Here is a 72089-nt window from a genome sequence, read left to right on the forward strand (position 1 = left end):
CAAGTTGATCCCTCCTAGGGTTTTGGGGAACCCTAGTGGACTGGCCGACTTGGGCCTTGAGGGGCATGTGCCCCTGGCCCATTAGGCTAGGGTGCATCCCCTCGGCCCATGCTAGGCCTCCTAGGGTATTGGGCCCACTGGTGGGACCCCCGAAACCTTCTAGAACCTTCCCGGTCTTTCACCGGAAAAACCAGAACTTTTATGAAACCTAGAAATCAACTTACCTTATATGAATCTTATTCTCCGGACCATTCTGGACCTCCTCGTGATGTCCTGGATCCCATCCGAGACTCCGAACGAAATTCGGTCTCCATCTCATATTCCGAATCTACTTATGCGACATCGAACCTTAAGCGCGTCACCCTACGGTTCGTGAACTATGCGGACATGATCGAGACTCCTCTCCGACCAATAACCAATAGCGGGATCTGGAGATCCATAATGGCTCCCACACATTCAGCGATAACTTTGTGATCGATTGAACCATTTACATATGATACCGATTCCCTTTGTCACGCCATACTTTACTTGTCTGAGGTTCGATCATCGGTATCTCCATACCTAGTTCAACCTCGTTTCCAACAAGTACTCTTTACTCGTCCCGTGGTATGTCATCTCTTGTGACCTAGTCACATGCTTGCAAGCTAATTATACGACATTCCACCGAGAGGGCCCAGACTATATCTATATGTCATCGGGATGGACAAATTCCACTCTTGATCCATATGCCTCAACTCATACTTTCCGAATACTTAATCCCATCTTTATAACCACCCATTTATGCAATGGCGTTTGATTTAATCAAAGTACCCTTCCGGTATAAGTGATTTACATGATCTCATGGTCGAAGGACTAGGTAACTATGTACCGAAAGCTTATAGCAAGTTGAACTTAATGACTTGATCTCATGCTACGCTTATTTGGGTGTATGTCCATTATATCATTCACCCAATGACATAACTTTGTTATTAACAACATCCAATGTTCATGATCACGAAACCATGATCATCTATTAATCAACAAGCTAGTTATACAAGAGGCTTACTAGGGACTCCTTGTTGTTTACATAACACACATGTATCAATGTTTCGGTTAATACAATTATAGCATGGGATGTAAATATTTATCATGAACACTAAGATATAACAATAACTAATTTATTATTGCCTGTTGGGCATATCTCCAACAAGTTCAACTTAACAGTCTTCGCTATAGTACCGGTATATAAAAAAATGTTTTGGAACCAAACGCAAATTCTATGTGCTTCTAGAATCTGGTGGGGGATTGTTGGAATTTTGGCCCATATTGGATCAACACTATAAATATTCCATAAATTTCTAATAAATCCTAGAGGCCCACTTGGCCCATTCATGCATGGCAGGGGGTGGGACAAAAGTTTAGTTCCACATTGCTAGTTGAAAAAGAGTTGGAGAAACTTATAAAGAGAGCTCTTCATACCATTTGTATGAGAGAAACAATAGGAGGAAATAGGAGCTGACCACACGCGCCCTCCTCCTCTTTATTTTTGCCACTCATGAACAGTATATGAACAGACGTAAGAATCTGAAATGTTTTTCAGTGGGTTTTGAATACAAAGGTTGTTCAGCTTCGGTTGTTGCCTGTTCGGTTCACCTCCCTGACCCTTCGTTTCATCACCTCGCATGGCTTGTTCGTCTCCTCTCTCTGTGCCTATAAAAGAGGTCGCTCCTCTCCAGAGACACACTACGAGACACATCACCATATGCGCCTACCACTCGGTTCCAGAGCTTTGCGCCACCGCTCAAGACTTCTCCATCCCGTCTACCGGCGTGCACCGCTGGACGGGACAGCAGGCCTCCGCAACCTCGTCTCTTGTGATCCTGTACGGGAGAGAGGCGATCAGTTTTTTTTGGAGCGCTCTAGCGCGACTGCTGACTTCGACATCGACACGGAGGCTGAAGACTACTTACCCAACGATGACTTCTTCCCCGACATCAGCAACCTCTTCAGCGACATGGCTCTCAATGGCGACAACACTGCCGCTGGTTCCTCTTCTGGACCGTCTGTGTTCTTGCCTTATTTTATGAGATTATGATGTTCTTCCTTCTCCTAGCAACATGTTCAGACTCATTGTCCGGAAACACATTGCTCTTATCAATCTGTTTAGACTTGTTGCTCCTTTACTCTATGGTGATTTGCATGACTAGTTTAGTCTCAAACTTTTTAGTCATGTTTTATCTACTATTTTCTTTGATTAAATCATGGGGAAATTTGCTAATATATTCAACAAATAAGATCAATGAAACGCTCCTTTATCTCCCCATCTATGTTAAAAAATCGAACAACAACAACCATCTGTTCTTTCTTAGACTCATCCCGAGATTCATCAACCATGATAGTAAACTTGCCATCAGCAATCTCTTCTGAAATGTGATTTTGCACTTTCTGGGCAAATATACCAGCAATTTCCTTCTGAATAGTTGGTGATTGATGGGGATACGCCCTAGGGGGCCCATCACCCAGCTCACTCGCCAGATGAAGAGAGCCCAAGACAGCTCCAGTCGGCGGGCGACTGGGCCATGCGCCCTAGCGACTGAAGCCCGGAGAGAATGGATCTACAGAAGGCCCATGAAGCGTAGCGGCTCAAGTAGCCTTATACCTGTAAACCCTAGCTGGCTGCCTGTATAAAGCCACCAGGGGCATCTCATCATACATGTAATCTCTCCTTAGATACAATCTCCCCCTCCGCCTCCGGCGGCTACCCCAAAGCAAGTCACCTAACGCTGGCGACACTATGATCATAGTAGATTTCTAGCAGGACGTAGCGATCCTCCACCGAGGGGACGTGAACCTGAGTACATCATGTGCCGACTCGTTTCCGGAATCTCCAACGCCGCCTTGCTCTACATCTCTCATGTGCTACCCCGTAGCATCTGCCGTGGTCAAAACCTCGACAGTGGCGCCCACCGTGGAGCATGCGGCGCTTGGAGTGGTGATCCGGGCGACACTCATCATCATCAGCGACGACAAGATCGATCTGGCCAGATCATCTGACTCATCCGACTCGCCCAGCTTTCTCATCCAAGATGTGATCGCGTATCTTCGTGCCTCCGCTACGGCCGGACGTGCGCGCAGCAACCCGGCCACATCTCCGATCGTTCAACATCAACAAATAGCAGCCAGATTGCATCTGTCTGCCGCTGCACAAGCGATGGCATCGCGCGGATTCGCGTGTGCTCTCCATGGCGATCGGCGGCGCGGCGGCGCATGCGCGCACGGCTGGATCGGCCGCATCTTTCGATGCATACGCTTCACGATTATTGCTGCGCCGAGGCATGCAGCGATTCTCCACTCGTTCACCCGTGAAGTTAAGATCGCATCTTCACTTTCCTTTTATTAAACTAGGAAACATGCCTGTGCGTTGCGACGGGATAGAAAACGGCCCACTACCTCCTCTACTTCTCCTTCAGTGAGGTCACCCATACATGTGCGCTATAGAGCCAAGAGCCATGTGACACCACTCACCATCGCCATGCCACTCCACATTGCGACAAGGTGACAACCTTCATCTCCCAGTAGTTCGAGAGTACAAGAAGCCGAGAAGAATAAATAATTGGAGGAATGGCGTATGCATGCCAGTGACGCTTAGTCCTTCGGCGATGAATTACCGAGAGCTATTTTTTACGTAATCACACCTCGCCGATTACCAACAAATTGCATTTACATGCAACTTTACGCCCGAGAAAAATAAGATCATGTCATTGAGCCAACAAACCATTGGTGTAGTGTGGCAATGTCACTTCTTCGACCTCTTATTTAGCATCAAATTGAAGGACACCCGAGGATCTCGATTCCTGGGAAGAAAATCTTGCCATTTTCTTCAAGTTGGACACCAGCGAGCTCAAGCCGGATGCGGTCTCGAGAGACCGCCGACGGGAGGCAGTCGTCGTCGCCATGTCGCTGTCGCCGAGAGCCGCCTAGGGCTTGTGACCTAATTAAACAATATCGAAGCTACGCGAGCAACTTATTAGGGACTGCCAAACACCTATATGTAGAAACATGATGCAGGTGAAAGCCAACCCATTGAATTCGGCAATTAAAGCTTTTTCACTTACAGGTGGCATTTTAGTAGTAATATGTATTTTGTACAGAGGGTAAATCGGTTCAAAAAGTGTTGGACCGCAAGTAACCTTATTTTTTTATATTATTATTAGGTATAAATAGATAAAAATTGACTGTGCGTCATTATCAAAATATTGTCATGCCAGCTTGAACATCAATCACAATGTCTGATTTTTTGTTTATGTTTTCAGGATAAAAAAACGAATTTCACGTTATTTGCAAGAATAAATATTATAGAAGCTATACAGTGGTTTGGATGCCTACACAGTTTCTATTTTTTTAAGGACATAAAACAAATTAAAGCTCGCATTGCCACCTCATAGTAATATAGTATGTGGCTTTACAATACATTGTACTAGACGGATATGCACGCTTCGCCGCGCCGCCTGCATGACTTGTCACACGGCGTGGCTTGCACAGTGCATTGGTGCATTTTTTTTATCTAGGACAGAGTAGTATTATGCAGGTTGTGAACACCCGGATCATCTAAATGAAGACATAATTCATGAGGTAACAGTCTCAAAAGGTATAGTAAAAATCATGACATGCTCCAGTTAAGCTGATTGGAACTTGATCTTGGCCAAAAGAAAACTTTATGGCGGGCTTGGCAATACACCCAAGGGCAAAACTTTTCTAGACCTATACATGGGAGAAGAACGGATTTTACTTATCCAGCCAATATTCCAAATAGAAACAAACACATCAAAGCTACCAGGAAGTAAACAGTCTATTTGGTATGATCTCTTGGCATCCTCTTTGGCCCATGGGATGGACAAAGCTAGATGCCGGCACAATAAAAATATGATACAACATTCATATTTCATACATAAGTATGAAAAGTATCAATAGTGACAACAAAGCTAGCTTCGCTGCCTAGGAGGACTACATGTGGTTCTTTATCAGATCATGTAAAACAAAAATTATAAAGCCATGTACATTAAAACATAAACAAACAGAAACAGTGGTCATAACATCTGACGGAGCATTGAATCAGTATGATGGGTTCAGCTGGTGTCAATACTTCCACGATAGTAGTGAAGTCAGTATCGTGCCATCCCATGTTATGCAAATCAAGCAAATTGCAGTTAGATAAAATATCGGAGTCTTACACCCATAGTAATAGGAGCTATCACATCTTGGAATACTTTGAGGAATATGGTAGTTTGCATCAGGATTGTACTCTTAGGTATACGATTCAGCTAAATAAATCAGTTTGGACATGCATGTTGTTGAACAACAACTCTGAATATTATCTGGAAGCATATATGTTGAAACAAATAAACAAAGAATTGAAATTATGTTGCCAGAAATTTAGCAGAACAACAACATAAAGGCAATAGACATAAGGCAAAGGAATGTGTTTCACTTTCATACCCTGAGTAGTGAGTAGTCCTAGGAGGATGACGAAGCAGAGATAAGAAGCATAGACAGGAAAAAACAACGTCCAGATCCAGGCTTCGGGTCTACCATGACAATGGAAACAGGAGGAAGAAACAGATGGAACCGCCACTTCGTCAACCCCTGGTCATGTCCAGGGGAGAGGCGCCACCGCCAACAGAGTACATTTCCACCTCCAAACACCATATAAGCAGAAACTATCAGGTACATGAGGGTAAAATTGACTTGAGTATATTCTGGAAGTACTAATTCTTGAAAATACTACTATCACACAGAAACCGTAGAAGTGTAAGGCGCAAGCATGTATTATGAATCACATGACTAATGACAAACAGTCCATAAACTGCTTTTGTATTTCTTTTGCAAATATTTTTGAATGGATCAGATTGACCAACCATCCAAAGTCAGAAAATGTAGCACCACCATGCAATGCAATCTCTCTAGAATTTTCTCTTCGCAAACAAATAGCCACAACTGAAACTTAATACAGGGGAACGCCTCTTAGTTTCAATGACCAAGTGGCAAATTTGCACAGAACCAACTTAGGAGACGTGAAAACATCTCTAACCAAGGATATGTGGAAATATTTACAATACCAAGGGGAAAAAGTTATAATAGCCATTCAGATAAGAACAAAACACATTTGCACATGAAGGAAATGACATATGAATGTGTAGACTCCGACTGGTTACTCATACATCTACTCAACTCAAAGGTAATTGCTTCAAACGCTATGAGAAGAAACTGAAACTCATTTAACACCCTGGCCGAAGTTCACCCAATGCTCCAATGGGGCTCAGTATAGACATATATTGTCATGATTTTGTTGCTTTGCTCAGTATAGACATATATTGTCAAGCGGAAAGTCAAGAGTTTGGGTACCTCCTACAACACTCAATTTTACAGACAAATGGGACAGAGAAGATTAAGTGAAAATAAAAAATCAGGAATAAACCTGCAGACTTTGGTATAGGAAAAAAAATCTCAACTGGATAGCAAAGCATTTAGAACTAATTCCAAATTACGTTTCATTCTACCTAACCAGAACAATACTGTATGACACCTATACAAGTGTCTTGTCAAGGAAAATAATTATATCCCAATACTTGCACATGGGTGTACAACTTGCCATGACGCTGGGTTCAAGGAAACCCCCCGGACAACACATCATGTTCTTTTAGTTGATCCATATAGAAGGCTATTGATTCTCCAATAATTTCTTTAGCCTTCATGTCGTAAGCAGGCTCTATCAAGTACTCACAAGCTACACTCACCACCATATTGGACTACTGCTCAATTTGGTAGGACATAACTGCCTATTGAAAAAACAATGCATATGGCAGTGAGATATGGAAAGCACGTAGACCCAACGGAGATTGTCGTTCTACTGATTTTTTTTGTAGTGTGCATTCAAAAATAGAACTATGGTTGACAGATCATAATTAAGCAATGTAAGGAACACCATCTTCCTCGGACAACTAAAAATTCCCCAATACATAGAACCAAATGTAAAGCACATACTAATTATATATCAAGATACTCCAGAATCGTAATATTTACCCAGTAGCATATGTAAAGATTGCTCTCACACCCTGATAGCAAAAGTCCGAGGTTTTGGTCAAAGGAAGCAGACTATCCATCGTATTTTTATATTTCTCAGCATTGAACGAAGATATATGCACATTACAGTTGTCTTATAAATAATCTTGGAAAGGATAAAACGAAAGTTAAATTGCATGGATGTAGTACGTGCAAGGAGTTCATCTGGCACTAATGCCGGTGGTCCCTTGTGACGATTACCAGAATTCATGAGCATCTAATTTAAAGGAGCAAAGAAAGCATATCTTTTTATGTGACAACAATACTAATTGCTTGATAAACAGTACCATGTATGCAAGCAGCAAGGTCGACAGAAAACTCAGGTCAGGTGTGATATATCGACAGTATATAACAGCCTCTTTACATTACGGATAAGTAAATGGGAAGACCTTTACACAATTTTGTTTAACCAAAGAGGAAAAGCTAGAGACACGTTGACATATTTATGTGCCGATTAAACTAAATATCTTTTTATTCGAGACAGATAAAACCGAAGCAGCATAGTTTAGCTGTTGTAAATAGCTTTTGATGCTTGCAGCATAATACACCTTTTAGGCTTATCAACTTTAAAATGATTAAAGAATCTTGAACATAAAAACCCACTACGGGCGAAAAAGATTCTAAAAATAAATGTCGAATAAGCTCTGAACCGATAATAATACGATATTTTAATTAACTTCAGACATAAAAATATGCTGTTAGAATAGCAATTTAACATCAACTGACTGAACACAAGAGTATCCCGATGATATTTAGATGAGGAAGAACACTTAATTTAAAATACTAAAGCAATTTGATCATAGCATTAATATCTGATCAAGGAATGGTGGGCTTTCTATCAGCAGACCCTTTGCACCTGATAGGTTACGTAGGGCATTTGGTCCAAGCTTAAGAAGCAAGAAGTGGAGGGGGCATATTCTGATTATTAGAATGATGACATTTTCTGCAAGGTTTTGCAGTTTTGATTTTAATCTCTTTACTTTGCCACATCAAGCTTCATTGGAGTTAGTCCGACTATTTCTAGACTCAATAACAACAATTAATTCGACATTGTTCTTAAACCGAGCTGATCTGACCTAACACGATGAATCTAGATCATCAGGTAATTAATCTTCTGATTTGTTATTACTAAAACAGAGCTCAATACAATACTTTGTCAAGTGCACTCTATGCCATGTTTTGACTAATTTATCCATAAACATACAGAAGACAGCACAGCATGCAGTACATGGAAGTGAAAAATTACCTGAATTTAAGATCCCATGGCAGCTGCTCGCTGCTGCCGTGAAGCTCGCTACTGCTCCTCTCTTCCCTTCCATGAGTTGCTATGGCAGCTGCTTCTACGGTCGCCCTTATGATGCGCCCGCTCCCATTCTCCTACGCCGGCACCTACTGGCGAGAGGCCGCCGCCCAGTGGCGTTGGACCTGGCGCCATCCGCACAACCTCTTGAGGTGCCGTGACCGTGGGGCAGCGAGAGGGATGCAGCCTGCGGCGCCACCTTCCCCAATCCTCCTGTGGCACTGCCGGCCGGCGAGAGGGCCGCCGCCCTGTGCCGCCCCTCTTCCCCCATCCACCTGCGCTACCGTAGGGCGGCGAGAGTGCGCAGCCCCGCGGCGCCCCCTTCCCATGTTCTCCCGTATCGTATTTCCTCAATCCTCGATGAAGGCAGCATGATAGCTTGGGGTGGTCGTTAACTTGCGGACGACGGGAATTGAGGAAACTCGGATTGGCTCCCGGATTTGCTAGGAAACTGCGGCGAAATAGGTTTGATGGAGCGAGTAGACATGGGCGGAGAGGTCATGGACCCAAGGACGGAGCATGCCGTCGCGGCGGCGCAGGAGCCTAGGGTTTCCCCGATCGAGCTTTGTGATGGGTTGGAGAAGAGAGTGTGAGGACGCCCGCAAGAACCAGTAGTTGGACCGAGTTATGACCGGTTCGCTGGTTAAATATTTACTATTCACCGCATAGATGAGCCGGTGCTTAGCTCGCAGGGATTTCAACAGGCATACTTGTTGTAGTAATGAAGTTCTAAACTACTGACAGCAAATTGGTAATGGAATTCTACAGCCAATTAGTCGACGAGTGAACGGTTTGATTTGTCTGCAACTACAACACTTTCCGAGAGTGAGAACTGAGAACACGTCATGCTTTATTGGCAAAGGTAAATTGAGTGAATACATACCGTGATAATAGATTTGGCTACTGCACTTGGATGACGGCATTGGGAGATGGATGTAACTGGATTTCAGGTCCCGCATTGTACTAATGCTCAATGGAGCAGAAGCAGCTAGGGGTAAATTGGGTTCGCTTCGTAGAAAATCCAAATTCAGAAACTGATTCTACAGTTGAGTTTCGATTCATCGCAGTCCTGGGAGCTGGTACAGTGTAAGAGCGCCAACTAACCTCCACGCATGATTAAAATTTTCAAGCACTTACTATCATTCATATCTAACACGGTTGCATCCAAATCCACTGAAACCGAGCACTACAGATGATTCCTCGGCCGGGGACTTCACTGAACGGAAGGCGTAGGCAAAGTGCTTGGCCGCTCCCAAAATCAAAGAGAATCAGGGTCTTTCCCCTTCCCAATTGGACGGCCAGAGGCCAGATTATAGGAGAAGATTAGGAACTGTTCTAGCAGCTTGAGACGTTTCGTTGGGCCTCCCAGTGCTTGTCCAAGCAGCCCGTCTTGGTGACATCGCCGCCCGAGTCAGATCGATAGCTCTCCTCAGCAATCCAAATATGAGAAGCTCGAGACAAATTCTGGGATTCTCTGATGGGAATCGAGGATCCACGGATCTTGGGAAACTGAACAAATGGCACCGTGATCCAGAATTTTTGTTTGCATCTTCCACTGAAGCCGATCTAAAAAAGAGGCAGCAGATCGGCAGTGGGAACAACGAGCACCAGCTGGGTCACGCGCTCATCGACTCGATCCACTCCGCAATCATCTCGCCCGCGGCGGCTACGCTGCAGTCGATCGCCGACACTGGGGCGTCCTTGGTGACGGTCATTGAGGGCTGCTACTTCTCCAACAGGCTTGACATCGGGGTGCGTCCATCAGCGCTTGGCTCGGGGAACTGGTCGATGCGCTCCACCCCATGGCCGCATACCTCCTCGTGAGTCAACGCTTACGCGCTACAGCTAACCGAATCAACGACGAGCTGAAGCGGCGGCGGTGCGGGAGGAGGAGGCGGAACCTTTTTCTAGGGTTTCTGTAAGAATCGGGCTTAGACGGAAGAGATCATATATGGGCTGGATTTTCGTGAGGAGGGGTAAGAAATTTGGATCTCGATTGGGATTCGAGTTTGGTATGAACCGTTCGCTTTGACTGCGGGACGGGAGGAAGCAGGACACTGGAGTTGAATCAACCGGTACGATGGCATCACTGCGTTATATGCAGTTTGGTGGGAGGGCAAAACGGTCCAATAAAAAGTTGGACGAAAATTTTAGCAGAAACCTTAGCTCCTTTATTATTAGGTATAGATTACGAAGAGAGCAACTATCTATGTGTATGATCAGCTTTTGGCTGATCGTTTTTTGTTTAGCGTTTCTGAATTGGTCTAATATACTACTCTATTGTATTATCATTGATGTATACATGTACGGGGCAGTCCTGGCCGTCAGACTGCGACCAACGCTCCTACTCGCCAACACTGGCTCGCCTAAACGCGCCCGGAATTGCCAGGGCGGATCCATCGTCGCGCACTCGCCTGCTGCCTACTCGTCGGGCTCAGGGCCTCGCTCGCCATGGACTCGTTGCCACCGGCTCATCATGCCCGGCGGCTCGCCTTCACGGAATCGCAATGCTCGGCGACTTGCCCGCCACATCGGCCACGTCAAGTTTAACAGCTAAGTTTATTTATATTCGCACATGTTATATAAGTCTAAAATATATCCGCCTGTTGGTTCGATCTACAAAGCCGACCACGCAGTCGCATACAACCCTCACAGGGACTACATAACAATAATTAGGATCGGTTTCGGTTTTGTCTGTTGTTTATTCGCGTCCGTCGAAGTAGTGAGGCTGGGTACCAAATGCCGACCTTGTCTCCGGGTTCAACGACTGGCATCGCGTCCCTGTTACCCGGCAAGCGTTTGATGCTGGAGGTCTGCCTACTCATGAAAAGATACGCATAAACCTTTCATACTGCTAACCGGTCCATTTAACAATGCGTGTTATTAATCCACAAGTCGCATGTCTTTACAAGTGTTTATTATATTTCATAAATACACCTTATTGCAGTTGCAGTTGTACTTGTTTCTCCTTCTCAGCCAAACGGTCGGGTGTCTTCCTCGCCACTCGACACGCTCGGGGACTCGGTGCGCTACAGACAGCGCTCCTCGCCGGTCGTCCGACCTCGCCACTCTCCACGCTCGGGGACTCGGCGCGCTACAGACAGCACTCCTCGCCGGTCGCCCGACCTCGCCACTCGCCACGCTCGGGGACTCGGCGCGCTACAGACAGTTCTACTCGCCGGTCGCCCGACCTCGCCACTCGCCACGCTCGGGGACTCGGCGCGCTACAGACAGTTCTACTCGCCGGTCGCCCGACCTCGCCACTCGCCACGCTCGGGGACTCGGCGCGCTACAGACAGTTCTACTCGCCGGTCGCTCGACCTCGCCACTCGCCACGCTCGGGGACTCGGCGCGCTACAGACAGTTCTACTTGCCGGTCGCCCGACCTCGCCATTCGCCACGCTCGGGGACTCGGCGCGCTAAAGACAGCGCTCCTCGCCGGTTGCCCGGCCTCGCCATTCGCCATGCTCGGGGACTCGACGCGCTACAGATAGCGCTACTCGACGGGCGCCCGACCTCGTCACCCGCCGCGCTTGGGGACTCGACGCGCTTCCGACAGTGCCACTCGCCGACCGGCTCTCGCCGACTGGCACTCGTCGACCGGCTCTCGCCGACTGGCCCTCGCCGACTGGCTCTCGCCAACAAGCTCTCTCACCGACTGGCTCACGCCGACTGGTTCACACCGACTGGTTCACGCCGACTGGTTCAGGCCGATTGGCCTACGCCGACTGGCTCGTTTCGACTGGCTCGTGTTTCACGATTGTTTCCTCTATTTCAGGAGCCCGTCGCCGATTCACCTCGACCCATCGCCAAGCCTCTTCGCTCCTTGCCTCAAGCCCGCGCCGAATCCACGACGCGCTCAGGGACTACTGATGGGGATACGCCCTAGGGGGCCCATCACCCAGCTCACTCTCCAGATGAAGAGAGCCCAAGACAGCTCCAGTCGGCGGGCGACTGGGCCATGCGCCCTAGCGACTAAAGCCCGGAGAGAATGGATCTACAGAAGGCCCATGAAGCGTAGCGGCCCAAGTAGCCTTATACCTGTAAACCCTAGCTGGCTGCCTATATAAAGCCACCAGGGGCATCTCATCATACATGTAATCTCTCCTTAGATACAATCTCCCCCTCCGCCTCCGGTGGCTACCCCAAAGCAAGTCGCCTAACGCTGGCGACACTATGATCATAGTAGATTTCTAGCAGGACGTAGCGATCCTCCACCGAGGGGACGTGAACCTGGGTACATCGTGTGCCGACTCGTTTCCGGAATCTCCAACGCCGCCTTGCTCTACATCTCTCATGTGCTACCCCGTAGCATCTGCCGTGGTTAAAACCTCGACAGTGATGTGTACTTACAATTTCTTGGAGCATTTTTAATAACTTCTCCCACCTCCTTATTATAAGAACCCACAAGCTTCAAAATTTCCTTGAAATTTCCTTAGATTAATCATTCCCTCTAAAGGGAAATGCTTGGTGCATTAACAACCTGATGCAATGTGAAAATTTGTTAGATAACATGCAACAAAGAAATTCTAATAACTTGAAAATGAACAATTCTTACTTAATAGCATCGATGGAAGCCGTAAGCCTTAGTCTTGCATCAGCAACCCGTTTCTTGCATTGCTTTTTAATCACCTTGTCGATATGAGTCATATTATTTTTCAGGCTCTCATAACATCGAACAGCGAAATTGTGGGCTGAACTCGGACTAGTTCCTACATGTGTGAGGAAAGCACAATCTTTTCCATCATTGATCTTCTTCCACTTATCAAATCCTTTGACTGAAAATGTGTCTGAACCACACTTACCAATTGGCTTTTTTGAAAAGAGAAAACAAGGCAAGCAATAGGCACGATTTTTATAAGGTGAAGATTCCAACCAGGAAAAATTTGCGAACCAAGCACTCTGACATCAGAGACGGCTAGAACCGGTTCCAGAAAAATCATACTCATCCAATTTTGGTTGATAGGGGCTCTCGGTTATATGAAAATTCCTAGCATCATCTTGCTTATCTGAAGGGAGTTCCCAGATTGGAAGACAGTCTACCTGTGTCTCGTTCATATTTTGTGGTTATAATTGTCGCTTGTTCTGGCTCGGTGGAATTAGGATTATTTTCTTCGCCTGCTTGCAGACCGTTTACTTGTTCATGTGGTTGTGACTGTGAGCTTGAACCAATTGGCCTGAAAATTTTCCGAATTCCAGCTCTTTTCCTCTTCATGCCTACAGAAGCACAATACACAGAGGGGACAACAGATATTTCCTAGTTAGTCATCAAATCTGCGAGACAATCTAACAAATCTAGACACGGTGGGGTAGAATTTTACAAAACCTTTCTTCCTTCCAGGATTTCCACCTTCGTCGTCGCTCATCCTATGCAGCTGTGCGGCCGGCCGGCCGGCAGCGTCATCGTCGCTCATCGATGGAGGAGTCGAGCCATCGAGGAGAGGGCGCAAGGCGAGGTGTCACCGCGTGTGCAGACGAAGAGGAAAAGGAAACGATTGTAAATACGATCGTGTGTGCGTGCTAGCTAGTGATGGCTCATCTGGTTCACGTACGTAACTAGGGCACTAACCACGTTTTCCTCTAATGAGCCTATTTGTTGGGCTTCAGATTCTGGCTAATCCTATATAACTAAGAAGTTCATCCCCACTTACCTATTTCTCTTGACATGCAGCCCATCCACGTCAGCAATTCTGCCAGGTACGCTGAAACCGACGCTCTGGTCTCCGGTCGCCTGTACGCTGACCGACTCCTCTCGGATCCTTTGTTTTCCGGCCTCCGCTACGTACGTTCTTCCGGCCTGCCTGATGCAGCCCATATCTCCAGCCCTACACTCACCTCAGGCCCAGCCCATGCTATTCCTCTTCTCCCACGAAGCATCTCATCTTCCTCCACGAACGCATCTCATCGATCTATCAAGAACCTACCTGTATGTCTTCCACCTCTGACTCAATCTCCAGAACAGTCTACCGCAGTCCTCTCCTCTTCATCTCCCCCGCGATTCCTGCAAGAAACAATTGCTTAGGTAACTGATGGAGGAATCCGAGGAGCCCGTCTCAGGCTATATATTTCACATCGCTGCATCTTCTCTTCCAATCTGGCACAACGCTCATACTTCCCCTCCCCTTGGTGAGCCACTCCTCTTTGTCTTATCCTTTTTTCCTATCATGTCCTTCTACTTAATTAGTCACAAATTTAACTTTACTCAAATTCTGGAAACTTGGCCACAAATACAGGTTCTACAGATGTTGGCGCCGACGAAATAATCTTTATACTACCTGGGTGTCTACTCTTCTTTCACGTCTCATCCTGCTGCTGTGTGGTAACGTAAATTCCTAGGTTCAGGGCAAATACTGGTATGTTCTATTGCCCTCTTCTCATTTGTTGCTATTTTTTTTTGCTTCACGCACTGATATTCCTGCTTCTCCCGATCAAGTTCAGTTATATGTTAATGAAGAAAGTTCAGTTCAGCTTTCCTACTATCAGCAAAGGCTTTTTTCATTCCACTATTCAGTGTTTTCTTACATGTTACTTATATTTGTACCATGCTACTTTTTACAGTGATGCAGAAGATATCACAGTTTTCGATCGACTAATTAGCAGCTTCACGACCTACAACAAGAAACGAGTGTTACTTTGATTGATAATACCCATCACCCTAGATCTGCATCTATTGTAACTGAGAAACATCACGAACTATATGTATGTTATCGACTATGTCTACATGTACCTGCACGGACATTATTATTAATAAATGCAGCTTTCAGTTCTTTTTGCACCATTTCCAAGTTTGTGCTGCTCAAAATCCTTATTCTTCTCATTGTTGTCTTAAAATATTCCCTGAAATCACAAGCATGCACCATGTTAATGCCTTCATTAACTACTTCAAATAATACAATAAATTAACAATTTTACTACCGTCCGTGACTCTACAAATTTATGACGTTACTTTGTCAGTTTCTACACATTCACTGCCCAATTCAATATTATTGAAAATTTCTTATGGTTTGACACTCTTCAAGGCTTCGATACACTTATATAACACCACCTCAACAATTGTACTCCCTACAAGTTCACCATCTCTTTCTGCATAGACTTTTCTCTTACATGGACAATCCGCAAGAAAGCAGCAGGTACGGCCACTTCATCAAATTTATTTGTCTTTTCATATTCACATACTTGCCTTATATTTAACATCACAGAACTATTTTTTGCAAGATTCAATCTGACGCAAAAAAAACTCTACCCCCTCTTTTCTTCATTCATCTAGAGAAGCTCACAAAAAGTACATGTAAGCTATTGCAGACATGAAGAATACTGAAAAAACACTGACGTGTATTACTTTCAAAGGCACCACAAAGCTTCACGAGGATCATCCATTCAAGCCTGCCAAATACATCGTTGAGTGCATGAAGAAAGGAGCCCCCCATGTTCAAATTTTCATCGAAGAAGAAGGCACCCGCACAAACACCTCTCAATAAACTCTGCCATTTACTAATTGTCCAATAGAATAAATAAGAACTCTTTCCTTTATGGGTTCTCACATTGACACATTTGGTTTCTTACTTCATTTCTATCCGCTTTTCTAAAGTTATTTATAAAATAAATACCAACAACAACAATACTATTTATAAAACAAATACATTCAAATAAATTTCAATCAGTTCTCGCGGCAACGCGCGGGGTATCATCTAGTTTAACTAGTGTTGCCAGGATGGGGCGAACTAACGTATGTCAGCTACGATCTGGCTACCGATTTCCAACATACGAGCGAGTCGTTAGGGGGGGACACCCCCCTTCCCTCCGTCCCTGATTGAGCCAGAACAAGCGACAATTATAACCACAAAATATGAATAAGACCCAGGTAGACGTCTTCCAATATGGGAACTCCCTTCATATAAGCAAGATGATGCTAGGCGTTTTTATGTAACTGAGGGCCCCTGTCAACCAAAATTGGATGAGTATGATTTTACTGGAACCGGTTCTAGCCGTCGTCGATTTCAGAGTGCTTGGTTCACAAATTTTTCCTGGTTGGAATATTCACCTTATAAAAATCGGGCTATTGCTTCCCTTGTTTTCTCTTTTCAAAAAGCCAATTGGTAAGTGTTGTTCAGACACATTTTCAGTCAAAGATTTTGATAAGTGGAAGAAGGTCAATGATGGAAAAGATTGTGCTTTCCTCACACATGTGGGAACTAGTTCAAGTTCAGCCCACAATTTCGTTGTTCGATGTTATGAGAGGCTGAAAAATAATATGACTCATATTGACAAGGTGATTAAAAAGCAATGCAAGAAACGGTTTGCTGATGCAAGACTAAGGCTTGCGGCTTCCATTGATGTTATTAAGTAAGTAAGAATTGTTCATTTTCAAGTTATTAGAATTTCTTTGTTGCATGTTATCTAACAAATTTTCACATTGCATCAGGTTGTTAATGCGCCAAGCATGTCCCTTTAGAGGGAATGATGAATCTGAAGATTCCACAAACCAAGGAAATTTCAAGGAAATTTTGAAGCTTGTGGGTTCTTATAATAAGGAGGTGGGAGAAGTTATTAATAATGCTCCAAGAAATGCTAAGTACACATCACCAACTATTCAGAAGGAACTTGTTGGTATATTTGTCCGGAAAGTGCAAAATCACATTTCAGAAGAGATTGCTGATAGAAAGTTTACTATCATGGTTGATGAATCTTGAGATGAGTCTAAGAAAGAGCAGATGGCTGTTGTTCTTCTATTTGTTAACATAGATGGGGAGATAAAGGAGCGTTTCATTGATCTTATTCATGTTAGTGACACTTGTGCTTTGACTCTCAAAAACACAATTATTGCTGTGTTAGTTGGTAATGGGCTGAGTGTGAAAGATATCAGAGGGCAAGGCTACCATGGAGCAAGTAACATAAGAGGAGAGTGGAATGGGCTCAAAGCTCTAATTCTCCAGGAATGTCCTTATGCGTACTATATTCACTGTCTTGCTCATCAACTTCAATTGGCTCTTGTTGCTGCTTCAAGGGAGGTACCTAAGGTACACAACTTCTTCCAAAATGCAAATTTATTGTAAATACGGTTAGTGCATTTCTCAAACGCAATAACAAGCTACTAGAAAATCATGCTATTGAAATTGCAAAGGAGATTGAACTAGAAGAGCTTGACACAGTAAGAGGATTAAATCAAATTGGATCTTTACAAAGGGCCGGAGACACAAGATGGAGTTCCCACTATAAGTCAGTAAAGAGATTTTTAAGGATGTTTGGTCCATCAGTTTTGCTACTAAGAGGTGTAGCAAATGACCGTTCAGTTTCATGGGGTCCAAGAGGAGATGCTGAGGGTGCCCTTAATTTTCTGGTTACATTTGATTTTGTCTTCATTCTACACCTCATGGAGAAACTTATGAAGAACATTGATGTCTTGTGTGTCAAACTCCAAAACAAAACTTTGGATATTGCAAATGCACTGGATATTGTTTCTAACACAAAGCTATTGCTTGCTGAATTGAGAGAAGGTGGATGGGATAGTCTTATAGAAGAGGTGGGCGCCTTTTGTTTGAAGCATGAGATTAATATACCGGATATGAATCAAAAGTAAGTATCTTTTCCAATAGTCACTTACCCATTTATAAACGTACTCATTAGTGTCTAAATAGTGAAAATGATTTACATTTCTTTGATATTTGTTGCAACTTTAGGTATGTTGATGTGAAGAAATCTTGAAATAAGCATGACAACACCACAATATTTCATCACTATGAAGTAGATGTGTTTAATGCTGCAATAGATCAACAACTGACAGAGTTGAATCATCGATTTAGTTCTCAAGTAACTGAGCTTCTAGATCTCTGTACATCCTTGGATCCTAGATATGATAATTTTGACAAGTCCAAGATATGCACATTAGTTAAAAAATTCTATCCTGCTGATTTTTCTAGTCAAGAGAGGGATAGGTTTGAGTGTGAGCTTCCACATTTCCAGCTTGATACATGCAACCATCGAGAGGTCAAAAATTGCAAATCACTTGCTGAATTGACAAAAGGAATAATTAAGACTGGCAAATCATCTGATTATCCAATGGTTGAGAAGTTATTACGGTTAGTGATCACTCTTCCGGTGTCAACTGCAACAGCAGAGTGAGCCTTCTGCTATGAAACTAGTCAAGACACGTCTTCGCACTAAGTTGGGAGATGATTTTCTTCGCCATTGTCTCATAGTCTACATAGAGAGGGAAATAGCAGAAAAGTTTAGTGTTGAAGAAATTATTGAGACTTTTGATCTTTGTGCTCGTAAAGCCGAGTTTAAATTGACAGATATGTAACTTCATTTATATTTCAGGAAAAACGCATATTTTTATTATGTAGACCTATTAAATTTTATTGTGTTGCGAGACCAATTTTTTGTGCTTATACATTCTGCCCCCCATCTTTCATTGCTGGCTCCGTCCCTGTGTCTAGCTCTCTCTGCTACCATGAGTTGGACAATGCCCTACACTTGTCGTACTGTCAGACCCAGCTGTTGCCACATGCAAGCGCATGAAAACAATGGCCAGAGGTGGAGCTATCCAACGTCGGAGACTCATATAGATAGACCTCTGTCTCTCTTGGTGATGGACATGATCTCTGCTACATCGACTCTCCCTCTGCTCCCCGTTCAACTTCAGGGAGGCTTACTGCATGCTCTCCCCGCGGTATGACAATGATGTGTCATCCTACACCTCCTGGGGACTCCTCTTGCCTGTCAAGGTTCGGGTTTTCTCGTATCTCGCCGACATCGACAGGCTCAGCACTCGGTCCAACCTCTTCAAGAACTGCGCCCCCTTCGATGTGTGCGCGGCATGCCCCTCAACCGAGACGGGGAGGCATCTCTTCTTCGACTGTTCGCTTGCTTCCGAGGTGTGGGCACGGTTAGGCGTATCGGTCCCAGCCGGCAGTTTCTCCTTCTGGGATTTACCACCACTCCGAGGGATGGCTACCCACATCTAGCATGCAAGCGTCGCGACGATTCTCTGGTCTATATGGAAGGCACAGAACGATCTCATCTTCAACGCCAAGACATCCATGTCATGCAATGTGCTCCGCAGAGGTGGCGATTGACAAGGTATCAACTTGTCAATGCCTATGGATTGTAGGCTAGGGTTTAGTTGGAAGTAGAGGGTAAGTAGATCTCGAAGGTTTCAGCCGGAAAGTACTCGACGAATATGAAAACTAGGGTTTGCAGACAATGATTCGATTGATTCTTCGTCCCTCGACTCCCCTTTATATAGGAGGTGGAGCCGAGGGATTCGTGCTATACAAGTTTACAGAGTCCGGGACGGTTTCTAACTCATCCCGCCAGATTACAAACAACACTTCCTATTACAACTCATCTTTCCTTAGTAAATCTTTCCCAATGGATAACTTGGTTTCTCCGGTGTGATGCCGTGGAACCTTGTGTCTGTTGGTTTCAAGTTTGCTAAGGATATGTTCATCTTCCTCAATGTATCTGCATACATAAGGTTTAAGCTGCTGCCGCCGTCTATGAACACTCGAGAGACATCAAATCCCGCGATAACTGCTGGCAGAATAAGTGCTGACTGCCCTGGTCGAGGAACTTGCTGCGGATGATCTCGCTATTGTGAAGCCGATATCTTGTCCCGACCAATTAAGGTACTCAACTTGTTGGTGGAGGCATTTTCTCTGCCATAAACACCTGTCGTGAGATTACTTTCCGAGCTCTATTGGACGGCCTTCCCTTCGAATCATCAACACCTGCTCCATTGGAATTAGGATCAACATAAGGTGGTGGTGCGAGTGCTGCCGCTATTCCGAGCTGATGCCGATTGTCGTCCGTAATCGCGGGAGGAGGCGGCAAGTGAATCTCGCTTACGGGTTCTCGAGGATTTCTCTCGTGCTGCCCGCGCATTAGCGTTCTCTGCATACCGCAACATTGCTTGAAAATTTCGACAATCCTTCTGCAAGTGCCCTGACTGTCTTTTTCCGTTGCTGTCGAGGAAAAAATGCATCTGGCACGGTCCGTTCATCATCTCTTCAGGGGACACGAAAGGTCTTGGGAACCTAGGCCCGCTATTTTGCCTGTTGCGTAAATCATCCCTGTTATCACCTCGCTGCTCACTGCTTCTCTGGTAATCATCTCTGTTGCTTCCTCCTGTGTTTGTCCGAAAACCTGCCGAAATTTGTCCTGGAGCGTCGTAGTTCTGGTACGTCCGAGGAAATCTTCGCCTCGGTTGATAGTTTCGACCGCGGTCCTCCTCTGGCGACCTGTGTCGTTTGTTGTGGACGGCGTCTTCTCCGTCTGCCCATTTATTTGCTATCTCCATTAACGCGGATACTGTCTTTGGATTGGTCCTTCCCAAATCTTCGACGAAATCTCCACGCCTGACTCCTGCGACAAACGCATCTATTGCTCTCTCGTCAGATATATTTTCTGCTGAGTTTTTAATGATATTCCACCTCTGGATGTACTTCCTCATTGGCTCATCTGGCTTCTGTCGACACGCTCTCAACTCCTCTAACGACGCGGGTTTTTTGCACGTGGATCTAAAGTTCTTGACGAACACATCCTCGAAACTTTCCCAGCTGTCGATGGATCCTGGAGCGAGTTTCTTTATCCAAGATCGTGCGGCTCCACTCAAATGCACCTGGATACTTTGCATGGCTGTTGCCCTAGTTCCTCATGTGAGCTTCACCGTCTCCAGATAGTCGACTAGCCAATCCTCTGGATTTTGAAGGCCGTCGAACTTCTTGAAATTATCGGGTAACTTGAATCCTGAGGGGACTCGAGTTTTCCGGACTCTCCTCGTAAAGCATGGCAAGCCACACATATCTTTATCGGTCAATTCCGGAGATTGCCGATGATCCCTTCTGCTTTGCCGCGCTCTGTCGACTCTTGCCTGTGCTGCTGTGTCTCTTGCTCCACTTGGCCCTTCAGGTGCTGCCGCTGTTGCTGCTGCAGGTCGTGGACTATTTTGCCTTGCCACTCCTTCGGGAGGCGTTGATACAAACGCTGTCCCCATAGCTCCAACTCCTGCTACCGCCATATTGTACAATGTTTCCCTTGGATCACCTGGAGGTGGTTTAGACGCAAGGATAAAAGCATGTGTCGCCATATACCCAGCCTCTGGTGTCTTAGGGATGATGTTTCCTCTTGTATCTATCGACATGAAGGACATGTCGAGGTTCTGGACCAAGTGCTCTCTTTCTGCTTCGGGTATGTGTTGCAGCCTTGATCTTGCTCTGTTCCGCGCCTCCCGGTGGCTATCACCCGTAGTTCTAGATTGTCGACTTAGATCTGCCCTTCTCCTGCTGGATGCAGAAGCTGCCTCCTTTCTCCTGTTCAACTCAGCTGTCTGTTTTTCCAATTCCCTGGCAGCTCGTGCGAGCCTATATTGATATGCTTGCAATTCTTCTGGTGTGGCTGTGGTAGCCATTGGTTCCGTGCCGTTCATAGCTCTCGCGGCTCTGTCCCACGCTGCTTGTGAAAGTTGAACTCTATCTCGCGGCTCTGGCCCGACGTATTTGTTGCCCGGGCCTTGTCGCAGATTGGAGGGATCGACGTATGGATTTCCCAAACTGTCGAAAGCCTCAGATGTCTCCTCTTGATCTTCAATGGCGTAAATCTGATGATACTTTGTACTCAGACCTACGTTGGGTTTGGTGACATCATCGTTGAGATTGATGAAGACCTTGCCCACTGTGAGAGATTTGTCGATGAAGTCGTAACTGTCGACATCGCTTGAGCCATCGCTTATATATGAGTCCGCAGATGACTCGAACGACATGTCGTTGAAGATCTTGGCGAGTTTCTCTCTTGCTCTGGTGCTGACGTAGCGTGTCGCCGAGGTTTCTTCTTCTCCTAACTCGGTTGACGATGCATAGTTTGAAAAATCGGAGTCGACCACCGACGATCCCGACGAAATCGGAATCTCGACACGATACGATCCTTCCTTTTCGACGCGAAAGTGAAACCTTCCGAACGTCATCTCCATGGGCTCCGCCAGATACGCATATGCATCCAAACGGGAGGGTGGGTGAGGAACAAAATCGACAAGACCAGCAGCGATCTGTTTACCTCGATCCATTGTGTTGCTTGCGGTTGACGATGTCGAAGATCTTGAGCGTGCCATCGAGATCAGCTCCTTACGCTTCTAGTTCCCACAGACGGCGCCAATTGACAAGGTATCAACTTGTCAATGCCTATGGATTGTAGGCTAGGGTTTAGTTGGAAGTAGAGGGTAAGTAGATCTCGAAGGTTTCAGTCGGAAAGTACTCGACGAATATGAAAACTAGGGTTTGCAGACAATGATTCGATTGATTCTTCGTCCCTCGACTCCCCCTTTATATAGGAGGTGGAGCCGAGGGATTCGTGCTATACAAGTTTACGAGTCCGGGACGGTTTCTAACTCATCCCGCCAGATTACAAACAACACTTCCTATTACAACTCATCTTTCCTTAGTAAATCTTGGGCTCCCGAATCTTCTTATTCTTCGGGTATTGGGCCTCCAGTAAACCCCGGGTACCATCTTCGGCAGGCCCATTTGGGATGCCTATGTCAGCGATGACCTTGCTACTTGGAGGTGGAGACACAAGATCTATGACCGCGGGCGGCTGGATACCCTTCGTAGTTTCCTCTTGTCCGGTACTATGTAAAATTTTGTGTTTCCTTCTCTAATCCCCCTGTACCCCCTGTTTTCACACTTTGTACGGATGGTATGACTGCCAACTCACCTCGAGTAATAACACCCCCCTCCCCCCCTAAATTCTCAAAACAAATTATACGTAGACCTCCTCTGTAGACAAACGATTTGAGTCAAGCCACTCTACTACAAGTAGCGGTGGCGTACCCGTACGTCGATCGGTCGACAAGGCGGCGAAACAAAGAGAAACGAAAATTCATGGAGAATTGGAGGTCGATGGGAGGAAGACGAAGACAGCCTGTGATCGCCGCCGGCGGATTCGTCGCCTTGTGGATCGTGAATCGGCTCCTCTCCACGGGAAACTACACGGTTCTTCTGTCCATATCTAAGCAAGCCCAAGAAGTAAGGAAGAACGTCTCCAATTAGCCAAACAAGTGTTGTGATGTGCGTCATTGATTGGGATACGTTTTGTGTGACGAGGAGACTAGTCTACAGTCTACTCTTATGCAGGTAAGGAGTGTCTCAGAGACAACCTGGAGTCCTGCAAGACCGCTGAGTTCGACCTCGGAGAAGAAGAAGCATATATAGCACCGCTAAGTGAAGATGCAGTACCCGCAGAAAAAAAACCTGAAATCTCACGGGCGGGCGTGTGCCGGATGGACGTTCCGGGCACACGCACAGTCCAGTTGTCAATGAAATGGTAGACTAGCTGGTATCATGTGTCATTTTAAAAAAAAGTATAACTTTTAAACCGTGCGACCAAATTACAATTCGTTTTCACTACTAAAATCTCCATGACGAGAGCTTCGAAACTAGACCACATTTTCATATGTTTCGGCGAATTTTTTTAACAAGCAACTTTGATGCGCGGCTGAGCAACTTTATTGTGCCCCAAACCAACTTTGATGTGCGACAAAGCAACTTTGGTGTACAACGAACATGCATATTTTTTGGTACACGAAGGCACAACTTTGGTGCCCGACAATAATTTTGGTGTCCATGGGAGCAATTAAATGTGTGACGAAGCAACTTAAGTGCCCTGCAGAGCAACTTTGGTGCCCGACGACGCAGTTTTGAACCCTGCAGAGTAACTTTGGCGCCCGACCGAGCAATTTTTAGTGTCCTGCGAGCAACTTTGGTACTCGGCCGAGCAATTTTAGTGTCATGTAGAGTAACATTAGGAGTTGTTGCTGCAGCTGTTGTGAAGCCTACCATCGTTGCGAATTGTTGCACACCAAAGTTGCTTTGCCGCATACCAAAATTGTTTTCCCGTGCAACAAAGTTGCTCTATCGTGCATCAAAGTTGCTTGTTAAAAAATTGTGTCAAAACATATGAAAATATGGTCTAGTTTCGAAGCTCTCGTCGTTCGGATTCTAAAAGTGAAAACGGATTGTAATTTCGTTGCGGCGTTTAAAAGTTACAGCTTTTTTTAAACAACAAAGTGATATCAGCTAGCCTACCTTTTTTTACAGCTGTATACATCTTTCCGTGTGAGCACTTTTCATTTTGGTACGACCGCTCAGAATAACTAATGGGCATGCGGCCGCTCGCTAGCTGCATCCGAAAAAAAAAGGTGCAGGATGCAGTAAAATAGGAAAATAACAAAAATGAAAAAGAAATTTGTCAAGAGTGGGATTTGAACCCACGCCCTTTCGGACCAGTACCTGAAACTGGCGCCTTAGACCAACTCGGCCATCTTGACATTATGCTTATCGAAGTAAGCGTACATTATTTGTAGTTTAACTGGGATCGGCAACCTTTCACCAACTTCGCTTCACGGCTAAATATCTGATTGCTTTTAACTCGCCTGTCTAGGTCGCCCCCTAGCCATGCACTATAGTTTCTAGACAGTGGAAACACAAATATATGATGATTTAGTACATAACCCTTATCGGTAGATTATTAAGTGTGCCATTATCATGTAAACATACTTATTGGAGAGTAAGATATGAAAAACAAAGTAAACTCGCTTATTGCAGAATATATCTAACACATTTGGAAGCGATCCTTGTGCAATTCGTGGGCACTTGTGCTGGTTAAATTGCTCACTGAATCACGCATGCATGAGCCAGCTGCTAAATTGCTAATTCAGCATAAAGCTAACGTCGTGTTGCCTATAACTTGCAGCCGTTCTTTTTATTCATAATGCACCACTACAAGTTGGACGCCATCGCTCTATAGTAGATCAAAACAAGATCAAAAATACAAATCCATTGTCAGAAATGATAACGAGTAGGGAAAAAACGCATCTTAGCTGAGCTGTGATATCAGATTGTATGATTATATGAATAATGCTTCATTTGTTTGATGTTCGTGCTCGTTAAACACGTCTATCCAAGAATCAACAATAGATGGACAACTATAGTACCCGTGTTAGAGATGCTTAGGGGTCAAGTTTTCCGATCTTATAAAGAGGATGTTATACGCAAATCAGTTTCATCATCCATTCCGTTGTTTGATGAAACGGAGAATACAATAATCCCTCTAGAAGATTTTGTGTTAAAAGGGGTATTTTTTGAGGCAAATCAGTGGGTTTCCCCACTATGTATATTTATAATTTTTTTAAAGAGTTTATGTACATGAGAAGCAATTGCTAGAGATAAGCAATGGCTGGCTATCTAGAAGGCCATAGACCTAAAACGAGAAGAAAGAAAAAAAAAATCCAGTATTATCAAAATCTCTCAACCCATGTATGGAGAACATCATAAGACTTTCTAGGAGCCTTGTGCAAAAGAAGAGAAATCTCTTCCTTGAACTTTCTTCTATATCTGTAGAGATTTGGTGCAATGCTTTTGAAGATAAAATTATTTCTAGTTGTCCAGATATCCCAAGTAGTCAGCATAATCAATTCCATGAAAATGGTACTTTGAGGGACAATTTTAAACTTGTGATAATACTTTGAATATCCATTTGCTGAGGAGGTGTCCAATCTAGGCAAAGATACTGCCAACACATCTTAGCAAAAGGACATTTAAAAAATAAGTAGTATCTGGATTCCAACTCATCTTGGCCACAGAGAATGCAAGAATAATTGTCCATGAAAAAATTCTTCCTTTTTTAGCATTGCTCTTGTATTGAGACGATTATGAATCAAAAGCCAACAGAAAACTTTGTGCTGGTGTAGTGCCACCCAAGTCCATGAGGGATTTATACACTTTAGATGCCTTAGTGCTTACAGAATTCCCGAAAACTATCCAAACATCAGAACCAGCAGCCGGTTCAAGATTCAAAAGCAGGGCTTGAAAAAGGTGAAATTGTGGCAGTGCTTCTTCGGAAAGAGGTAGATGAAATAGATCAGACACCTCTTGTGCAATAATAGCTTGATTAATAGAAATGTCCTCATCCTTGCAAAAGGAGTAAAGATGAGGCCAAGTTTCATTAAGAGGAGCAGCCGCCCATTTATCCTACCAAAGAAGAATATAATTTCCTTGGATGAAATCACACACAGCCACATTTTTGAAGGCTGAGAGCATCTTTAAACAATCTCTCCACCAAAAAGAGACTTCCCTTGTTCTAGCAGGAGGTAGCTAGGAAGGTCGAATAGTATAATTCCCATGACATTTTAACCCAAGGCAGGTCAGATGTGTTGTAGAATTTATGCATATGTTTCATAAGTAGGTAATCATTCTGAACAGAAAGGTTAAGAACCCCCAATCCCCCTTGATCTTTTGGCTGCAGACTAACTCCCATGCAGCCAGAGGAGGAGAATTTTTCTGTAAATCTTTATCCCTCCATAGACAATGCCTTCTATATTTATCAACTTCATCTATCACCCATTGGTAAATCTTGAGAGAGCAAAGATAGAACATGGGTAGAGATGAAAGAACTGAATTAACCATCCTGAGTTTAGTGCCATAATTCAAGTACATTGCACATGCTGGTAGTCTTCTCTGAACAATTTGTATTAGGTGCAGGAAAAATTCTTTTCTAGGCTTAGTTGTGCTTAAAGGCGGCCCCAAATAGGTGAAGGGCAAACTCCCTTGTTGACAATCAAGTGCTATAGTGAAAAGAGTGACCCCATCCTCAGCAACATTTATTGGTATTAGGCTGGATTTGGAAAAAATGACTCTCAAGCCAGAAGCATCTCCAAAAACCTGAAGCAACTGCTATAGATGCCTAAGTTGTTGCACATCTGCCTGAAGAATGACAAGAGTGTCATCAGCATATTGCAGGATAGGAAAGGAAGGGGAGCATTGTAAAGCCAGATGTCTGGTGAGAAGACCATCAACCATTGCTTCATTAACAAGAGACTGAAGCACATCAGCAGCCAGGACAAAAAGCAGAAGTGAAAGGGGGTCACCCTGCCTTACCCCTCTCTTACACTGAAAAGAATCCAGGAATGTCATTTAGGAGAACATAAGAGGTTGCTGAATCAAGTATCTGTTTAATCCAGGAGCACCAAATTGGTCCAAAACCCTTAGCCTCTGCCAAAATGAAAGAGTGATTCACTTTATCAAATGCCCTTTCAAAGTCAATTTTGAGGGCTACAACCTCCTTTTTAGATTTATGATAGTAATGCAGGTACTCAACCCAGGTTAAGCAATCCTGCATATTTCTAGACTTGATAAATTCATACTGATTTTCATGAGTGATGCTATGGATGATAGTTTGGAGCCTATTAGCTAGTAGCTTGGTGATTAGCTTTAGAGTACAGTTCAACAGAGAAATTGGTCTGAAGTCATGCACAGTCTCAGCATTATCTTTCTTTGGCACAAGAGTAATGTAACAACTATTTATACTCTGGAGACAGAGATTTCCTTGATGGAATTGATCAAAAAGATCATATAAATCTTTCTTGATGATAGGCCAACATTTTCTAAGGAATTCAGCAGTGAACCCATCAGGCCCTGGAGATTTGTTATTGGGAAAAACCCTTAATGACTGCATCAATTTCATCATGAGTGAAAGGGGCTTCTAAAAAGCAAGATCAATGTCATTATGCAACAAATGTGCAAAGGGAGAGATAGAGGCAGTGTTCTCAGTCTGTCCCAGACTCTCCATATAGGCTTGTAGAAGCAAAGTGGCCTTAGAATTATGATCACTTACATGAGCACCAAAGGTGTCAGTGATAGTAGCTATATGATTCTTACTTTTCTGACTTGAGGCCGTAGAATGAAATAACGTAGAATTTTCATCCCCCAAAGTCACCCATTTAATTTCCCCCCTCTGTTTCTAGTAGGCCAATTGCTGTTGCAGAAGAGTGGCAAAGTGCCTTTTCATGGCAGCTCGGAATGAAATTTCCATAGCATAGAGGTCTCTGAAATTTTCAATGGCATCCATGAGGGAGATTAGTGAATCCAAATCAGCTATATCTTCCTTAATGGATGATAGCTTTCTGGCCCATGTCTTAAGATCTTTGCGAAAATCTTAAACTTAGGAGTGATTCTCTTAGCTGCATCTGCATAATGAATAGACTGAGTCCAAGCTCCTTGAACTAATGATAAAAATCCTTCCATATTTAACCAATGATTTTCAAATCTGAAGTCCCGAGACTTGGGGATGGCAGTTTCTACAGAAATTACACATGGGACATGGTCTGAGGTGGTCATAGCAAGAGGAGCAGCCATAGTATTTGGGAAATTTTCAGTCCAAGCCAGGGAAGAAAAAAAAAAACCAATCCAGTCTCTGAAGCAGGGGAGTATTTTTCATGTTGCTCCAAGTATATTTTCTTCCCTTAAGGGGGATATCAACTAAACCAAGATGACTAATTGTCTCATTGAATAAAATCATTTCATTAATATTGCCACATGATCTGTTACTATCTTGTGGTGATCTAATAAGATTAAAATCACCAACCATCATATAATTTTCAGCTGAGGGAATATGTATGTCATGCATCCACTGCAAGAACTGTAATTGTTTATTATCAGTACAAGGAGCATAAATATTGGTCAAAGTCCAATAAGTATTAGATTTGGTGGCATGAAACTTTACTAAGAGGGCATATTTATTCTGGAAAACTTCAGCTCCAGAAAATACTGAACTATCCCAAATAGTTATGATACCTTCTGATCGGCCAACAGAAGGAACGAATGCAAATGAGTCAAAGTTTCTAGGACAGAACTGTCTGAGGAATGTGATGTCAACATGTTCCCTTTTTTATTCCTGCAAACAGATAACATGGCACTCTCTCGAATTTTATCAAAAATGAGTGTCCATTTAGCTGGGTCATTAAGACCCCTAATATTCCAGTTCAAGACTTTCCAGATGATCTTATGCATCGAAAACACACATAAATTGTGAGACAAATTGTCAAACTCAAGCTGACAGAGAAAGCATAGACCATGAGCAACACATCCAACTTAAAGTATCCATTACATGCATATATATATATGGAAGTCCAAAATATAGCACCCTAAGAGAAAGGCTAGCACTTGGCAGTGAAACTGGGTGATATTACAAGGCTCGCTAACATAGTAACTGCCCCATACAAAGGGCCAAAAGGCATCATCTAACTGAACTAGAAAGATGCATGCATCACTTCTTCTTGAACCAAAAGTGGTATTTCAAAAGGATCATTTCACCAACGGACATGTCGGGGCATCACACCTCCGTCAGCAGAGGAATAAGTACGTTAGTTTTTTTTTTTTTTTTTTGCGAAGAAGATACTGTATTACTGAAGCAAACTTACCAAAATATCAAATGATGCATCACGTGGTGCACGTGATAAGCTATCTCAAACCAACCAAAACGAAAATATCAAATGATGGAAAGGACGGTCTCAAGAGTTGACAGGGAGACTGCAGACGCTCCAACCGAGTAATCGTGGGTGCTAACCTTATTAAGAGACTAATAAAGTGAGACACTTGGTTTTATTTCTACATAGTATTGTATGAGTCCGCTTGTGTGTTCGTTTATTTTCCTACTTTTGCGGTGGTTCAGCACTCACCTGAAGATGATCTGTAAACTATTGTACCTGACGATAAGGACCTTTGTAGGGTCGACCCAAAACTAGCTCGGGCCTATAAGTAGCTGCCTCTTGCCTAGCTACTACCTTATTTCAATCAGTGCTGAGTACTTTTGATTAAATAGCTAAATACTGTACAGAAGCTTTAGAGTTAAGCTCCCCCTAGCCATCTTTTAACAAGGCCATGAAGGGTGTTGTTGCTGGCATTATCATGGTGCTTTGTGCCGTCGCCGGGTTCCAGCCATCTTTTAAGAGCGCAAGAGCTGTGCCAGCGATTTATGTGCTGGGGGATTCGACACTCGACGTGGGCAACAACAACTACTTGCTGGGGAAAAGTGTCCCAAATGCCCTCAGGCCCTTCTATGGCGTCGACTTCCCCGGAGGACCTATGCCCACCGGAAGGTACAGCAATGGCTACAACATCGCCGACTACATCGGTACGTATGCACGTGCTTTTGATCAGCCGATCATATCAATTCGTGGAGAAATGATGATGTACTAATTTCTGTAACTCATCATGCAGCAAAAAATCTGGGGTTCAAGAGGAGCCCTCCGGCGTACCTGTCCCTGGAAGCGCATCATCGTCAGCTGGTCCGGAGTGCTCTACATGGAGGAGTAAGCTACGCTTCCGCCGGAGCTGGGATTCTCGATTCAACGGTAAGTGCTAGCTACTACTTACAAAGAATTGGTACTGTAGTATATTAGTACCAAACTATTAAGTTAAGCCAGATCGAGAGAGATATTATTCATCTGGAAATTTGGGTGCAGAACGCCGGGAACAACATCCCGTTGTCGAAGCAGGTCAAGTACTTTCATCTGTCAAAACTGGTGATGGAGGCCAAGGAAGGATCCCAAGTGGTGAGCGACCACCTCGCCAGATCCTTCTTCATCCTCGGCATCGGCAGCAACGACCTGTACCAGTTCGTGCTGGAGCAGCAAGCCAAGAACAAGTCGGCGACACAGAGCGACGCCGCCGCGCTCTACGACAGCCTCATGTCCAACTACTCCGCCACCATCACGGTTATTACTTGAATATAGTACTCCAAAGGTTCAAACAGCTAACCGCTTCTAACCAATCATATTATGTATAGGATCTGTACACGATGGGTGCGAGGAAGATCGGGATCATCAACGCGGGCGCAACCGGGTGCATCCCTCGGGTACGCGCGCACACAGCGACCGGCGCGTGCGACAATGGCCTAAACGAGCTCGTGGTGGGGTTCAATGGCGCCCTCAGCTCCTTCCTCGCCGGCGGCCTAGCGCCCAAACTCCCGGGCCTCGCCTACTCGCTCGCCGACAACTTCGCCCACAGGCTAGACATCATCGCTCACCCGCAGGCCGCAGGTTTCGTTGACACGGCTAGCGCGTGCTGCGGGAGCGGGAAGCTGGGTGCGGAGGGCGATTGCTTGCCAACCTCGAGAATATGTGAGAACCGTGATGGCTACATCTACTGGGATTGGATCCATGCCACCCAGCGGGCGGCCGAGCTTGCGGCCCAGGCATTCTTCCGTGGCCCGGCCCAGTTTACCACGCCTATTAGTTTCAAGCAACTTGCAGAAAAGAGCTATCCCCTCCCATCCATATAGTAATCAGCGACACATAATTTGCATAGAAGTGAGTAATTAATTAAATATGTTGTTGCATAAAATTTAATAACTTTTTTTCGATAAAGATAACTTTTTTATTTACATGATTTTGTACGCTGTAATTACCTTTTAGCACCGAAAGTACCATCTACAAGTGTGGAACAATGTGGGTCGATGCTTTATTCCATCCCGAATGCAGGCACGCACCCAAAACTTTCGAACAAAGATAAACTTTGCTTGGAAATTTGGCACAATAGCCCTATTTAAATAATAATATTAAAAAAACTCTTATGCATAACTCTTGTCCCCAAGGAGTAATACTTAGTAGCATGACACCCTGACGGCACAGAGCCATCAGCCATGAAATTTAACATGCCAACATGAACCATGGAGCCATGCTATAGAGCATATGCCACCCTAGGCCACGACGTCATGAAAAGGGTTACTCACCAAATTGTTTTCGAGGCAAGTTTATTTTATGTTGAACTTTCATAAAATATTTTTGCCAAAATTCACACATGATCGCCCCAAGCTTGATCTCCTCGAAAAGCCCAAGCGTCCAACGTGATCGTGTGTCGTCTCATTACGCCCTTCCTCCAACAAATTATTGTTGCGAAAGATATAAACAGGCGTAGCCTGAACAGGGGTGTGCCAGCAGGAGCGGCACTTCCCCTTCATAGCATGACGCTCTAGCCAAGGAGTCATGATCAATAGCCTGGCTCCCTGGCCCTACAAGTCATGCTCATGAAGCTTTAAACCATGTAGCCATGCAATTGAGCATGCTAACAAGTGAACCAAGCCTAGCCCGGATGGCTAGTGAGGTGTTGATACCTATTTTGCACACCAGCTCGGCTTCAAGTACCAGCGTTGTTCGACACACCTACATTCTTGTAATTAAGGGCGTGTTTGGTTGTCTGGGCCGATTTCCTGCGTCACTGGCGCAGCGGAAAGGACCCGTGCGTGTTCAAGACGGGCCATGGGCAATAAAAGTGACTTTGTTTGGTGGCGGAGATTTCTCGGCCCCGTGGAGATTTGAGCTCTGGCCGTTTGGTAGGCCTTGTAGCAGCCCAGAACGGCGTCTCTGCTGTTTGGTTGCAACCCATAATCCGGTTCTGGTAACCTCTTCCCTTCATTGGTGAGGTTACCAGCGGTCAACAGCACAAGTAAGAACATAATCATAGACGATAGAGAACTTAGCAGTGATCATAGACGACACAAGTTCACGACACAATATTTTACAGACACGATCATAGTTCTAGGCACGACAGACAGGATCATAGTTCAACACACTTGACACGACCTGGTACCAGGTTAGCTTCAGACATGGTGCTCTGTTGACACCAATTTTGTCTCGATTATATATAGACATAATTAAATAAAAAAAATAAGAGTTTTCGTACAAATAAAATAAAACATATTTGTCTTTTGGACATTGCGCCAACTACGATGGTCTAATATTGACTAAAATAAGCAAAGTCGCGGTGACAATAAATAATCGACCGCGAGATCAAAATTATATCGGCATCACCTCGACAACCCTATGAAATACTGTCGCGTCATATAAAATTATTTTGTTGAAATATTTCATCAAACAAAATTTGCACCATTGGAATATGAGCTAACATGTGACAATCTAGCTAACATACAGGTCATTGGGCCATAACCAAAGAAACTACGTACGTGCAGCTCTACAATGTTGCATGGATTTTGCGGCACCATGCCTTAATTAACATATAATAATATACCCAGCCCATGGCCCATATGCATGCAATTAGCCTACTTAATTCAAAGACTAATTGTAAACTCTCAAAGCCCACACAAACGACTAGCTAATGGGTAGTAGGGTAGTATGCTCTGGCTGGACTCCATCGCTCGATCCAAGTCCACGCTAGAAAACTTAGGCTCCAATCTGCAAACCATCCACGACGCCCACGTCTGTGCCCACGATCTGCAGTACGTGCGCGCGCCGTCTCTGGGACGTCTTTGCCTATATAAAGAGCAGCAAACCAGAGAAGCCAGGCGAATCACCATTCGCGAATCATCCGTCAAGAATCACCAAATCAGTCCATCGCTGCTGCCTAAAAAAACACCCACCCACGCTGCTGCTAGGCTATACTCGCACATACGCGTTGCCGGCCACTCGCTGTACGCGTTGCCGGCCGATCGTCGCCCACGCTGCTGAAAGAACACCCGGCGCTCCTACATCTCCACGCAAAGGTAATAAAAAGAAGGTTCATACTCTCCTGCTCCCATGGTGATTGTTGCTCCATACAACACATATATTTTCTAGTTTCAAATCCCTTCATAATCCAAAGTTCATATCTTGTTTGGTCTCATGATGATCTTTGATCTCATGTGATACACTTCAAGAATAGAACCAAAGTTCATATCTTGTTTGGTCTCATGATGATTTTGGATCTCATGTGATACACTTCAAGAATAGAACCAAGTTCATATCTTGTTTGGTCTCGTGATGATCTTTGGATCTCATGTGATACAATTCAAGAATAGAACTAAAATAGATATTGATTGGATTGCACATATTGCTCTAACTTGCCCAAATTAATATATCCCTTGTTTTGGTCTCATGGTAAAATCCCATGAAGATACAAATCGGGATAATCAACCAAAGCCTACTTTGGTCTCATAGTGATCATTGGTCCTATGATGATACAAATTAGGTGCACATATTAATTAAAATCATCCTTGGTTCGGTCGCATGGCGATTCCGATATCCATGTTGATACAAATCAAGGATAGATGTACAAATAAAATTCACATTGCAATGTTGTAGTAATCAAGACCATTCTCCTCCATCTAAGGTGATGGTATAGCCAATGTTCTGCTAGCCGTGTAGGTCTGAAACAAAGATCAAATAAAATATTGATGCATGCCATTTGCCTAGCTACTCAACCTTGATCAACATAGGGGTTTAATTAGCCAGGTAGTATTAAATTCTAGAAGAATCAAACTTTTCATGCGTTCAGCCAAATATATTAAATATGCACTGGCTAGGTAGCATCATACATGGTTAGGGTACTAGTAGATGCGCATGTCAGAATTAGACCAAGCAAATCAAGTTATGCTAGTCCTTTGTATTGGCTTAATCCGAAAATTAATTAAACTTTGTCTAGCTAGTACTAGGCGTGTTGGGTGTTGGCCCAAAGTAGATTATACACTCCCATCATATGGATGTATGTCTCAGCCAACATAAGACAAAGATAATTTTCCCATATTATTTCTGTACTAGATATGATATAGTGCAGTTGAAATATTTTCCTAACTCCATTACGTATGAGGAGTTCCAAATCATATATGATATCTGGTACACCATACTGTTAGTGCTAAAATGAATATGACAATCAAGTAATCATGCATGACATTTACTTTATGTATAGTTTAGCCGCATATAGCTTGACTGAATTAATAATTGTCATCATGCCCATGGAAAATATAAATAGATAAATATTCTCTTGTTTGGTCACACTACATACTGCTATGATAGTGATGATACAAATAAGAAGAAAATAACCATGCTTCACTCGGTTATGCTACACGTGGGCATATTGCCACACGGTGCTAGTAATAATACAAGTGAAGTAAAACTTAGCAAAATATGTTCATATAGAAACACTAGTCTCTCATAAAAAGCTAGTGCATTAACATATGTGTTGAAATCATATATAGCACCATCAAGCTGCATGCATATATTCATTGAAAAGTCAGCATGCTCACAAATTAACATATACTCTTGTTTGGTCACACTACATACTGCTATGATAGTGATGATACAAATAAGAAGAAAATAACCATACTTCACTCGGTTATGCTACACGTGGGCATATTGTCACACGGCGCTAGTAATAATACAAGTGAAGTGAAACTTAATGAAATATGTTCATATAGAAACACTAGTCCCTCATACAAAACTAGTGCATTAACATAGGTGTTGAAACCATATTGCACCACCAAGTTGCATGCATATATTCAATGGAAAGTCCGTATACTCCCAAATCAACATATACTCTTACTTGGTCACACTACATGCTATGCTATGCTAGTGATGATACAACTAAGAAGAAATAACCATACTTCTCTTGGTTATGCTACACGTGGGCATATTGCTACACGGCGCTAGTTATAACACAAGTGAGGCCAAAGATAAACAAATTCTCATGTGGCACACCTATCCAAGAAATGTAGGGTGAAATTGTGCCTAGCCAAATCAACTTGCATTTTTCACTAACCATCATGCTAGTAATATAATGAAGTTGAGTAGAAATTAAACTTGTTGCATGTTAAGAATATAGCATGCGCCATATAATAAATCATGTTACAATTTAAAATGTACAACAAAGTCTAGCTAGGCGGATCGCTGAAATAGATTTATCTAGTCTGGAATACAAAATGAACTAAGCTCTTCATATGAGCTATCATGCTCCAAATATCATTCAAAAGTCTACATATATATCTGCTGCTATAAAGTTCCTGAAAATGGATTAGCAGCTTCCGTAAGCATATTTCCATGCGCATGCTTTGACATGTAACACTGGGCCAAAATATAATAGAATGCACCTGATCAGTACTCCTACTAAAAAGATAAGGAATTAAACTAGGCATACGCCTAATTTTTAAAACGAGTTAGTACTACATCCACTAGTACTAAAGGAAATATAAAAGGTCAAGAATATGCAGTTGTCGCTTCATGCATGTAGAAAAGTTCTGTGCATGTTCCATAGCTAAATTTGCATGCGCTTCTTGTACTGATAATACTACTGCAAGAATAAATGATGATGCATGCGCACATATCCTATCCAGCAAATGGAGGATCAAAGCAAATACTATGCCTAGCTATATCAAAACTTCATTATATGCTACGTATATTTAAGTAGTAAAATAAATGAAGCATGCTAGGAAAACATATATCAAAAATAGATGCCAAGTATCTAGGAAGACAAACTTCAAGTTCGGCGAGCAGATTTCATCGACGACCGCGAGGAGGACTTCTTAGTTTATTTCACATTTTGTAACAGTCATATGATGTAATCCTATGTAATAGCTATTGTTGGAATTCTTAATCGTGGGTTTTCTCTCCGGAGATGTAATTAACAGTTCTTTTATGTAAATGTGAAAGTTCTGGAAATAAAGTACCTGCAATGTTTGATCCCTTTTATTTATCTTATGCACTACGCATCTAAAATTACTATCTGTCTCTATGACGTGGACGCGTACATTAGCTATTTTTGTCGCCGCCATTTTCCCGTCATCAGATTCTGGCACGCCCAGTGGGACATATTTCTCCCCTCATCTTCGAAATTCCAACATATAATACATCATATGGGTTCCTATATTACGTTTTCCCTATATATCCAAATTTCAGAGAACTAATATATAGTTCCTCCCTGTTTACAAGGTATGGAGAGGCAGGTTCAGCAGTTTGTGACCATCCGTTTTGGGAACCTCTGGCTGGATGTGCCACTCGGCCCGCTTGTGACTGCTGTCAGCGAGAGTTGGAAAAGCACAGCTGCGTCTCCAAGTGAACCTGAGAGGGAAGAAGAAGAAGTCAATTCAGTACCCATGGATGGGTTTGTTCCTGTGATCTCCAAGTCAACCAAGAGGAGGATGAGAGCCGCAGCAAGAGCTTCGGAAGCTGCTGCATATGATCAGCACGTGAGCGTGCACAAAACTGCGCCCTCTGGCTCGGTTCCTCCTGGCTTTGCAAAGGCACCATGTGCCAAGCCAGCAAATCAGCAGCCGCCACACAAGTTTAGTGGCACATCACTTCAGGAGTGGCCCATGCTTGCAAAAGGAGCTCCTCCATTGAAGATAGGCTCACCGCCACAATCTGTTTCAGCAAGAAGAGAGCCGTTTCCTTCGTCTACATCGACCAAGGTCGCGGTGCCGCTCACCCCTTCTAAATTGAAGGTGGGCACATCGGCAAACAACGTTGTACATGAAGCATCAGGGGCAAGCTCATACAAGCATGCGCCAAAGGCCTCGGGGGCGGCTCCTAAGCCTTCCGTGGCAGAAAAAGGCAAAGCTGTGATGGTGGAAGAGGCTGAAATTCCTCGACCACGCGGTCAGCTTCGCGTCGACGCACCGGAGTTCATCCCCACGTACATGGAGCCGGACACCAAACGTCCGCTCATGTGGCATGGAGTGTACCTCACTCCGGAAGATATTCGGACGGGCCATGTTGATCCGACCGCCGCAATTTCGGACCCCTTATCATCTTCGGTAGCAATGCCACGTCCGTCATTTGAAGCTTCCTTTGACCCGGCTCGTCACCGCCGCCGTCGTCAGCGGGATCATCAAGCATGGGTCAACCTGCCAAACGCAGTTGACTCCAACATAGCAACATGTCAGCGACAACAAGTTTCCCATCCCATTCGGAATAGAGATGGGAATGGCAACGCAAGAATCCGCGGAAGTCGTCATACTGATTTCCATAGAGTCATAACACAAAGCATATGTCAAACATTGAAAGATATGTTGCCAGGTCACTCCATGTCAGCAGATGATATTGGTGGCGCAATCATGCGGCGCGCAGATGCTCTCGCCAAATGGCCAGAGTATGATGAGTTTGTAAAAGAGGTACCTAAGAGAAGAGAGTATGTCACTCAAGCTGGCCGTGCAAGTGCAAGACGTGCAGCCTTGAAGAGAAGAGAGATGGCACTGCGTGCAGACTCTGGACACAGCAGAATAGAAGGCAAAAGTTCTCCATCTTCAAGTCAAGTCAGTAAGGGAAAAGTGAGTGATGTCTACGTTCCCCCTCCTTTCCTGTAGACAGTGTTGGGCCTCCAAGAGCAGAGGTTTGTAGAACAGCAGCAAGTTTCCCTTAAGTGGATACCCAAGGTTTATCGAACTCAGGGAGGAAGAGGTCAAAGATATCCCTCTCATGCAACCCCGCAACCACAAAGCAAGAAGTCTCTTGTGTCCCCAACACACCAAATAGGTGCACTAGTTCGGCGAAGAGATAGTGAAATACGGGTGGTATGAATATATATGAGCAGTAGCAACGGTGCCGGACAATAGCTTGCTGGCGTGTAGTTGATGGTGGTAGTATTGCAGCAGTAGTAACACGGTAAAACAAGTAAACAAGCAGCGATAGCAATATTTAGGAGCAAGGCCTAGGGATTACACTTTCACTAGTGGACACTCTCAACATTGATCACATAACTGAACGGATAAATGCATACTCTACACTTTTGTTGGATGATGAACACATTGCGTAGGATTACACGAACCCTCAATGCCGGAGTTAACAAGCTCCACAATAATGCTCATGTTTTAGTAACCTTTAGTGTAAGATAGATCAACAAACTAAACCGAGTACTAGCATAGCATGCACACTGTCACCTTCATGCATATGTAGGAGGAATAGATCACATCAATAATATCATAGCAATAGTTAACTCCATAATCTACAAGAGATCATGATCATAGCACAAACCAAGTACTAACACGGTGCACACACTGTCACCTTTACACACGTGCAGGAGGAATAGAACTACTTTAATAACACATCACTAGAGTAGCACATAGATAATAGTGATACAAAACTCAGATGAATCTCAATCATGTAAAGCAGCTCATGAGATCATTGTATTGAAGTACATAGAAGAGAGATTAACCACATAGCTACCGGTACAGCCCCGAGCCTCGATGGAGAACTACTCCCTCCTCATGGGAGCAGCAGCGGTGATGAAGATGGCGGTGGAGATGGCAGCGGTGTCAATGGAGGAGCCTTCCGGGGCACTCCCCGCTCCGGCAGGGTGCCGGAACAGAGACTCCTGTCCCCCAGATCTTGGCGTCGCGATGGCGGCGGCTCTGGAAGGTTTCTGTGGTTTTCGTCGAACGCATCAGGGTTTCTGATCCAGGGGCTTTATATAGGCGAAGAGGCGGCGCAGGAGGGTCGAAGGGGGGCCCACACCCTAGGGGGGCGCCCCCCCCCCTAGGCCGCGCCGGGGTGTGGTGTGGTGGCCCTGCCTCCCTTCTCTGGCGGTTCTCGTGTGTTCTGGATGCTTCCGGGTAAAATAGGAACCTGGGCGTTGATTTCGTCCGATTCCGAGAATATTTCGTTACTAGGATTTCTGAAACCAAAAACAGCAGAAAACAAGAATCGGCACTTCGGCATCTTGTTAATAGGTTAGTTCCGGAAAATGCACGAATATGACATAAAGTGTGCATAAAACATGTAGATAACATCAATAATGTGGCATGGAACATAAGAAATTATCGATACGTCGGAGACGTATCAGCATCCCCAAGCTTAGTTCTGCTCGTCCCGAGCAGGTAAAACGATAACACGGATAATTTCTGGAGTGACATGCCATCATAATCTTGATCATACTATTTGTAAAGCATATGTAGTGAATGCAGCGATCAAAACAATGTATATGACATGAGTAAACAAGTGAATCATATAGCAAAGACTTTTCATGAATAGCACTTCAAGACAAGCATCAATAAGTCTTGCATAAGAGTTAACTCATAAAGCAATAATTCAAAGTAAAGGCATTGAAGCAACACAAAAGAAGATTAAGTTTCAGCGGTTGCTTTCAACTTGTAACATGTATATCTCATGGATATTGTCAACATAGAGTAATATAATAAGTGCAATAAGCAAGTATGTAGGAATCAATGCACAGTTCACACAAGTGTTTGCTTCTTGAGGTGGAGAGAAATAGGTGAACTGACTCAACATTGAAAGTAAAAGAATGGTCCTCATAGAGGAAAAACATCGATTGCTATATTTGTGCTAGAGCTTTGATTTTGAAAACATAAAGAGAGCATAAAAATAAAGTTTTGAGAGGTGTTTGTTGTTGTCAACGAATGGTAATGGGTACACTAACTACCTCGCCAACCGGACTTCCAAGAGCGGCTCCCATGAATTATTTTATTTTTGGGTGGCACTCCTTCCAACCTTTCTTTCACAAACCATGGCTAACCGAATCATCGGGTGCCTCGCCAACAATCTCATACCATGAAGGAGTGCCTTTTTATTTTAGTTTTATTATGATGATGACACTCCTCCCAACCTTTGCTTACACAAGCCATGGCTAACCGAATCCTTCGGGTGCCGTCCAACAATCACATACCATGGAGGAGTGTCTATTTTTGTTAATTAATTTGGGACTCGGGAATCCCATTGCCAGCTCTTTTTGCAAAATTATTGGATAAGCGGATGTGCCACTAGTCCATATGAGAGTCCGTCAAAAGTAAATGACAAGGTTGAAAGCTAAACACCACATACTTCCTCATGAGCTATAAAACATTGACACAAATCAGAGGTGATAAATTTTGAATTGTTTAAAGGTAGCACTCAAGCAATTTACTTTGGAATGGCAGGAAATACCACATAGTAGGTAGGTATGGTGGACACAAATGGCATAGTGTTGTTTGGCTCAGGATTTGGATGCATGAGAAATATTCCCTCTCGATACAAGGTTTAGGCTAGCAAGGTTGTTTGAAGCAAACACAAGCACGAACTAGTACAGCAAAACTCACATAAAAGACATATTACAAGCATTATAAAACTATACATCGTCTTCCTTGTTGTTCAAACTCAATACTAGAAATTATCTAGACCTTAGAGAGACCAATTATGCAAACCAAATTTTAGCATGCTCTATGTATTCTTCACTAATAGGTGCAAAGCATATGATGCAAGAACTTAAACATGAGCACAACAATTGCCAAGTATCACATTACCCAAGACATTATAGCAATTACTACATGTATCATTTTCCAATTCCAACCATATAACAATTTAACGAAGAGGAAACTTCGCCATGAATATTATGAGCTAAGAACACATGTGTTCATACGAACCAGCGGAGCGTGTCTCTCTCCCACACAAGCATTTATTCAAACAAAACAAAAACAAAAACACACAGACGCTCCAAGTAAAGCACATAAGATGTGATGGAATAAAAATATAGTTTCAGGGGAGGAACCTGATAATGTTGTCGATGAAGAAGGGGATGCCTTGGGCATCCCCAAGCTTAGACGCTTGAGTCTTCTTGATATATGCAGGGGTGAACCACCGGGTGCATCCCCAAGCTTAGAGCTTTCACTCTTCTTGATCATAGTATATCATCCTCCTCTCTTGACCCTTGAAAACTTCCTCCACACCAAACTCGAAACAACTCATTAGAGGGTTAGTGCACAATAAAAATTAACATATTCAGAGGTGACACAATCATTCTTAACACTTCTGGACATTGCATAATGCTACTGGACATTAGTGAATCAAAGAAATTCATCCAACATAGCGAAAGAGGCAATGCGAAATAAAAGGCAGAATCTGTCAAAACAGAACAGTTCGTTTTGACGAATTTTAAAATGGCACCAGACTTGCTCAAATGAAAATGCTCAAATTGAATGAAAGTTGCGTACATATCTGAGGATCATGCACGTAAATTGGCTTAATTTTCTGAGTTACCTACAGGGAGGTGGACCCAGATTCGTGACAGCAAAGAAATCTGGAACTGCGCAGTAATCCAAATCTAGTACTTACTTTTCTATCAACGGCTTAACTTGGCACAACAAAACACAAAACTAAGATAAGGAGAGGTTGCTACAGTAGTAAACAACTTCCAAGACACAAAATAAAAACAAAGTACTGTAGCAAAATAACACATGGGTTATCTCCCAAGAAGTTCTTTCTTTATAGCCACTAAGATGGGCTCAGCAGTTTTAATGATGCACTCGCAAGAAATAATATTTGAAGCAAAAGAGAGCATCAAGAGGCAAATACAAAACACATTTAAGTCTAACATGCTTCCTATGCAAAGGAATCTTGTAATTAAACAAGTTCATGAAGAGCAAAGTAACAAGCATAGGAAGATAAAACAAGTGTAGCTTCAAAAATTTCAGCACATAGAGAGGTGTTTTAGTAACATGAAAATTTCCACAACCATATTTTCCTCTCTCATAATAACTTTCAGTAGCATCATGAGCAAACTCAACAATATAACTATCACATAAAGCATTCTTATCATGAGTCTCATGCATAAAATTATTACTCTCCACATAAGCATAATCAATTTTAGTAGTTGTAGTGGGAGCAAATTCAATAAAGTAGCTATCATTATTATTCTCATCAAGTGTAGGAGGCATAGTATAATCACAACAAAATTTACTTTCCATAGTAGGTGGCATCAAAAAACAACTATCATTATCATCATAAATAGGAGACAAAGTATCATCAAAGAAAATTTTCTCCTCAATGCTTGGGGGACTAAAAATATCATGCAAACCAGCTTCCCCAAGCTTAGAACTTTCTATATCATTATCAACAATGGTGTTCAAAGCGTTCATACTAATATTACTACCAGCATGCAAATAAGATTTCATAGGTTTTTTAATTTTCGCATCAAACAATCCATGTTTTAAATCAGGAAATAGAACAAGAAGCTCACTGTTGTCCATTATGCCAAACTAGTGTAAACAAGAAACAAAAAGATGCAATTGCAGGATCTAAAGGAAATAGCTTCGAGCACAAACACGACGGCGCCAGAAAAATACTTTACCTGGAACCGGAGTATGAGTGCCTTTTACCTTTCCTCCCCGGCAACGGCGCCAGAAAAGTGCTTGATGTCTACGTTCCCCCTCCTTTCCTGTAGACAGTGTTGGGCCTCCAAGAGCAGAGGTTTGTAGAACAGCAGCAAGTTTCCCTTAAGTGGATACCCAAGGTTTATCGAACTCGGGGAGGAAGAGGTCAAAGATATCCCTCTCATGCAACCCTGCAACCACAAAGCAAGAAGTCTCTTGTGTCCCCAACACACCAAATAGGTGCACTAGTTCGGCGAAGAGATAGTGAAATACAGGTGGTATGAATATATATGAGCAGTAGCAACGGTGCCAGACAATAGCTTGCTGGCGTGTAGTTGATGGTGGTAGTATTGCAGCAGTAGTAACACAGTAAAACAGTAAACAAGCAGCGATAGCAGTATTTAGGAGCAAGGCCTAGGGATTACACTTTCACTAGTGGACACTCTCAACATTGATCACATAACAGAACAGATAAATGCATACTCTACACTTTTGTTGGATGATGAACACATTGCGTAGGATTACACGAACCCTCAATGCCGGAGTTAACAAGCTCCACAATAATGCTCATATTTTAGTAACCTTTAGTGTAAGATAGATCGACAGACTAAACCGAGTACTAGCATAGCATGCACACTGTCACCTTCATGCATATGTAGGAGGAATAGATCACATCAATAATATCATAGCAATAGTTAACTCCATAATCTACAAGAGATCATGATCATAGCACAAACCAAGTACTAACACGGTGCACACACTTGTCACCTTTACACACGTGCAGGAGGAATAGAACTACTTTAATAACACATCACTAGAGTAGCACATAGATAGTAGTGATACAAAACTCAGATGAATCTCAATCATGTAAAGCAGCTCATGAGATCATTGTATTGAAGTACATAGAAGAGAGATTAACCACATAGCTACCGGTACAGCCCCGAGCCTCGATGGAGAACTACTCCCTCCTCATGGGAGCAGCAGCGGTGATGAAGATGGCGGTGGAGATGGCAGCGGTGTCAATGGAGGAGCCTTCCGGGGGCACTTCCCCGCTCCGGCAGGGTGCCGGAACAGAGACTCCTGTCCCCCAGATCTTGGCGTCGCGATGGCGGCGGCTGCGGAAGGTTTCGTGGTTTTCGTCGAACGCATCGGGGTTTCCGATCCAGGGGCTTTATATAGGCGAAGAGGCGGCGCAGGAGGGTCGAAGGGGGCCCACACCCTAGGGGCGCCCCCTAGGCCGCGCCGGGGTGTGGTGTGGTGGCCCTGCCTCCCTTCTCCGGCGGTTCTCGTGTGTTCGGATGCTTCCGGGTAAAATAGGAACCCGGGCGTTGATTTCGTCCGATTCCGAGAATATTTCGTTACTAGGATTTCGAAACCAAAAACAGCAGAAAACAGCAAGCGGCACTTCGGCATCTTGTTAATAGGTTAGTTCCAGAAAATGCACGAATATGACATAAAGTGTGCATAAAACATGTAGATAACATCAATAATGTGGCATGGAACATAAGAAATTATCGATACGTCGGAGACGTATCAGTGAGCAAGAAATCAAAAGATACACCAAGGAAAGGAGCCAAAACGCTCGCCCCATGGCCAGCTCAGAGCAGAATTTCAAGCAACTCATTTGAAGTGTTTAACTCACTGCCAATTGGTGTTAGAGTGCCAACAGATACTAGTGAGACATCTTCCGCATCAACGCACTTCAAGAGAAAGAAAGCACGCAGGACGGTCGTAGAAGGTCCCCGCCGAAAGACACGAAGCCAGAAGGATTCAGACAATGAAGACTTCAGGTCAAGCGATGGTGGGTCTTATAATCCCCTATCAGATAGTACCCCTTGTCCTTCGGAGAGTGAGCGTGAGCCACACATGGATCAGCCGTGTGACCACATGGGGCACTCCGAGCAAGTTCTTGTGACAAATGAAGCTCATTCGGTTGAAGAACAATTGGCCACCCTTACAGCCGCACTTCAACAAAGAGATGATGAGCTAGCAGCCCTGCGAAATCAGATGAGTGATAACCTGAATAAGAGCAGTGAAGGGCATGGTGGTGCAAGTACTAGCAACCAACCAGGAGGAGCTGCACTCAGCCTTGAGGCGATCCAAAGAATGACCGCTGAAGGGGTTAAGACACAGCTGATGCAAAATCATCACTCCATGCGGCCAGGCTATGTTAAGCCATATCCTCCGGACGTTGACCTTGTTCCCTTCCCAAGCAACGATCGGCAGCCGCAGTTTAGCAAGTTCAATGGAAGCGGGTCACCACATGAGCACATTGCCCATTTTCTTGCAGCTTGCCAAGACACAGCTCATAATGGGGCACTTCTGCTGAGGCAGTTCGTGCAAACACTGTCTGGCCCTGCCTTCACTTGGTATAGCAAATTAGCACCAAGTTCAATCAAAACATGGGAACAAATGCAAAATTCTTTCCTTGAGAGGTTTTACAGTACCCAAAGGACTGTAGGCATCACAGAGTTAACCCAGACTGAGCAGGGCATGAATGAGAAGGCAGCTGATTTCATTAACAGATGGAGAAATCTAAGTCTGCATTGCCCACGACCAATCACCGAGCCGGAAGCAGTGCGCATGTGCACAAATAACTTGCTTTCTGATGTGGCTGTGCAGTTACAAGGAGTGCGGCCAATAACATTTGAAGAGCTAGCCTCTAAAGCCACAGATATAGAGAACTATATGCAGCTTAGGGCTCGTCGAACAAAGCCGACGTTCAATAAACCTATGGAGAAAATTGGCCAGCGGGAGAAGCCACCAAGCAAACCAAGGTCAGCCCAAGCGATGGAAACAACTATGAGCCCTCACTTCCAGTCCGGGAGAGGTGCGCCAAGGAACCAAGAGCAAAGAGGCACACAGCTTGCTAGGAGGCCAACTCTCAGCGAGCGACAAAACAGGGAGTATTCGTTTCCGGTAGAAGAAATTGATGATCTTTTTGCGGGTTTAAAGGAGTTGAAACTTATAGAACTTCCCAATCCCAAAAGGCCGGAAGAAGCTTCAAAGTTCAATGAGCCCAACTTCTGCCATTACCATCGCATCTTGGGCCATACACTCAAAGATTGCTTCGTGGTAAAGAATATCATCCAGAAAATGATTGACGAGGGGACTATCGATACGGATCTCCTCAAAAGTATGACGAAGGGAAAGAAGATGGCGTCAGCAAATGTCGCCACCCTTCAAGATGATTCGGTGAGTTGTGCTTCTTCAAATATAAGAGCAACTTACAATGATAAAGTACTGATATTAGAATATGGATATTCTCCTATGATCATTCCAGGCCATTCGGAAGCCCAGGATCAGCATAAAAGAGAGGCTAACGTACCCTGCAACAATGGTGCATGGCCCGGTTTCTCCGCTTCTCGAGGACCCGAAGATCGGGGGCAGCGGCGGTCAAAACGTCGTGTACTACCCCGAGTGATGGAAGAAGCTCCTCCTCTGCGCTTCGCACCAAAGATATATCAGCACACCACGAAGCGCATGAAGGTCCCTAGTGAAGAATTCAACGTTCTCACTATTGGTGTGTTCGAGGATGAAGATGAGTCTCTTTGTTTTCCGAAGAAGAACCATTAGAAGTTGATCAGGTTCATCTTAGATCAGGTCGCCAACTAGCAGACCCTCATCCCCCACCTAGGAAGGAACTAAAAAGTAAGGATGCGATTCTGAATGATTCGACCGACCACCGCATGTAGGGTGCCGGTCAAGTATGATGTAATCGCACATTTGAAGAAAATACCAGCCATGTTATCTGTGTATGATGCTTTGTGTCTTTCATCGATATGCGGAAAGCCCTCGTCACGGCACTCACGTTTCCTGAAGATTACAGAGTAGAAGTTTCTCAAACTGAGGTAGAAGAATCTGAAGTTCTAAATATGACTTTCACGGATGAGGACAGACTGTTAGGCTCAAAGAAGCATAACCGACCTCTGCTCATGTACGGTGAGATTGATGTCTTGCCAATAAATCGCATAATGATAGATGGTGGATCAGCTATAAATCTACTACCACTACGTACACTTAATAAGATTGGATATTCCAAGAGAGATTTGAATAAGTCTAATGTGGTGATACATGGTTTCAACCAATCAGGACAAGAAGCCATGGGGACCATTTCATTGGTTCTGAAATTGGATACACTATCCACGTATGTGAAGTTTCATGTTATTGATGCGGCTACCTCATATAATGCATTACTTGGGCGTCCTTGGTTGCATGACAATCATGTCGTACCATCTACGCTGCATCAGTGTATCAAATATACGGATCAAACAGGAGAAACAGTCCGTATATTTGCTGATAAAAAGCCATTCACAATTGCTGAATCATTCTATGCTGACGCAAAGTTTTATTTCGAGCCTGTTGATAAGGTGAAGAAACCAAAGTCAGTGTCTATACCAGAGGCAAATATTGCAGAAAAAATGGTTGCAGACTCCTCATCAAGAAAGAAGACGTACCAATACATACCAAGCAGCCAAAGGAAAGAGGGTGACCCAATATTTCGTGTCATAGATAAATCACGTGACACGAAAGGTACTAATTTCCCAACTCCTTTGCCTCCTTTGGTACAATATAGAATAAAACAGTCCCGAAAAGAGCCGCTCGGTTCAAGCACCAGCGGAACTAAAAGTAAAAATGTGACGAACATATCCATGTTAAACAAAGATGACGAATCTCTACCCATTTCTTTGTATGATAACAAAGTCTTGTATATGATGCAGCAAATGGGTTATGACGTTGCCGCCGGCCCATCCCTATGTGATGGCCGCGGGCAGCTAGCGCCATTCGAAAAGGTGTTATCCCCGGAACAACGCGAAGCTCTACATGAAGACCAAGTCTTAGAAAAAAAGAAACATGGGATAGGATACCAAGTATGCATGGCTTCAACTGAATTTATGGACATGACGGAAGCAGCTCCACAAATGGAAGATGGCAATCGATGACTTGGAAGAAATAAATATTGGTACGACTGATGATCCTCGTCCAATTTTTATTAGTAAACATCTCTCCGAAGAAAACAAGAAAACATACTATGAATTTCTTTGTGCAAATAGGGATGTGTTTGCCTGGAATTATGAAGAAATGCCCGGCCTAAACCCGGAAGTAGCTGTCCATCGCCTTGCCATCCAAGACGACGTTGCGCCGGTGAAACAAGCACAACGGAAATATCGCCCGGAAATACTCCCAAAAATAGAGGCTGAAGTGGACAAGCTAATAGCTGCAGGTTTTATTAGAGAAGTCAAATACCCCATATGGGTCTCTAGTATTGTACCTGTCAAAAAGAAAAACGGTCAGACTCGTGTATGTGTAGATTTCAGGGATTTAAATAAAGCATGTCCCAAGGATGATTTCCCGATTCCTATTTCTGAAATACTAGTTGATGCTACTATGGGGCATGAAATATTCTCTTTCATGGACGGTTATTCCGGTTATAATCAGATAAAAATGGCGCCGGAAGATGAAGAATTAACAGCTTTCCGCACGCCTAAAGGTATATTCTGTTATAAAGTTATGCCTTTTGGGTTAAAAAATGCGGGAGCTACGTATCAGCGAGCCATGACAGTCATCCTCGACGGGCTGCTATACGATATTGTTGAATGTTATATAGACGACATTGTTGTAAAATCAAAGCATGAACAAGATCACCTAAAGCATCTCGCTATAGTGTTCGAACGCCTTAGGCAACATAACCTAAAGATGAATCCAATGAAATGTGCTTTCGGGGTATCTTCAGGTAAATTTCTGGGGTTTATAGTTACAAAGAAGGGCATTCAAATTGACCCAAGCAAAGTACAAGCAATTGTTAAAATGCCACCACCCGTGAACCTCAAAAAATTAAAGAGTCTACAGGGCCACTTAGCATACATAAGAAGGTTTATTTCAAACTTGTCCGGGAGATGCAAACCTTTCTCACGACTGATGAAAAAGGGAGTCCCGTTCGAATGGGATCAAGCATGCCAAAATGCATTCTTGGAAATTAAGAAATATTTGATAAACCCTCCTGTGCTAGGTGCGCCGGTGAAGGATCGACCGTTGATCCTTTATACTGCTGCTATGCCTACTTCGCTAGGTGCCCTATTAGCCCAAAATAACGATGCAGGGAAAGAGATGTCTCTGTATTATCTTAGTCGTACCTTAGTAGGAGCTGAGTGCAATTATCTGGATATGGAAAAAATATGTCTCGCATTGTTTTTTGCTGCACAAAAATTGCGACATTACATGTTAGGACACACAGTGCATTTAGTATCGAGAGCAGATCCTCTCAGATATATCTTAAATAAAATGGTGCTCTCAGGGAGATTAGCTAAATGGGCAATGTTCTTGTCCCAATTTGACATCACATACGTACCTCAAAAGGCCATAAAAGGCCAAGCTTTGGCTGACTTCCTTGCGGCACATCCGATCCCAGATGATTTTCCCATAGATGATGACTTACCAGATGAAGATGTGTTTTCCACATCGGTTACTAACTCAACATGGCAAATGTACTTCGATGGAGCAAGTCGACAGTCTGGGGCAGGTGCTGGAGTTGTGTTCATTACGCCTAGTGAAGGAGTGATCCCATATTCGTTCACTCTAACATCAGCAATATCAAATAATTCAGCTGAATATGAAGCTCTTATCATCGGTCTTGAGATAGCTATAAACATGGGACTCGATACGCTCTCTGTTTATGGAGACTCACAGTTAGTAATTAATCAGCTACTGGGAACTTACATGGTGAAGAAACAAGAGTTGCTGCCATATTTCAAAAGGGCTAAAGAACTCATGGCTATATTTGCTGATCTAAAAATGCAGCATATAGTTAGGAATCAAAATGAAAAGGCGGATGCCTTAGCTGGTCTAGCTGCTAGTATGTCACTAAACTTACATGAATCAATGGACGTACATGTAGAAGAGCGAAGAATACTACCCGTATTTGCTGAGGAAGAAGAAGAGACAACATCTTCAGTGATGACAGCCGACATATGTGAGATTGAGATACGGGATTGGCGAGCACCGTTCCTAGAATATCTACTTCATGGATACTTACCTATGGATACTAGCGAGCAGTCTAGAGTTCGCAAAAGATCAATCCATTATACATGCATCAATGACACGCTTTATAGGCGTTCTCATGACGGCATATTGTTGCGTTGCCTTGCCGGAAATGAAATTATGGAGGCCTTAAATGAAGTGCATGCTGGAATATGCGGTTCGCACCAATCAGGTCCTAAAACACACTATCAATTGAGGCATTTAGGATACTACTGGCCCACTATGTTTGATGACGCCGTTAAATTTGCAAAGAGATGTCATGAGTGTCAAGTGCACGGTGATTTTATACATCAACCGCATGAGCCGTTACATGCGACAAACATGTCATGGCCTTTTGAAATGTGGGGGATGGATATAGTAGGGCCAATTCATCCACCGTCATCTAAAGGCCACAAGTTCATTCTGGCCGCGACCGATTATTTCTCCAAGTGGGCAGAGCTTACACCACTAAAAGAGGATAAAGCGGAGAATGTAGAACATTTCATAAGAACACAACTCATATATCGTTTCGGCGTTCCTGCACGGATCATGTCTGATAATGGAACCCCATTTAAAAACAAACAAGTGGATAAACTATGCTCAAAATTTAAGATAATTCATAATTATTCTACCGCATATAATCCAGCCACTAATGGACAAGCAGAGGCCTTCAATAAAACCCTCTGCAAATTACTAAAGAAAGTTGTGTCAAAAAATAAACGAGAGTGGCATGAAAAACTTCTCGAAGCCCTATGGGCATACAGAACCACTACACGTACCCCAACGGGAATGACACCTTATTCTCTGGTATTTGGAGGAGAAGCGGTTCTACCTTTGGAAGTGCAAATTACTTCACTAAGAATCGCTACCCATGAAAAACTATCAGAAGAAGAATCAACGCAATTGCGCCTCAACGAATTAGAAAGACTGGAAGGCAAACGACTTCAAGCCTTACAAAATCTGGAGGCATACCAAGCTAGAATGTCTCGAGCTTTCGATAAACGCGTTAAAAGAAGGTCATTCAAACAAGGAGATTTAGTCCTCGCCGTCATTCGCCCGATGAATATCACGCGGCGAATGAAAGGAAAATTTGAACCTAAATGGGAGGGTCCCTTCGTCATAAAAGAAGTTTATTCTAGCGGCGCATACCAAATCATCTCGCCAGACGGCACATATTCCCCGTCCCCGGTAAATGGAAAATTCCTTAAGCGTTACTACGCTTGAGTAAATACAAAAAATATATAATGAAAATTACTCCTAGCATTCACGAGTCTAAACTGATTGCAAAATTCAAATAAAAAAAATTTATTACTCCTAGCATTCACGAGTATAAACTGATTGCAAAATTCAAAATAAGATATAAATGAAAATTACTCCACGCCGTCACGAGTATAAACTGGGGCAAATATAAAGAAAAATTACTCCACACCATCACGAGTATAAACTGGGGCAAATATAAAGAAAATTTACTCCACGCCATCACGAGTATAAACTGGGGCAAATATAAAGAAAATTTACTGCACGCCATCACGAGTATAAACTGGGGCAAATACGAAGAAATTTACTCCTGGCATTCACGAGTCTAAACTGATTGCAAAATCCAAAAAAAATAAGTCAAAATCACTCCTAGCATTCACGAGTCTAAACTGATTGCAAAATCCAAAAAAAATATAAGTCAAAATTACTCCTAGCATTCACGAGTCTAAACTGATTGCAAAATCCAAAACGGAAAATACGAAGAAAATTACTCCTAGCATTCATGAGTCTAAACTGATTGCAAAATTCAAAATAAAATACAAAGAAAATTACTCCGAGCCTAAACCGTCTTGTTAAGGAAACTCCAATAATCTGCGAGCCATAACATCGCGCACATAATTAATATAGACCAAAATAAATAAGAAAAACACAAATAAATTTACCTTGCTAAGCATAAAACAAGGCGCACTGGAAATATACGCGCATGTCTTTATAGCTCAAGGTCCAAAATAAATGGCTCATATTAGCCTATTCAAGATGAAAACAACGGCTCAACAAGTGCATCGCATAATAAAGCTCCCAGTATTGAGAGTACATAAAAAAAATGAAACTGCATGAGCCATGAATAAATAAGTTCAGTCATATACAGCTCAGCATGAATGTAGCATGCATGTAAAGTACCCAGTACTACGTTGCAAAAAAAAAAGTTGGTTCACATTATCTCAAGCAAACAAGCCTAATAAGCATCTTATTAAGAAAAGCTGAAGCGACTTGCTAATTGGGTGTCGCACCCCAGCCCTTCAACGTTTCAAAGACGGAACGCCAACTGCGAGAGAACTGCTGGCATGTTTAAGATGGAAATAAATAATAAACCGGTATCTATGATAGTATAATCAAAGTGGAAAAATCGCTTGAACACCAACTCTGAGAAATTCCTGGCATATAACAACAATATTAGCTCACACATCAGTATTCAGGGTTGTACGACGGACCAAGTTCATATAAAACTTGCTGGCACGTCAACCGTGAAATGTTCAAAATGGGAGCAGATGACTTAATAACACGTATAGTCCAGGGAAGTGCTAACAGCCCACCCTTGCTAATTAAATTACATGCTGTAGCGATAGGACCAGCATATCTACTCCACTTCAAACAAACAGATGGGAGGAGAGTAAAATAGCGATGTGCCTGGCTAAGAAGCAGATGTAGATGTACGTAGACCGATCTAATACAATAGATCTTGATTGAACGCTCTTGCAGAAAAAATATGGAACAAAATAGATCCAATCAAAACCATGTATGCAGATATGAGGCATACGAAAGATCGGGCAACCATGCAGGTATCTATACGAACTCACCAGCAGGGGAAAGGCGCGTATACTCTTCAATCAGATCGCCAAATCGTGCCACAGCTCCGGTGCCCAGCGCCTACGCCTAAGAAGATGAGATTGGATTTAATGATCCAGAACATGAAAAATCATCAACTGCCTGCTGTCATATTCAATGGCCAAGTGATGCGGCATTTGGTTACACACGGAATCTACCTGAAGCGCGTGTAGTGCAAGGCAAAAAAAAAAAATGACGGGATAAGACATATCTGTTAGCTATGCCCTGGAATATTAACGACACTACTAACCCATCGGCAGACTTTTCAGGGGCGGTTAGCATCCAAGGCGCCTAAGGTTCAACAAACTTTCAAATTTGACAACAGGGAACGCACATATCTACTAATCCTACGGATATGTGTTAGCACAAAATAAATTAGTAAATGTGCAAATATATTTTCGAGCTCCGGATCCGAAAATAAAATTACAATCGCATCCAGACCTCGAGGGGCATCTGTTGACACCAATTTTGTCTCGATTATATATAGACATAATTAAATAAAAAAATAAGAGTTTTCGTACAAATAAAATAAAACATATTTGTCTTTTGGACATTGCGCCAACTACGATGGTCTAATATTGACTAAAATAAGCAAAGTCGCGGTGACAATAAATAATCGACCGCGAGATCAAAATTATATCGGCATCACCTCGACAACCCTATGAAATACTGTCGCGTCATATAAAATTATTTTGTTGAAATATTTCATCAAACAAAATTTGCACCATTGGAATATGAGCTAACATGTGACAATCTAGCTAACATACAGGTCATTGGGCCATAACCAAAGAAACTACGTACGTGCAGCTCTACAATGTTGCATGGATTTTGCGGCACCATGCCTTAATTAACATATAATAATATACCCAGCCCATGGCCCATATGCATGCAATTAGCCTACTTAATTCAAAGACTAATTGTAAACTCTCAAAGCCCACACAAACGACTAGCTAATGGGTAGTAGGGTAGTATGCTCTGGCTGGACTCCATCGCTCGATCCAAGTCCACGCTAGAAAACTTAGGCTCCAATCTGCAAACCATCCACGACGCCCACGTCTGTGCCCACGATCTGCAGTACGTGCGCGCGCCGTCTCTGGGACGTCTTTGCCTATATAAAGAGCAGCAAACCAGAGAAGCCAGGCGAATCACCATTCGCGAATCATCCGTCAAGAATCACCAAATCAGTCCATCGCTGCTGCCTAAAAAAACACCCACCCACGCTGCTGCTAGGCTATACTCGCACATACGCGTTGCCGGCCACTCGCTGTACGCGTTGCCGGCCGATCGTCGCCGACGCTGCTGAAAGAACACCCGGCGCTCCTACATCTCCACGCAAAGGTAATAAAAAGAAGGTTCATACTCTCCTGCTCCCATGGTGATTGTTGCTCCATACAACACATATATTTTCTAGTTTCAAATCCCTTCATAATCCAAAGTTCATATCTTGTTTGGTCTCATGATGATCTTTGATCTCATGTGATACACTTCAAGAATAGAACCAAAGTTCATATCTTGTTTGGTCTCATGATGATTTTGGATCTCATGTGATACACTTCAAGAATAGAACCAAGTTCATATCTTGTTTGGTCTCGTGATGATCTTTGGATCTCATGTGATACAATTCAAGAATAGAACTAAAATAGATATTGATTGGATTGCACATATTGCTCTAACTTGCCCAAATTAATATATCCCTTGTTTTGGTCTCATGGTAAAATCCCATGAAGATACAAATCGGGATAATCAACCAAAGCCTACTTTGGTCTCATAGTGATCATTGGTCCTATGATGATACAAATTAGGTGCACATATTAATTAAAATCATCCTTGGTTCGGTCGCATGGCGATTCCGATATCCATGTTGATACAAATCAAGGATAGATGTACAAATAAAATTCACATTGCAATGTTGTAGTAATCAAGACCATTCTCCTCCATCTAAGGTGATGGTATAGCCAATGTTCTGCTAGCCGTGTAGGTCTGAAACAAAGATCAAATAAAATATTGATGCATGCCATTTGCCTAGCTACTCAACCTTGATCAACATAGGGGTTTAATTAGCCAGGTAGTATTAAATTCTAGAAGAATCAAACTTTTCATGCGTTCAGCCAAATATATTAAATATGCACTGGCTAGGTAGCATCATACATGGTTAGGGTACTAGTAGATGCGCATGTCAGAATTAGACCAAGCAAATCAAGTTATGCTAGTCCTTTGTATTGGCTTAATCCGAAAATTAATTAAACTTTGTCTAGCTAGTACTAGGCGTGTTGGGTGTTGGCCCAAAGTAGATTATACACTCCCATCATATGGATGTATGTCTCAGCCAACATAAGACAAAGATAATTTTCCCATATTATTTCTGTACTAGATATGATATAGTGCAGTTGAAATATTTTCCTAACTCCATTACGTATGAGGAGTTCCAAATCATATATGATATCTGGTACACCATACTGTTAGTGCTAAAATGAATATGACAATCAAGTAATCATGCATGACATTTACTTTATGTATAGTTTAGCCGCATATAGCTTGACTGAATTAATAATTGTCATCATGCCCATGGAAAATATAAATAGATAAATATTCTCTTGTTTGGTCACACTACATACTGCTATGATAGTGATGATACAAATAAGAAGAAAATAACCATGCTTCACTCGGTTATGCTACACGTGGGCATATTGCCACACGGTGCTAGTAATAATACAAGTGAAGTAAAACTTAGCAAAATATGTTCATATAGAAACACTAGTCTCTCATAAAAAGCTAGTGCATTAACATATGTGTTGAAATCATATATAGCACCATCAAGCTGCATGCATATATTCATTGAAAAGTCAGCATGCTCACAAATTAACATATACTCTTGTTTGGTCACACTACATACTGCTATGATAGTGATGATACAAATAAGAAGAAAATAACCATACTTCACTCGGTTATGCTACACGTGGGCATATTGTCACACGGCGCTAGTAATAATACAAGTGAAGTGAAACTTAATGAAATATGTTCATATAGAAACACTAGTCCCTCATACAAAACTAGTGCATTAACATAGGTGTTGAAACCATATTGCACCACCAAGTTGCATGCATATATTCAATGGAAAGCCCGTATACTCCCAAATCAACATATACTCTTACTTGGTCACACTACATGCTATGCTATGCTAGTGATGATACAACTAAGAAGAAATAACCATACTTCTCTTGGTTATGCTACACGTGGGCATATTGCTACACGGCGCTAGTTATAACACAAGTGAGGCCAAAGATAAACAAATTCTCATGTGGCACACCTATCCAAGAAATGTAGGGTGAAATTGTGCCTAGCCAAATCAACTTGCATTTTTCACTAACCATCATGCTAGTAATATAATGAAGTTGAGTAGAAATTAAACTTGTTGCATGTTAAGAATATAGCATGCGCCATATAATAAATCATGTTACAATTTAAAATGTACAACAAAGTCTAGCTAGGCGGATCGCTGAAATAGATTTATCTAGTCTGGAATACAAAATGAACTAAGCTCTTCATATGAGCTATCATGCTCCAAATATCATTCAAAAGTCTACATATATATCTGCTGCTATAAAGTTCCTGAAAATGGATTAGCAGCTTCCGTAAGCATATTTCCATGCGCATGCTTTGACATGTAACACTGGGCCAAAATATAATAGAATGCACCTGATCAGTACTCCTACTAAAAAGATAAGGAATTAAACTAGGCATACGCCTAATTTTTAAAACGAGTTAGTACTACATCCACTAGTACTAAAAGAAATATAAAAGGTCAAGAATATGCAGTTGTCGCTTCATGCATGTAGAAAAGTTCTGTGCATGTTCCATAGCTAAATTTGCATGCGCTTCTTGTACTGATAATACTACTGCAAGAATAAATGATGATGCATGCGCACATATCCTATCCAGCAAATGGAGGATCAAAGCAAATACTATGCCTAGCTATATCAAAACTTCATTATATGCTACGTATATTTAAGTAGTAAAATAAATGAAGCATGCTAGGAAAACATATATCAAAAATAGATGCCAAGTATCTAGGAAGACAAACTTCAAGTTCGGCGAGCAGATTTCATCGACGACCGCGAGGAGGACTTCTTAGTTTATTTCACATTTTGTAACAGTCATATGATGTAATCCTATGTAATAGCTATTGTTGGAATTCTTAATCAGGGGTTTTCTCTCCGGAGATGTAATTAACAGTTCTTTTATGTAAATGTGAAAGTTCTGGAAATAAAGTACCTGCAATGTTTGATCCCTTTTATTTATCTTATGCACTACGCATCTAAAATTACTATCTGTCTCTATGACGTGGACGCGTACATTAGCTATTTTTGTCGCCGCCATTTTCCCGTCATCATGCTCGAAGACGACGCACCTGGTGTCATCGCCATGGTACGGGCACCTGCTCACCACCTCAGTGCAGGTGTTGTCGAAGATGACCACACTGTACTCCAAGGAGGACACCTTCCTGAAGGTGACGAACTGGCCTACCTTCAGCTGATGGGAGACGGCGAAGGCCGTCCATCCCTGGTCGATGAATGCGTCATCGCCTTCTCTCCTCGTAGTCATCCTCGAGTTGCATCCGGTGTTGGTGGTGACGATGATGTTGGAAGGGATTTCTCCGAACCACTTGACGAAAGCATTAGGGATCATGAGCCGGTCGAAGGTGGGCTTGAAGATGATTTTGAGGAAGTGGTCCGGCCCTGGCTCCTCGTGGAAGTGGCCGACCTTAGCCGGCCTTCCACGACGCTTCTTCGTCGGTCCCTCGCCGGGAACCTCGGCAGCATGATCTTCTCAATTTGCCAGAACAACACAAGCAATTAGAGGTGTGCCTGCTCAAAAGTAGTGTAGATGAAAATGGACATTGATAACATTAGTAAGGCCTCATACATTTGCTCACACGACAGACATAGGGAGTGACCACAAACTAAGTGTAATGTGCTACGACAGTGGCACAAATGACTAAGTTTGAGGCCACCACCTATCCTTCCATTGTGCCTTTGTTGAATCATTGGCCAATGCACCAGACATACGAAAATGAGGCCTCATATGTAGGATCACTCTGCAGGCAAAGGGACTGTCCCCAAACTAAGTCTAGTGTGCCAGTAATATGGCACACATGACTAAGTTTGAGGGCAGTACCATGCCTGCCGTTGTTCCATAGTTGAATCATTGGCCAATGCAGAACTGAAGAAGCAGAAACATGCAAAGCAGGGTATCAGAGGCCTCATACAATAAGAACATATGTAGGAGATGTTTGAACAGAACCAATGGCTTGGTCATGTTAAGTCATGTCATAGGTTCTGATCAATCATCTTCTCATACTATGATCCCAGGTTATAATCATTGGCCTAGTTCAATCAAGAAACAACACAAGTAGCACTTCAAATTGAGTACATTACGAGTGGTACTTAGGGTACATTACAAATTATACTTAGGCCACATGACAAATTCTCGTACAGTACATCTACATCACATTCATCACTCGTCACAAGTAGCCCTGATCCTCTTGAGCTTGTCCTTGATTTCAAAGTTCACTTGAAGCAGATCGTATATGTCATACTCTAGCTTTCTCTTCTCAGCCTCCAAATCCTTTTTTTCTGCCTCACATTCCTGTTTCTTAGCTCTCATCACTTGTGCTTGTGTTCTCTGCATATTCTTAAGCATTGCAACTTCCTTCTTCAAGTCCTCCCACTCCTCTTGCGTCAGAAGAAACTAGCGCGACTCGGCTTAATCTTTCGCACAATAATGACAACATGGTAAACCCGAGCACAAAAAACATTCGCCTCTATGCATGCACAGTAAGATCTACCAGTTTCAGCAATCCAAAGCCCGGTCTAGGAAGGATCTACCGCAATCCGACACTATAGTAACGGATCTAAGCAAATCGAGACCTTGAAAAGCAAGAACTGGACAAGAACAGCAAGAAATGGGGACGAACACCTTGCAAACGTCAATCCGACCGCTATCCTAATGGAAACCCTAACATATCTAATGTGCATGTCATCGGAAATGCCCGAGAATGACATGTTCTGCCAGAACGAGTACGAATGTGAGAAGGAGAGGTCGTTACCGCCATTGTTCCGGCCGAGGACGAGCTCAAGGGCGCGGGCGAAGTCGAGATGGCGATGAAGACTGCGGAGCAGATTGCGGCCGATGTCGCGGTGCTGCTCGCCGATGTCTCCTCCTCCGGTACCGGTGCTCATCCGTGCGGCGGTGCGGAGGATTGGTCGGCGGGAGGGGAACCGCTGGGTGATGTGACAGTTTGGGGGGTGAGAGTGTGGTCGCGAGTGAGAGGAAGGAGAGGGGAACGGTGAGGCTAATTATGGCGCTGTTCCCGAAGGGACGCGGCGTCTCCGCCTCCCTTCCCCACGCGTGCAGCCTTCTGGCCGCAACGGGCATGGCCCTAGAGAAACTGCCATTTCGGCGTTCCTCCAGGCCTATCCCAGGGGTGCTTTGAGTACCGGTTAATGCAAGAACGCGGCTCGGCTCAGGCAACTAAACGGACGGAAAATTGCTGGCCCGATGCGAGCCAAGGGAGATGCAGGCAACCAAACGAAGTGCTTGGAGCCATTCTAAACCTCCAAGTAGCACTATTTATTAACCATGGAGGCATGCTATAGAGCATGCCGCCCTAGGCCAGCGGAGTGTTACTCATCAAATTATTTTCGAGGTAAGATTATTTTATATTGAACATCCATTAAAAAGTTATTTATGCTAATATTTACACGCGTTCGTATATGCCAACCTTGATCTCCTCGTAAAGCCTTCGAGGTTGGCGTCGACGTGACCGCGTATCATCTTCTTCCATCCTTCCTCCAGCAAATTATATTGCCACCAAAAGAGATTAAAAAAAGGTGGAGCCGGAACCATGGTGTGACAGCAGCAGCGCTTCGCACCATATCTTCCTTTCCATTACCCTACACCGAGAGTTGACATGTATCGATCACTCCACTCGAAAATTCATTCTGAGCACCAATATGGCCGAATAAACCTCCCGGATGAGATGGTATTAAAGGTTTTTGCACACAATAAAGCTACTCACTCGCATGCTGCTTGGCAGAACATATCATTTTTTTCTCCAAGTTTATAATGCTAAATGTGCATGCCGCACATGTCACCGCCACAACACGAGCTAGCAGCTCAAGTGTTGGGTGTGCCTCCATTCCCTGTGGATAAGAATGCATCGGTCATGTCCGTTGGTCGAGCGGAGCCCCTGTCCATTTTCTGAAACTTTAATGGAACTCGTCCTCGCCTTCTTTAGCGCGAGTAGGACGGGCGTGGACCATGAAGATTTCGCTACAGAGCCTCTCGATTGCCGTCAGCTCATGTTCCTTCCGTGTGTTCAATTTAGCACAATCCGTCCACTTCTTGCTATCAAAGAGACACGCTCATGTTTGGACTGGTTGTCTTCTCTTTAGTAGAAGGAAACGTATTAATATCATGAAGATGTCCATTACATGTAGCATCTGCAACAACGCTGCTAGTATGGATGCACAAGATGAAAGAAAAAAAATCCGCTGTAATATTTTAGTCCTTACAACAGTAACACAAACAACACCAAGACAACACAAAGTCCAAGTTCTCCCTATATGAGGTCTTCAAGAAGAAAGCAATGCACAAGCATCGTCATCACCCGATTATAGATCGTAGGTTTTCACCCAAAAGAAAATCACCGCTCTCAAAACAATACCCAGGCACAATCAGTTAAGGCTAGACTTTCGGTTTTCGCCCTGAAAGGTAGGACATTGAACTTCTCATGTGTTGACGCCCTCACACGCATGTCCTTGCTATGAAGCCCGAAACAGAAAGCAAGTTCACCTTCGACCCAAAGCCTCGAACCATCGGCACCAGTCCTCAAAGCATGTCTTCCATGCCATTCTCCGTCTCCGACTTCACAATGGAACCAAAAAAATACGTTTCCCACGATGACAACATATGGCACATCTTCGCGCCGCTCCTTATGAAACCACGCGGTCAGAACGCACGACCGAATGTCATCTGATCCAGCAATCTCCAGGCATGAGTTGCCCAAGTGAGTTCGTCTTCAGAGCCTTCCGGAACTCGCACTCCGACAAGATCAAGGAGGACAAGCATCCAACAGATCTTCATCTTGTCGCGAGAGAAACCCGAGGACTGACACCTTTATTCTTAGATGACAACGAAGAGCCCCACATGTCGCCATCCGCCGCCTAGTGATAACGAAGCTAGTTAAGACAACCTCCACCACAGTAGGAAACGACAGACGCATCATCGACATATGCAACATGGTGCCCACCATCATAGCACAACCAGCCATCACCCCCAGGGTTGACGAGGTACGTGCAACAGCCACGACCCGCACGACCTAGATTGGGTCCATGTGGCCCAGATCGAGCCAGCATGCTACCTAGATCGGGCTCGCCTGACTGGTCGCCAACAATCGCCACACCACCACACGCCTCGCGCCTCCCCGGCTGCCGCCTGTTGCTCGTCCTTGACCTTGCAACCTGCTGCTCGCCCCACTATGGGCTAGTGCACCTCCACCATGGATGCTCAAGATAATGGTTTTGTGAAATCCTCTACCATGAAAAAATTAATATATACCAAAATGTTTTTTAACATTTGGTAGGCGCCGCCCATCGCCATTCGTTGTCCCCATTGCCACCGCGGATTTCTAACTATTGATTTGTCTCATAGACATGGATAGGACGACGAGATGATCCAACAAATGAGTGTTGACGAAGTAGCCTACGACAACGACGATCACGAGCACTTGGCGATCATTGCTTGCCTTCAAAAAATGCTTGATGAAGCCGAGGAGAAGAAGAGGCCGCGCCGTGGAGGTTCAAGGCCGGGAAGAAAAAAATTTGAAGCCCTGGCAGAGGTTGGAGGGTCATACTATGTTGTAGAACTACAGCTGGGCATGGGCAACACGGCCCGGATGGCCCAGCCCGAACTGGCCCGAAAATCCCGGGTCGAGCTCGGGCCTGAAATCTGAGCCTGAACGTCGGGCAGGGCCAGGCTCAGGCCTTCATTTTGCGTATTTTAGCCTGGTCGGGCTAGGTTCGGGCTTAAATTACAGGCCCGATAGTCGGGGCGGGCCGGGCTCAGGCCAGACTTTTTACCACCAAGCTTTTTTAAGCCCGACCCGGCCCAAACTTTGCCTAGGTGTATGTAGAACGACTACTTTTCAGACAATGCAACACATGCCAACAATTTTCGGCGGCGATATAGGATGAGAAAGGACTTGTTCATGGATATCCTTCATGGCGTGAGAGAGTTCGACCCCTACTTAAGGTTGAAGTACGATGTCGTTGGCGCGGCTGGCTTCTCGTCGAACTAGAAATGCACCGCCGCCATGAGGATGCTTGCATATGGAGCACCTTCCGATGCACAAGACGACTACCTTCGCGCGAGTGAGTCCATTGCCATTGAGTGCATGTACTGATTCTACCGAGCCGTGGTAGGGAAGTTTGACATGTACTATTTGAGAGGGCCAACCGAAGTAGATACTGCTAGGATCATGGCACAGAATGCAGCGAGAGTGATTTCCTGGAATGCTTGAAAGCATCAATTTTATGCATTGGTCATGGAAGAACATAATGACATCAACGTGCTGCAGTGCTCTCCGGTGTTCTCGAAACTTGTGGAAGGTGATGCTCCACCATGCAACTATGAGGTCAATGTCAACCAATACACCAAAGGCTACTATCTAGCCGATGGTATCTATCCAACATGGATGACATTTGACAAGACAGTCCCCGCACCAACGTGTCAGAAGAATTGCCACTTTGCTGAGCACTAGGCGGACGGATGTCGAGTGAGCATTTGGTCTGCTTGAAGCTAAATTTGCTATTGTTTGGCATCCTGCTCTTTCCTGGTCTCAGGACCAACTGTGGGAGCTGATGCAAGCTTGTGTGATCATGCACAGTATGATCATCGGGAATGACCGCGGGACTCGAGCCAGGCATGTTGGTCCCTACGAGTGTTAGGGACGTCTTGCGGAAGTTGATCACCAGATGCCTCCAGAGTTTGCTGATTTCCTCGCCATGTGTACGGGGATTCATGGCAGCAATGTTCACGCTCAACTACAATATGATCTCGTAGAGTATCTATCTAGGCTCAGGGCGGAGATGCTCTGATGCCTAGGGCTGGCCATTTTGTTTTAGGGCACGAGTGGAAGCCCTGCTGGTCTCAGCCCCAAAACAGATTTGGAGACCTGAACAGGGGCCCCGCAGCGCAGAAGATGCTGAGGCGCGGGAGCAAAAGCATCAGTTGAGCGGGGATGCCAGCCATTTCCCCCAACAAGCGTCCCGTCCCATCCACAAAAGGGAGAATTGGTTATTTACCCAAAACTTCAGCATCCTTGGATCATCTACCCAAAGTTCACTGTACATTGGCAAAATACCCAGTAAGGACTTGAAAGCAAAATAGGAATTATAGCAGGACCCTAACTGGAGCATGTCACGAAACGTTCACTGGGACGACATCCACCTGTTAACAAACTGAAAACCATAATCATGTACCAGAGAGGCAGCGTGCATTCTGTTGTCAATAGTAGCAGCATCTAGGATCTGAAACAAATGATTGGCTAGCTATTTTTTTTGTATACCTTCACTGGACACTCACCAACACGTATACCATGTATACCAATACTAAGAGTGAGACCACGATTCTTGGATTGATTTAAAAGCTGATCGAAACCAGTGCAATAAAGAATATGTGCACCAAATTATCTGACCAAACGAAGGTGTTCACCATGGATTGAATTCATAGGCATATATGTACAGAAAAATCTGTAATATGACAAGTTCAACAACAAAGAAAATAGAGTTGCGAGAAGTGTACATCACAAGCAAATTTAAAATATAGTCAAGTTCACACATCACAAAATGATCGAAGAACAACGAGATTTAATTTATTCTCCTCTTCTTCCTAGGAGTAATCTTCTTGGCAGCCTGTGTCGTTGCTTTTGTCGGAGTCCTTGTTGGATATGTTGTGGACGCTAGCTAGGATCCTCCATCTCCAAAAAGAGCGGATTGGCTTCAAAATGTAGGAAGATGTCACAAATAATGCAAAGGCTACCTAAAAGATGAGTTGGTAATGCAATACATCACCTTCTTGTAACACGTCCAGGGCTTATTAATTGATGGTTATACGTCCTCACAGGTGTCGAAGGACTATGTACATCGCTTGGCTGTAAAATTGGGATAAGATGTCACAAAATGCATGCTTCCATTGGTTGCTCATCCTAGTCCCTCAAACCAAGAAAAAGCGAGCAGATGATCCTCGGCCACGGGAACATTAAATCCAACATCATCATTTTGTTTAATGAGACTTGACCAGTCCACAGTTCCAAAGCCTGTTGTCGATGCATTAGCATCATTGTCTCCAACATTGTCGTTAGTGTCCGACATGCCCTACGCAACACAAAAGATTTCAAAAACAAATTGAACAAATTATTGCATCTCAACTCTATGATATATATGTGTGTCAAAAAAGGTGTGATATTTAAATACTAACTTGTTTTCTATGCTGATAGTTCATATGATCCATTTATATTAATAAAAAACACTGTCCCAAATTAGATCTTTATGTCCATGCAAATGTGCATGCAGCGTGTGGCCTTGCATTTCCACCGGTTTGCTACAGCTAATCACAGGCAAGTATATGTCTTCCATGAGGCTCCAAAGCAAAAGCAATATGAATCAGCTCATCAACTACGTCGGACTGAAGAATACTAATTAATCAAGTGCCAGACTCACCCTACGCTGACCAACGAATTTTCTAAGTCGCTGGTCCGGCAGTACAACTACAATACAAATAGCAGAAGTGTAAGATGGAATCAGAAACATACAGGAGGCGCACGGCGCCGGGACGTATAGGCGGACGGCGACAGCGGCGGCAATCGCGATCGGACGATGCTGATGAAGGTCGGACGGCGTCGGGACGGCTGCGAGGCGTGTCTGGGCGCCGAGGTGATTGGTCAGTCGCCGGAACGGCGCTGACTCGAGGCGCCGTATGCTGAACTGGTGGGTTCCGATCTGATGATCGATCCTATTCTTACGCGTCGTGACGAGCTCCCGTAACCAGCTCCAGTTAGGGTCCTGCTATAATTTCTATTTTGCTTTCAAGTCCTTGATGGATATTTTACCAATGTACAGTGAACTTTGGGTAGATGATCCAAGGATGATGAAGTTTTGGGTAAATAACCAATTCTCCCGGAAAAGCCCAAACCACCCCCAGTTGGCCACCTTGTCCTCTTCCGCTCCGCGCCTGATCCTTCTCCCTTCGCACCAACTTCCAGCTCCCCTCCCCTCTCCCGCCAGATTAACTAACCGCTTCTCCGATTACCACCGGCCGCGCCGCTATAATACCGGCTGCTAGCAGCTAGCCACTGCCTTAATCCCAACGCGACACGCCTCGCGCTGTGTTTGGGCTGTCAGTTAGTAGTCAGCTAGCTAGCTCGCGCGGCCGGCGACCTAGGGTTAGGGTTCGCTCGCGAGCGCATGCGCGTGGGATGATGACGCCGCAGCGGTCGCCGGCGGTGATGGGGGGAGGCGGAGGCGGCGGGGGCGGGACGCCGGCGCTGCACTACCTCAGCGGGCCCTACGGGGACACCACCTACACCAAGGTCTTCGTGGGCGGGCTCGCCTGGGAGACCCGCAGCGAGGGCCTGCGCGCGCACTTCGAGGTCTACGGGGACATCCTCGAGGCCGTCGTCATCACCGACCGCGCCACCGGGAGGTCCAAGGGATACGGATTCGTGAGCACGCTTCTCCTCATCTCTCTGCTCCGCTTGCTATTTCGGGATCACGGGGAGGGTCGGGTCTAGAGTTTGTGATTTGTGTGGGCCGAGTATTTGTCGCGGATCAGGGGTTTGGGGTTCAATTGGGAGGTCCGTGACTTCAAACGGTGGTGAGGACAGTCCAAATTTGGGGGTTCTGCAGAAAAATTGGGAAACTGGTTGCTCTGGATAGAAGCAGGGGAAATAGTTCGACTTTAGCACGGGGATTCATCCCCAAATTTGCTTCTCACGAGGCCTGAGGTTATCCTTGTTAAAAACATATTTCGGCTGCTTGGGAAATTTCTATACCTCCAAAATCGGAGTAAAATTTAGGTATTTCCTCATGAATTGCGGAACTATTTGAAGGGAATGCACTAGCAATTCGGTTTGGGGGGAGGGAATCGGGGGGAAAGTGTCCCGTTGTTTCACGATGTGAATGTGTCTTAATTCTGTGTGGATGCGTGTGCAGGTGACCTTCCGGGACCCGGATTCGGCCAGGATGGCCTGTATGGATCCGTATCCAGTAATCGACGGGCGGCGTGCGAACTGTAATCTCGCCATCCTGGGGCGACCTGGCCCAGCTGTGCCTTTTTGTAAGTCTCTGACCTGTTTTTATATCGTCCTAATTACAACTTTGTGAACTGTCAAATGTATGTAGAGTTCTTTCTCGCGGCTTAACATTTTTCCCATTGGGTTTAATTTTAAAATCAGCGTCTATTGCCAGTGTATCAGGGCTGTCATAACCTATCATTTTCTAGCAATTCTTTTTTTTTTGCGGGGGCATTTTCTAGCAATTCAGAGTTGGTGTTTCCTATTTGTTTTCAACTGCTAACAGTCTGTAACTGCTCGCAGTAGAGGAGAAATAAAAAAAATGGAACTTCACAATACTCATTTAGTTGATGTGTAGTTCCTCGCCCAATTTTCCAACGCCAGAAGGCTAAACTGCTAAAACAATTATGGGTTCAACTATGAAAATAAGTTGGTTCTAAAAATTGGACAAAAGAAAGTAGCTTGAGAGCTACAAGTCATATGCCAGTCGTGTTTGTGGGGGATTGGATGAGTGGTAGAGTTAGTGCATGACTCGAATGAAAGGACGATTAGGTAACAGATAGTGGACTACTCATGAGCTGGTGGGTAGTAGAAAGCGTGGGGCAATCATATTGGTTTTTGGATAAGAAACTGTTCGTCTACAAGTCGGACATCTTTTGCATAGTTTGTAGCCCGATGAAGATGTCAATGGTCACAAAGACAAACAATGTGTTCAAACGTAAACATCTTTTCTGATGGAATGCACAAGATATTTATTATTGATTCAGGTGATGTCCCTCTTACAATAGGAGAGCATAACATTTGTAGTTACCAATAAGTTTTCAAAGATATTCAAAATTAGCTTGAAAAATAATATGGTTGTGCTGAATCAGTATTACTTCACAGAAAAATCAAATAGGCAGACCAGGACACATCCAATAGAATGCCGAATTCTATGTTGAGATGTAGCTCCGTGGTCAATGGACACTTCCAAAATGTATGTGCCAATTAAGACTTCATTCCTGGGCTGTCACTCTTTAAATAGGAGATAACAACATGTGTAGTTGGCAATAAGTTTTTAAAGATATTTAGAATTAGCTTGAAAAATAATGGTCACGCTGAATCAGTATTAGTTCTCTCAAGAAAAAATCAAATATGCAGACTAGGACAAATGCAATATAATGGGCCAATTTATATGTTAAGATGTAGCTCTGTGGTCAATGGACACCCCCAAAATGTATCCGCCAATTAAGTTTTAATCGGTTTATTCTATGTTCATCATTTGGCGGGCAGGACTCTAGTAAAACCATATTGTTACAAAGTGCTTACTGGTTTATGCGTGTGCCTTGTGTATATTCATATTTTTTGATAATTTTCCTCCTTTTTAATGTGGTAATAGCACCTGTAAGGCCGGTCATGCCATACAACGGAGGTGCGGCGGTTCCAGGGAGCATGTATGTTCCAAGCCCAACATATCAGCAACCCCCCTACAACTACTCACAGGCTCTTGTGTATCCTCCTTATGGGTAGGTTAACAAGTTCATTCGATGCATTGTTGGCAGAATCATGCACAGCTAAAGCTGTGATCTGTTAGGTTGTCTGGCACACCGATTAAAGCTGTAGCTAGTCTGGAATTTATACTTTACATGATTGTAGTGTATATAATGTTGTGGTGCTAGAATATCTTCTTATTTCCAAGTGAACAGCCTGGCTGCTGCAAGTAATGATACATCGTTTTTGTCATTGCAGGCCATCAACGTATGGACAAGAATACTTGTACCCACAGGTTGAGAACTCGTCCACAATTTTATATACTTTTTAACTTTTTTGCTTTCGCTAATTTATTATATTTTTAGTTTTGTAGAATGCCTATGGTCCATATGTTGGACAACAGTATGTCCCAGTATATGGTGGTCCCAGAACTGTAGGCCCAGCAGCTTACCCATATGGGCAGTTCGGCCAACCTGTGCCAAGTGATCATTCTTATTCACCTGGCTATGTACCAGGTCACCTTCTTCCACTATCTAATCAGAATGCTGCAAATGTGCGTGCATCAACAGTTCAACAGCAATATCCTCCAGGCAAGAAATCGATTGGTGATGGGTGAATTAAACCTACTATGTCTTGCACAACCCAACATGTTGTATTCGTCGAAGTTTTAATGTGTGCCTCTTGTATGGAAACAGGAGCCCCACGTCCTCAGCAACAGGTCTTGCTCCCTGCTCGTGCGCCACAGTTCCCGCCAAACAACATCTCTGAGCAAATGTCAGGATGACAAAAAAACCGGTGACAAGTTTGAGGTGTGTTTACCTTGTCAGAACTACAGTCCCTGGTTGGTTGTCAGACTTAAAATATAGCTTTCCATGTTGCAGGGTATCCTCTCTACTCTGCAGCAGGACTAAGAGCAGCAGTACTGCTAATTGGGCGGCATGCTTCTTTTCTTGCAAACTGTCTTCTTTTGCATTTTTAAAGGTTGGTCACGACATTGATCTTAATGTGCTAGTCCTTTTATCGTAAGGGCTGCGTGGGCTGAATTATATTGTTTCTTAACTCTTATTTCAGGTTATCCTTGATCCATGGTTACCCGCAATGTTATAATGTGAATGTTAAACCGCTCCATTGGATGGGGCGGGAAGCAAGTGAGAGCTGGAGACTGAAGCCACTCTTGCTCTGCTTCTGTCAGTGTCTTCTGTCTTGTACATTCTCCATCCCCTGCCAGGAATTCTGATAGCTGGTGGTCTGTGCATGGACCAAACTTGACGTTGGAAAAGGAGTCCGGACGTCCAACCTGTGTATAGTAGTAGTAGCTCATGTAGGGTTTTAAGTCGTAGAACAGCTCAATTCTTTCTAAGTGTTGCATCTGGTTCATGCTGTGTATACCCATTCTCAGTCTTCTTCGTAGCATATCTGCATGTGTTGTACAGGTCTTTCGGTGTCATAGTCATAGTGTCTTCGGTTGGCTCTGTAAATTATTATTTCTAAACTCAACTGTATATCAGTTGCATGCAGCGTGTAAGTAAATAAGGCCAATTCTACCCTGTAAAATAATATGATTTGTTGCAAGTTGCAACACATGGAAGAATGGTGATCGTCTACATGTTGTACATGTTGAGAGCATAAATGAAAAAAATACATGAAATGGTGCTAGAATACCAATTGTATCCGGGTAGAGAGAATACAATTCAGATAATAGCATCGTTTTATGGAGGATTCAAGAGATATTGTTGCATGGTAAGCTGTGATTTCAGATAGAAGGGTTTATCAATGATTCAAATCCAAAGATTGGTCGTACTTTGACAACCTTCACATCTTACAGCTGGGCATTTTTTAGGCTGTGAATTTAACCGGCGTCCATGTTCTTAAGAATTTATCCAAGGTCATGTCAAAAAAAAAAAAATCAAAGGTCGTCATAGCTCATCTGCCTAAACAACAGCTAGTATTTTCATCCATTTACATGACCAAACAACAACTATTTCCTGTACTATTGTCGTCCATTTATATATGGACAAAAAAGAATTACAAACACAACCTACCATGGATAAAATCGTATTTTGTGGGGGAAATAGGATATTACAAAACAATCGTAGCTTCAAATGGATTTCTCTAGTAGCACAGCCAATGCCATGGGACAACATTACTATGTACAGTTTGCCCTAAGTTTAAGGGAAATGCTATTGATGGAATGGGAGCACGAAATCCTTCCGCATCACAAGGACATGAATTAATTACCTCAGCACATACCACGCTCACAAAAGTGCCAAGTCATATCCAGCCGATGCAACTCATTGTTTGAAGTGAATGTAGGCAAAAAGGATACTTTTCTTTCTGCCGGATATCTGGACAGGTAATATGGCACTGCAATAAGTTAAGGCATACAATGATTAGTTCTCAGCTGAATAACATATGTATACCACATCATGGAAGTTGGTCGGAACTAGTGAGAATTTTCACCTTGAACTCTAGGATCCTGAAGGAAAGGCCTCAACCAGGATACCCAAATGTATGTATGGTCCACTGTAGGTTATTGGACTAGTCGTCAAAATGGAGTCAAACAATTGTACACCATGCTGAATGAAAGTGTGCAATTAAACTTGTATCATGGGACCTATTGATGATCTGAAGATTGTGTACAGCGCGTGTTGAACATCTCCAGAGCTATGCTCACAGCGAATCAGATCAACCAACACAGGGAAAAAGCGAGGCAGTACTCTCCTAAACGATTTCTTCTCTAGGTTAGACAGTAACTGCATCACTTGAAGAACCAACGGAGTCCTAGCAGCCAGTTCCTCTTTCTTGGCAGGGCCCAGTGGCACTACGCGATGCAAAGCTGGATCACTGTCAGAAGCTTCATCAGATTGTCCATGCCCTGCACACTTTAGATATGTCCGCAGTATTTGCTCACAAGCATCAAGTATTCTTGACTCTATCTTCATGTCTTCCGATAAGAATGGATACCCATGGAGCAGAGATTGGAGAAGCTTGAGGTAGCTCTGGTATGTCTCATTCTCAAAATGGACAACTGCTGGCTCAGATGCCTCCAAAAGGGAACATGCCTTATGGAATTTCATCTGTAATAAGGAATCGGAGCTCACTTCACTTGCATGTGTTGCAATCGCTGATATCATCTCCAAAAGAATGCTAATGTGCTCCGCATGAAGATATTTTCCCTGCTCCTCATACAATTTAATAATGCCCTGTGTAAAAGGAAAAAACTGAGTATGATGTGGGAAGACTGGATGAAAAGACTGTCTTGTCTAGATCACTTCGGCACGAGATTTTAGCTATTATATCCAGCAAAGGAAGATGTTTAATAAGCCTTTAGAGATTACTTTGACAAGAAAACTGGCATCGATACCTCGATGTAGAAGAAAACTGCCCTTTCATATCTCTATCAATTTCCTCTGTTGTCCTAACAACTCACCCCCTCTGCTCTTTCAAAAGTTGGTGCCTTAATTGTAGACAAACCCACTAGGCCTAGCCACAAAACACTACTCCGTATCAGATTCCAAGGCACACGTGTAAGAAGTGGGTCAGGATCATTCAAGCTGTGTAAAAGATGCTCATAGTTCTATATATTTTTGCACTTTTATCATTCACGTAAGATCTCTGAGCTAAACTTAAAGCACGTACAAGTATGAGTGTCTTAGCAAGATTATGTACATGAGAACCGAGTCTCGCCACTTGATTAGATGCGTGACTGAACATGATGAAATTAACAGCAAATAAGTTGCCAGTCCTTGTAGTCCTAGGAAAGATAATGTGCATGATGTAATTAACAAAAAATAAGTACCTGAACAACTAAGAGTTGTAGGGCCATATGATTCTTCAGTTTGACAATAGCGTAAGAAGTTGTCTCCATATTAGCTTCCTCTTCATCATTACTATAATTTTCATGATCTGAATACTGATCGGTTTCTGAATAAGATTCTGTTTTATCTGGAATGTCAATGTCTTGCATCATCCTTACAATTTTAGAGAATACAACAAAGGTATGTGACGACGATTCTTTGAAGCACAGAAGAATATCTTTCCATTCCTCCTTTGACAGTTTACTACCAACTCCCTCTGCTAAACGCATCCAAGCAGATACACCAATGGTAGCAGAATGTTTATATGGACTTCTGATAAAATACGTGACAACAGATGCAATTCTAGCAAGTTCTGGCCGCGTCACATCAAAGAAATTGACAAATACAACCACTAAAGATTTCACCGCCAATGTTTGCGTTTCAAGTGTTGAAAACTCATCCTCGGTACCATTTGATGTTAAGGTCCGATCACTGACCCTAGACATTTGACTGCTAAATAGAGGAT

At 43.7% G+C, this 72089-nt stretch overlaps 3 protein-coding genes and 1 non-coding gene across 4 annotated transcripts in view; 2 read left to right on the forward strand and 2 right to left on the reverse strand.

Annotated features, from left to right (window-relative positions):
- Positions 1-24635: 24635 nt before the first annotated feature.
- TRNAL-CAG lies at positions 24636-24716 on the reverse strand. The gene has a single exon. It is a non-coding gene; the product is annotated as a tRNA-Leu (tRNA).
- Positions 24717-30060: 5344 nt separating this feature from the next.
- Positions 30061-31507, forward strand: LOC124660563 (GDSL esterase/lipase At5g37690-like). The gene is made up of 4 exons (XM_047198387.1): positions 30061-30358; positions 30445-30578; positions 30690-30941; positions 31013-31507. The coding sequence occupies exons 1-4, from the start codon at positions 30106-30108 to the stop codon at positions 31505-31507; spliced, it is 1134 nt and encodes a 377-aa protein (XP_047054343.1). The 5' UTR covers positions 30061-30105.
- Positions 31508-65280: 33773 nt separating this feature from the next.
- LOC124696618 (RNA-binding protein 38-like) lies at positions 65281-69372 on the forward strand. The gene is made up of 8 exons (XM_047229328.1): positions 65281-65726; positions 66217-66340; positions 67675-67801; positions 68025-68061; positions 68140-68356; positions 68462-68575; positions 68648-68747; positions 68838-69372. Exons 1-6 carry the CDS (start codon positions 65481-65483, stop codon positions 68548-68550), a joined length of 840 nt encoding a protein of 279 aa, XP_047085284.1. The 5' UTR covers positions 65281-65480; the 3' UTR covers positions 68551-68575; positions 68648-68747; positions 68838-69372.
- A 358-nt stretch (positions 69373-69730) lies between these two features.
- The window catches only part of LOC124696629 (brefeldin A-inhibited guanine nucleotide-exchange protein 1-like), an 8675-nt gene continuing 6316 nt past the window's right edge, over positions 69731-72089 (reverse strand). Inside the window, exons 10-12 of the mRNA XM_047229336.1 lie at positions 71566-72089; positions 70227-70969; positions 69731-70130 (exon numbers count right to left, since the gene is read on the reverse strand). The exon at positions 71566-72089 is cut by the window's right edge and continues 135 nt beyond it. Of these exons, the coding sequence (XP_047085292.1) occupies positions 70361-70969; positions 71566-72089 (1133 nt within the window). The 3' untranslated portion in view covers positions 69731-70130; positions 70227-70360. The remainder of the gene's footprint in view (positions 70131-70226; positions 70970-71565) is intronic.

Source organism: Lolium rigidum, chromosome 1 (genome assembly GCF_022539505.1).
Source record: "Lolium rigidum isolate FL_2022 chromosome 1, APGP_CSIRO_Lrig_0.1, whole genome shotgun sequence".
NCBI classification, from domain to species: domain Eukaryota; kingdom Viridiplantae; phylum Streptophyta; class Magnoliopsida; order Poales; family Poaceae; genus Lolium; species Lolium rigidum.

Excerpts from the sequence above, each read along its gene's own strand:
- LOC124660563 (XM_047198387.1), top strand. The coding sequence starts at position 30,106 with ATGAAGGGTGTTGTTGCTGGCATTATCATGGTGCTTTGTGCCGTCGCC. Across the intron at positions 30,579-30,689 it reads CTGGGATTCTCGATTCAACG|AACGCCGGGAACAACATCCC; the intron begins GTAAGTGCTAGC and ends ATTTGGGTGCAG. Across the intron at positions 30,942-31,012 it reads ACTACTCCGCCACCATCACG|GATCTGTACACGATGGGTGC; the intron begins GTTATTACTTGA and ends TATTATGTATAG.
- LOC124696618 (XM_047229328.1), top strand. The coding sequence starts at position 65,481 with ATGATGACGCCGCAGCGGTCGCCGGCGGTGATGGGGGGAGGCGGAGGC. Across the intron at positions 66,341-67,674 it reads TGGCCCAGCTGTGCCTTTTT|CACCTGTAAGGCCGGTCATG; the intron begins GTAAGTCTCTGA and ends ATGTGGTAATAG. Across the intron at positions 68,062-68,139 it reads AAGAATACTTGTACCCACAG|AATGCCTATGGTCCATATGT; the intron begins GTTGAGAACTCG and ends TTAGTTTTGTAG.